The sequence below is a fragment of the Triticum urartu genome, chromosome 6 (assembly GCF_003073215.2).
Source record: "Triticum urartu cultivar G1812 chromosome 6, Tu2.1, whole genome shotgun sequence".
Taxonomy (NCBI): Eukaryota; Viridiplantae; Streptophyta; class Magnoliopsida; order Poales; family Poaceae; genus Triticum; species Triticum urartu.
Window position 1 is genome coordinate 97,848,930 of NC_053027.1, and position 72,089 is coordinate 97,921,018.

The window sequence follows — 72,089 nt, forward strand, 5'->3', positions numbered from 1 at the left end:
TCCCATTTCTTGCCGAATGAGATTACACAAGCTTGAAGCATGTCTTCGAGAACTTGGTTGACACGTTCAACCTGTCCTTGCGACTGAGGATGAAACGCAGTACTGAACGACAGATGAGTTCCCATAGCTTCTTGGAAACTCGCCCAAAACCTTGAAGTAAATAAGCTGCCACGGTCTGAACTGATAACCAGTGGAATACCGTGAAGTGAAACAATTCTGGCCATGTAGAGAGTAGCAAGCTGACTAGCAGTGATTGTCTCTTTGACCGCCAGAAAATGGGCAACTTTGCAAAGCCGGTCAATGACGACAAGAATAGCATCATTACCTTTCTGCGATTTGGGAAATCCAATGACGAAGTCCATTTCAACATGGTCCCATTTCCATTCAGGAATAGAGATAGGTTGCAGAGTTCCAGCAGGCTTTTGATGCTCTGCTTTGATACGGCGACAAACGTCACACTCGGCAACATAACGAGCAATGTCCTGCTTCATATTAGACCACCAGAATCTTTGACGAATATCCTGGTACATCTTTGTACTACCAGGATGGATGGACAGAGGCGTATCATGAGCTTCTTGCATAACCCTTTTAGTCTTATCCAGGTTTTTCTTCGAACATGGTACCACTAGGCGGCCTTTGAAATACAAGGCGCCATCGTCGGCGACAGTGAAGAATGAGGGCTTTCCTTCTGCTAGATGGTGTTTGATCTTATGGACTTCAGAGTCATAGCCTTGAATAGTCTTTATACCAGCTACGAGATCTGGTACGACAGCCAGGGTATTTAGGGAACCCTTAGTAACAACAAGAAGATTCATCTTGCGGAACTCCGGGGGAGGGGGAGCGAGTGCTCCAGGAGGAACAATATGGAGGTTCAGCTTTCTAAATTCTTCGACAAGCGAGGGCTGAACTTTGTGAACCTGGAGGTGGTTACAGTAAGACTTGCGGCTCAAGGCATCAGCCATTACATTAGCCTTGCCGGGGGTATAGGATATACCCACGTCAAAGTCTGCAACAGTCTCCATCACGTAGGTTCAAATCTGGCTGAGTAAACAGATACTTCAGACTTTGATGGTCGGTGAAGATCTCGCAACGATTACCGAGAAGATAATATCGCCACTGCTTCAGTGCATGAATGACAGCAGCAAGCTCGAGGTCGTGAACTGGGTAGTTCTCTTCGTGAGGGCGCAGTTGACGAGAGGCATAAGCAATCACCCTGCGCTCTTGCATTAGGACACAGCCTAATCCTTGACGGGAAGCGTCGCAGTAAATGACGAAGTCCTTCTTAGTATCAGGTGGAGCAAGTACGGGGGCAGAAGTCAACTTGTCTTTGAGCGCCTGGAAACTTTCCTGACACTTGTCTGTCCAGTCAAACTTGACACCCTTATGCAACAGATTAGTCAGAGGCCTGGCAATCTTGGAGAAGTTCTCGACGAATCGACGGCAATAGCTGGCGAGACCAAGAAAACTTCGGACTTGCTTGACGTTCTTCAGAGGAGTCCAATCAAGAATAGCCTGAACTCGTTCAGGGTTGACGGCAATACCATCCTTGGAGATGACATGCCCAAGATAGGTTACTTCGGGGAGCCAGAATTCACACTTGGAATACTTAGCATACAGTTGGTGCTCTCGAAGCTTTTCTAGCACAAGACAAAGATGTCCAGCATGTTCTTCCTCGTTCTTGGAAAATACAAGGATATCGTCCAGATAAACCACGACGAACTTGTCGAGGTAATCCATGAATATATAGTTCATCAGACGAGAGAAGGTGGCGGGAGCATTCGTTAAGCCGAATGACATGACGGTGTACTCGTATGATCCATACTGAGTCACGAAGGCGGTTTTTTGGATATCCTCTTCACGAACACGGATCTGGTGTTAACCTAACCTCAAATTGAGTTTGGAGAACACTGATGAGCCAGCCAGTTGATCATAAAGATCATTGATCCGAGGAAGAGGATATTTATTCTGAATGGTAGCTTGGTTTATAGGACGGTAGTCTTGGACTAATCGGTTTGTCCCATCCTTCTTCTTAACAAAGAGAGAAGGTTCTCCCCAAGGAGAGCAACTTGGACGAATGAAACCTTTGACAAGAGATTTGTCGATTTCCTCCTTAAGCTCAATGAGTTCATGCGGCGGCATCTTGTAGGGTCGTTTAGCTATAGGGGTGGTGCCGGGTTTCAAGTCGATGATGAATTCGACAGCTCTAGTAGGGGGAATCCCTAGAAGTTCTTCTGGGAAGATGTCTTGGAATTCATGAACGATGGGAATGTTCTTAATGCCCTCGAGTGGTGCAGCGTTCAATGCATTCAAGGCATAAAGACGTGCCTCGGCGTTCTGAACTAGATGAGCTTGGTAAGCAATTATTTCATCAGAAGGGTGTAACAGATGGACGACCTTAGTGGCGCAAACTATAGAAGCGGTATGCGCTTTCAACCAATCCATTCCCAGAATGAGGTCGATGCTACAAGACTTCAGTACGATGGGAGAGGCAAGGAATTCTAGTCCTTCGATTTCAACGGGGACGTCGTTGCAAATCATGGAGGCCCGACATTGGCCCGCGGGAGTGTGCACTAATAGCGAAGTGTTCAGGTCCTTGCTTTTAATGCCATGCATGAATGCAAAATCCTCCGACATGAATGAATGTGATGCACCTGTATCAAATAAAACAGATGCTGGTGCTGAATTTACGAGGAGTGTACCCATCACGGTAGCGGGCTGGTCTAGAACTTCATTGAGATCAACGTGGTTGGCATGAACACGACCATAAGACTTGGTACTGTTGTTGCGGGGCTGGTTGCTTCCATGGCCAGTTGCTGGAAGGGCCAGCTGATTCTGGTTCTGGTTGCATTCCCTAGCACGGTGCCCTGGTTGTCCACACCTGAAGCACAACCCATTATTGGGAGTGGTAACAGGAGCTTGTGGTGGTGGAGCTGGAAGTCTTAGCTGCCTAGTTGGAAGAGCAGGCAGACGAGGTGCAGCATAGGTCTGCCTTGGGGTGGGTGCATTCGGCTGGTACATGCTGTTGGGAATCCATATCTTGCGCTTCTGCGAGGACGGGCCCGAAGATGAGCCCGTGTCACGGTTGCGCCTGTGAGAGCTCTGGTATTCCTGCAGACCAGTTTCGACATTGATGGATTTGTTCACCAGAGTGGCGAAATCAGCAAAGTCATGCACTAGAAGTGCGAGTTTGATGTCAGCTTGAAGGCCATCCCGGAACTTCTCCTGTCTGCGTGCATCCGTTGCAATGTCCTCTTCAGCATAGCGGGACAAGTCCAAAAACTCCCGCTGATAAGCTTCCATAGTTTTGTTGCCTTGGGTGAGGTTGCGGAACTCACGCTTCTTCCGGTCCATGACTCCCTGAGGAATGAAGCGAGCACGGAAGGCAGCTTGGAAGTCTGGCCAGGTGATGATTGTTCCAGCTGGCAGAGTACGCCTGTGGCTGTCCCACCATTGAGCTGCGGGTCCTTTCAGGAAGAAGGAAGCAAAGGTGACATAGCTGGCAGGGGCTACATCAGCAGACTCCATCTCATAGGTGATGTCACGGAGCCAGTCATCAGCATCCAGAGGCTGAGTTGAGCTGCGGTACACAGTTGGGTTCAGGCGCATGAAATCCTGCAGAGTTACGGGGGTTGGCTGCTGGTTCATATTGGGGCGAGGAAACTGAGCCATCACATTCTCCATGAACTGGCGATTCATCTCAAGCTGTTGGATCATACCAGCCATGTACTCAGGCGGTGGTGGGAGGTTGCCACCACGCCCACGACCACCTGGTCTAACCATCCTGCTAATATATAACAGGGGTAGTTCAGCATCGAGAAATTTGCAAAGACAAAAATCATTCATGATGAAACATGCACAACGAAAGCAACACGATAGATACTACATAGTAGTCGGCATATCTTACAAAAGAGATCATGCATAGAGTTCGGTACACAGAGTTTGGTACATAGACTAAGACATCATAGGCGGCACGCAGGCTCGCGGCGAATACATCTAACACTAACAAGCAAGTCTGCATCAGTCCCACGCGGTACTGCGGAGGTAGGTGTAGCCCGACAGCTGGTAGTGACGCGAAGGGAAGACCTCCACGCGAGTAGCCTGGGGTCTGCGGATACTCTGGTGCGGAACCCGATGCGCAGGTGGCAGGGGAGGACCAAGTGCAGGAGAGTAGCCTCCCACATCTGGCCAGCCGACGCCCTGGGGCATCACGGTCCTGGCAGGGTAGATCGCAGAACACGACAGATCACCAGATCGGACAGAGGGGTGCAATAGCGTTAGAGCACGATACAGGTGCTGACGGGTGGTGTACAACTCGTGGCGAAGAGCTCGGTTAGCTCTATCCAGCCCATCAGCATGCAGAACCAGGTTCTGATGGTAGAAGGGCTCTCGGGCGACAGTGGAGTAGGCCGCAGTGTAGTAACCCTCCGCACCAACATCGGATGCGATAGCAATGTGCCTGAAGGGGGAGGTGTCCAACTCCTGATACTCTCCACGAAGACGTGTCAGAGCAGCATAAGCAGCATCGTGGACCGCCATATCGATAGTCACTCCAACACCATGAGCAGTGTGCAGCACAGTAGTGGAGTCATACTCCCGAGAGTAGAGGTGGACGATGGCACGGTACTGCTCCTGGTTGAAGTCCTGATACTCCTCATAGACGGTGTACTCAGGGTGCCAGCGATAACCCAGATAGGTCATCATCTCAACCAACACAGCAGGTGATCCTGAGGCACCAATGGCCGTCGTGTGGCACACGACCTGCCTCGTGGGTTCCATCTGAAAACAAAGATGTTTTCACAGGAGTCAAATGACAATGTGGATAATGTTCAAATACTACTCTAAAGAATAACTAGGGCTTATCCAACTTTGGGTGAACATGGTCACGGGATCCTAGTGTTAGAGTTAGTAAAATCGTTTAACCCGAGTAGGAGAGAGTTCAGAGTCCCAGAGTAAGGATCGAGGAGTAAAAGATCCTAATACCACCCAGATGGCGACGTGGGCCCGTAAGGCAAGCAGCCATGTTAGTAAAAGTTTTGTAATGTCTAGACTCAACTTCGGCCAAGGAGCGTGGAAGGGGGATTCCTACAGGCAGTCGGCTCTGATACCAACTTGTGACGCCCCCGATTCAATCGTACACTAATCATACACGCAAACGTGTATGATCAAGATCAGGGACTCACGGGAAGATATCACAACACAACTCTTCAAATAAAATAAGTCATACAAGCATCATATTACAAGCCAGGGGCCTCGAGGGCTCGAATACAAGAGCTCGATCATAGACGAGTCGGCGGAAGCAACAATATCTGAGTACAGACATAAGTTAAACAAGTTTGCCTTAAGAAGGCTAGCACAAACTGGGATACAGATCGGAAGAGGCGCAGGCCTCCTGCTAGGGATCCTCCTAAACTACTCCTGGTCGTCGTCAGCGGGTAGTACATAGTAGTAGGCACCTCCGGTGTAGTAGGAGTCGTCGTCGACAGTGGCGTCTGGATCCTGGGCTCCAACATCTGGTTGCGACAACCAGGTAGAAGGGATAGGGGGAAAAGAGGGAGAAAGCAACCGTGAGTAATCATCCAAAGTACTCGCAAGCAAGGAGCTATACTACCTATGTATGCATTGGTATCAACTGGAATAAGGCTATTATATATGGACTAGACTGCAGAAAGCCGGAATAAGAGGGGGATAGCTAGTCCTTTCGAAGACTACGCTTCTGACAGCCTCCGTCTTGCAGCATGTAGAAGAGAGTAGACTGAAGACCTCCAAGTAGCATCGTATAGCATAATCCTAACCGATGATCCTCCCCTCGTCGCCCTGTGAGAGAGCGATCACCGGTTGTATCTGGCACTTGGAAGGGTGTGTTTTATTAAGTATCCGGTTCTAGTTGTCATAAGGTCAAGGTACAACTCCAAGTCGTCCTGTTACCGAAGATCACGGCTATTCGAATAGATTAACTTCCCTGCAGGGGTGCACCACATAACCCAACACGCTCGATCCCATTTGGCCGGCCACACTTTTCTGGGTCATGCCCGGCCTCGGAAGATCAACACGTCACAGCCCTACCTAGGCACAACAGAGAGGTCAGCACGCCGGTCTAATCCTATGGCGCAGGGGTCTGGGCCCATCGCCCATTGCACACCTGCATGTTGCGAGGGCGGCCGGAAGCAGACCTAGCCTAGTAGGCTTTCCAGTCCAATCCGGCGCGCGCCGCTCAGTCGCTGACGTCACAAAGGCTTCGGCTGATACCACGACGTCGAGTTCCCATAACTGTCCCCGCGTAGATGGTTAGTGCGTATAAGCCAGTGTCCAGACTCAGATCAAATACCAAGATCTCGTTAAACGTGTTAAGTATCCACGAACGCCGACCAGGGCCAGGCCCACCTCTCTCCTAGGTGGTCTCAACCTGCCCTGTCGCTTCGCCACAAAGATCCACAAAGAGGGCCGTCGGGAAAGTATGTCCTTCGAGCCCCCAATTCGTGAATCAACTGCGGGTACTCCTCGAGCCAACCCGACTTTGGTCATCACATGTATCATGTATAAAGTATATAGTATATACCCGTGATCACCTCCCGAGTGATCACGGCCCGATAGTATAGCATGGCAGACGGATAAGAGTGTAGGGCCACTGATGGAACACTAGCATCCTATACTAAGCAGTAGGATAGCAGGTAAAGGTAACAACAGAAGTAGCAAGGACAGGCTATGCAGCAGTATAGGATTAACCGAAAGCAGTAATATGCTACACTACTCTAATGCAAGAAGTATAGAGAAGAATAGGCGATATCTGGTGATCAAGGGGGGGGGGCTTGCCTGGTTGCTCTGGCAAGAGAGAGGGGTCGTCAACACCGTAGTCGTACTGGGTAGCAGCGGCGTCGGTCTCGGTGTCTAGCGAGGGAAGAGGGGGAAGAAACAATAAATGTAATGCAAACAAATGCATGACGATGCATGACATGACAAAGCGTGGTGCTAGGTGTGCCCTAACGCGGTACGAGGTGTTACCGGTGAAGGGGGAAAACATCCGGGAAAGTATCCCTGGTGTTTCGCGTTTTCGGGCAAAGTAGTCGGAGGGGGAAAGTTACGAGTTCGATAGGTTAGGGAGGTGTGGCGAACGAACGGGTTGCGTATCCAGAATCGTCTCGTCGTTCTGAGCAACTTTCATGTACAAAGTATTTTCATCCGAGTTACGGATTAAAAGATATGATTTTCTAAAGATTTAAATCATTTTCTGATTTTAATTATATATTTAATTCCAACATTATCCAAAACAGTATGTGGTGACGTAGGCATGACATCAGAGTGATGTCAGCAGGTCAACTGGTCGGTTGACCAGTCAAACCAGACAGGTGGGTCCAGTGGGACCCACATGTCATTGTCAGGGGCATTAACAGGGGGTTTAGACTAACTAAACAGGTTAATTAGAGGGTGGGACCCAGCAGTTAGTGAGAGATTAGGGTTTTAATTAGCTAACTATTTAGTTAACCAATTATTCTTTTTATTTATTTCATTTATTGAAGTGGGGCCTATAGGTCTGTGAGATAGGGGCGGCCCAGTCAGCAGTTGACCCAGTCAACAGGTCAACAGGGGGTTCTGGGCCCACCAGTCAGTGGCCCAGGTGGTGGGACCCGCGGTGCCAGGTCAGCAGGGCCGGCCCTCGCCGCCGGTGACTAAAAGCACGGCGCAGACCCGCCGGAGTTCGCCGAAAATTGCGCACAGGGCACGGATCCGCGCGCGCCTGGGCTCGTTCGAACAAGCGCGCAGAGGCGCACCTAGTGGGGGCGGTGCCGTGGCCGGAGGAGGGCCACAGCGTCACCGGTGACGAGCGGGGTGGACGCCGGCGTTCGGCCGCGAGAGGGAAACGGCGCTGCGGCACGGCAGCAAGTACCCTAAACGGCCAGGAGGCCTCTACGGGCGCGTGCGAGCACGACAGACATGAGCCCGGGACCAAATGGTCACCGGACGGCTGCCGGCGACGGGTGCGTGCGGCGATGCGTTCGGGCGTTCATTGAGCTAGGGGCTAGCGGCCACGGAGCAGTGCGCGAGCGGGTGCGTTGGGTTCCTGGGGGCACCAGGAACAAGATGCCGTGCTCAGGCGAGCACGACGGAGAGTACGGCCACGGTGGCGAGGCGATCCGCGGCGACGGGCTCTCGGGTACTTCGACGGCAGCTGGCTAGGGCGCACGAGAGAGAGAGAGAGAGGAGGGAGAAGGGGCTCACCGAGCGGCGCACACGGTGGCCCTTGGGGGTTTAGTAGCTGCAGGGGCGCGACCGGAGTCGGTGAAGAACGGCGGCGGAGTTTGTCGGAGCAGAGGAAGAAGAAGGCGGCGTCGAGGCGTTGCGGTGGCTCCGGTCTCCAAGGGGGAGCACCAGTCGAAGCGGCGGACGACGGCGGCCCTTGGAGACACCGTGGGGCGGCGAGGTGGGCACGGTGGCCGTGGCTAGGCCGGAGCCATGGCGGCGGTGGCGCTCGGTTACAGAGGGGGACAAGGGGGAAGCGTGGTGGATCTGAGGGGGGAAGGCGCGGGGACCGAGGGGAGAGTGGGGCGAGTGGGAGGAGAGACCGAGGGGGCGCGGCGTGGCGACCTTATCCCCTCGTCGTCGCCGGTGAGAGGGTGAGGCGGGGACTTGCCCCTGTTCCGACCCGGGTCAGGGGAACAGGGAAGGGAGGCGGCAGGGGGAGGCGGGCCGGTTCGGCCGGATGGGCCAGGTGGGTTAGCTGGGCCAGATGGCCCAGGGGGGTTTGGGGGGTTTTCCTTTCTTTTTTTCTTTTTTTTCTTTTCTGTTTTATTTCATTTTAAAGTATTTAGTCTTTTACTAAAAATGTGTTTTCTGCACCATAATTACCTTTGTAATATTTGGCGTCCACCGAACATTTTTGTTTCAATTTGGAAAACTTTTATTGTCGACTTTAATTTTAAGTTTGAATTTGACGCGTTTTCGAATTATCCCGAGATTAGTAACAGTAATCGCAGATGACATGGCATCATTAGGAGAGTTTTACTGTAGCCAAATTATCCGGGCGTTACATCAACCTTCCTCCATCACCAATTTCATGATGCTCACCACCGTGCGTGAGTAACTCCATCGCAGGCTTGCTGGACGGTGAAGGGTTGGATGAGATTTATCGTGTAATCGAGTTAGTTTTGTTAGGGTTTGATCCCTAATATCCATTATGTTCTGAGATTGATGTTGCTATGACTTCGCTATGCTTAATGCTTGTCCCTAGGGCCCGAGTGCCATGATTTCAGATCCGAACCTATTATGTTTTCACGAATATATGTGAGTTCTTGATCCTATCTTGCAAGTCTATAGTCACCTATTATGTGTTATGATCCGTTAACCCCGAAGTGACAATAATCGGGATACTTACCGGTGATGACCGTAGTTTGAGGAGTTCATGTATTCACTAAGTGTTAATGCTTTGGTCCGGTACTCTATTAAAAGGAGGCCTTAATATCCCTTAGTTTCCAATAGGACCCCGGTGCCGCGGGAGGGTAGGACAAAAGATGTCATGCAAGTTCTTTTCCATAAGCACGTATGACTATATTCAGAATACATGCCTACATTACATGGATGAACTGGAGCTAGTTCTGTGTCACCCTATGTTATAACTGTTGCATGAGGAATCTCATCCGACATAATTACCCATCACTGACCCATTGCCTACGAGCTTTTCACATATTGATCTTTGCTTAGTTACTTTTTCCGTTGCTACTGGTACAATCACTACAAAAACTATAACTATTACCTTTGCCACCATTACCGTTACTTCCATATTACTTTGCCACTAAATACTTTGCTGCAGATATTAAGTCTTTCAGGTGCGGTTGAATTGGCAACTCAACTGTTAATACCTGAGAATATTCTTTGGCTCCCCTTGTGTCGAATCAATAAATTTGGGTTGAATACTCTACCCTCAAAAATTGTTGCGATCCCCTATACTTGTGGGTTATCAATGACCGCTTTATCTCTTCAATCCTAGCAGGCAGAACAAGAAGTTTCTTCAAGACGTCACTCAACAGAGTGGGGGCCTGATTAGTTGGAGAAATCGTGGCCAGCATGCACTGAGTTCCGGTATATAGCTGTTCAACAAGTGTATATACGGCTTTAAGCTTCACCAGCATGTCTTGACCAAGATTGCTGCTCCTAGGACCTGTGTAATAATTGCGGATTGATCAACGGTGGTTTATGACATGAAAGAAAAGACTTGATTATGATGCTAGTACTGTTATTTACCAAAGATAGCAGAAATCATCTAGGAGACACGGTGTTTTAAGCCGGTAAGCTCAGTGGTTATCTCTTGAAGAGAAGTTTCAGATTTTTTAGCCCGCTGTATCAGAGCAGTCCTCTCCTCAGCCCAGGCGGTTCTTTCAACATCAAAACTGGTCTTCAGTTTTTCTGTCTCGGCCAGACTAAAATTAAATTTTGAGTCGGCCTTCCGGGTCTCAAATTCTTGATGTTCAAGACGGGCTTTCGCGTCAGCCAATTGTGATTCCAGTTGAGCAGTGGTGTCCTGTACATGCACAAATTTGCAAATCATGTTCATATCCGGGTCACATGAATAAAAGTCCCAAGCCTTTTGCAAGCAACAACACTTGGCACTTGGGGGCTAATGCGTACCCAAAAAATTCTTCATACAACGGCTCATATGAATAAGTCCCAAGCACTTTGCAAGCAAGCATACTTGGCACTTGGGGGCTAATGCATATTGCTCGCATTTCATTACTACTTTATGATGACCTAGTTGGGCCGCAAACGACCACAGCCGGCTCATGGGGGCTACACGAGTAAGCTTTGATTTTATAAACAATGATGAACAAGTACCGGTTCATTCATGCTGATTAAACCGGCCCTTGGGGGCTACGGATGCAATGTTAATCGTTAAAGGTCCGGTTTAACTACGACGGTGACAGCCGGCCTTTGAAGGATTCTACTAAAGATGCTTTTTATACTCATGGCTATTCTAAGTTTACAACATATTCAATCTTATCATACGCATTAGACTTGGGGGCTGACAGTATATGCATAATGTATCAAGACGGAGTTCATACCTCATATTTCTGATGCATCTGCTTCACCATGTCAATTTCAAGATCGCGGCTGGTATGCACTTGGTTGAGATAACCAGAGAGTACTTCACTGATGTTTAATTGAGAATAATTGGCGATATCAAATCTCACTTTCCGCCTTTCAATGAATTCCTCTTTGGCGGAGTGCTTGGCCAAGACAGTAGGTTGTCCCGGTTCTTTGAAGCCGGTGCCAGTGATCACAACACTGTCGGCATGTGTTCCTGACGGCTTAATTGGGCTTGATGATTCAGTGCTCAAAGGATCTAGGTTTGTATGGTCACTGGAGAGGTCAGGAATTTCTGGTGGAACATCATGGACAGGATCTTGGGGTTGTGGCACGGAGGTGTCAGATGCTGGAATTTGTTGTTCCGGTTCATGGACTTTGGGGTCTTCAGACGGATTGATCACCTTTGCCTTCTTGCTAGGCTTTGCTTGTCCACTGCACAGGTTATGAGAGGTCAGTACAAGTATAAGAGCATAAGGAGGTAGAGAATAAAAAGTAATTGTTGTTACCCAGGGGCAGTTTTGAAAGCGGGCAGCTGGGTCTGTGATGAGTCGCCGAAGGAAGAGCGAGAAGTCTCCTGATAGTTTGAATCGGAAGAATTAAGTGGCTAGCGAATGAGACCCGTTAGTGGATAAAAAGAGTTTAAATTTGGAAGGACCTCGTTTCGACGTTCCCGACTCAGAACTGTCGTCTAGTCCAAGCATCTCGGAAGCAGTTAATTTCTTCTTATTCTTCTTGGTGGCTTTCGTTTTGGCCCTGGCTTTCTTGGTAGCTTCGTGGTCATACTCCTTGTTCCAAAAATCGGATTCAGCCTGTGAAAATCATCAAAGTTGAGTTAATGGAACATTTGAGTAGTAAGGTGAAGTAAGTGATTTAGAGACTCACATCTGGTGGCGGGTTAAGTTTGCAGAAAGGGTTCAGTCCCACTTTGCTGCAGCTTCCCAGGCTCTCGTTCAAAAGGGTCTTTGTCATTTCATTGACTGCATCATTAGTTAGGCACACGGAGCTGTGGCGCAGTGGATCTTTTGCACCACCCCTGTAAGTGCACATTAAGCCATACCGGCGGCTCAAGGGTATGATTCGGCAAGAAACCCAACACCGAACCAAATCAATACTGGTTAACCCATTTCCTAGCAGGGCCTTGACCTTTGCAATACTGGGTGCAAGCTTTGCACGTTCAGCGTGGTGAGCTTTTTGGGAAGATGATGCTTTGGGTCGAGCCGTTGGACACGATAACCTGGCAGTGGATTTTCATCAGCCGGAGAAGTATCTTTGCAATAGAACCATGCTTGGTTCCAATCTTTGGGGTGACTCGGCAGGCGAGCATAGGGGAAGATAGCATCTCTTCTTCGTTGAATTGAGACCCCGCCAAGTTCTAAGCTGGGTCCGTTGGTAAACTCGTTTTGCCGGTTCAGGTAAAAATATTCCCTGAAGAGTTCAACACTGGGTTCTTCTTGAAGGTACACTTCACAGAAAACTTGAAAATTACAGATGTTTGACACGGAATTGGGTCCGATGTCTTGAGGATGGAGTTGAAAGAAGTGCATAACGTCTTGATTTTTTTGGAACCGGGCGGTTAGAAGCCCCGATTCATGTGATCAGTAAAAACAATGACCTCACCATCCTTTGGCTGAGGTCTTTCTTCGCCTGGTTTGGGGGCGCACCAATGCATGATATTTTTTGCTGGTAAATAGCCGATTTTGACAAAATCTTTGAGCGTGTCTTCGGTAACAATAGAGGGAACCCAATTACATGAAGTGACTGTCTTCGGCATTGTGAAGGAAGAAGCCTAAAAGAAAGAAAATTTGCCGGTTGAATTTGATTCGTTAAGCCAGAGGTAAACACTGCAGTATATATCTAGATTGGCGGCTTAAATGGGGCCTAATGACATATGGCTAGTTATAACCGGTGATGTAAGCCGCCGTGACAATATGGATATTTAAGATCTATCAAGAGTAAATTCTGCTAAGTGTTGGACAAACAGGTTTTATACATTGGTGCAGTCGATTTTGGATCTGACGATGTTCGGAAAAGAAAGATAAAATCAAAGTCTAATATCACAGCGGCCAAGGAACTAGCGTATTGGCAAGATTTCTGCGTCTAAGAAGCATATTTGGTGATTAAAGGAAGGTACAAAAACATATTCTGCATGTTTTAGGTGTTACCTTTGGATCAAAATAAAGATTAAACAGAGATAAGGTGAAGAACGACGACGAACTCCCAAGAACTTCAGAAACCTTAATGGAGATCGACAGTGTGGAAAGTGATGTGCTTACTAGGTTTGTTGAACAACGGAGAGGTGCCGCAGTTCTCTGGATTCGTTCAGGTCGATGCAGCGGCCGGAGTTGAGGAAGCTGACGAGCTCGGCGGCAGCGGTGCTCAGGTGTGCAGATGCGTCGCGAAGAGAGAGGTTGAAGATGAGAAGGAGAAGGGGGGAAATGAAAAGGCTGACTGACCCTATCTATAAGGAAAGGAGTAACAGGCGGGCGCGAAAATCGAGGAGGCCAAAGAATGATTATCTAGCCGCTCGGACGCCTCAATCTTCGGGGTGGTTATTAAAGATAAGGATCTATTAAGATATGCTGGGTATTGTGTGAAATTAATGGCAGATGATGTCATGGAGGGTTACAATATCTTGCAAGAACAAGCGGAGAAGGATTTTTCCTAAGTGTTGAAGATTGATATGAACAAGTTCAAATCAACCTAGGGCCTAATGTTGGGGATATAACTATCGGGTATGACCCGTCCAGGAGGGGCCGGGTTATACCAATGGTGATTCATCATCACGAAGCCCATGAAGATGTCGAAGATGACGGTTCAGGATGAAGACTTACTAAAAGGCTCAAAGACCAGAGGCGGCTTAAGGCCCACAAGTGTAAACCGCCATGTATGTATGACTTGTATCGTAAGGCAAGTGTAGTTAGTCACCGAGCCGGACACGTTGTTTATGAGCCAGCCAGTACTCTGTAAGCCGCTGGGCGTCAACCTGTGTATGTAAAGGGACGATCCGACGGCGGCTTAGGGACAAGAAACAACATATCGAAAGCTAGGTCAAGCGTATTCGCTCCCTGGTAATCGAGACATAAGCAATACCACCTCAAACTGGATTAGGCCTTTACCTTCACCGCAAGGGGCCGAACCAGTATAAATTCCTTGTGTCCTTTGTCCCGTTTAACCCCTTTAAGTTAACCCTGTTGTGATGGCTCCACGACTAAGTCCTTCTGCTAGGACATCTGCCGTGACAATTCCACGACAGGACCCGTGAGCCAAAGGTTCACTAGTGACATCTCTCTCGAAAGCAGGTAATGGTATGAACAAATTACTGTTTGGTAATTGGCATAATAGTGGCAATTTATAACCATGGTCATTCATGGCATAATCTACTATAGGCATTACGTTCGTGAGAATTAGACTGTTAGTCCAACTGCATATAGTACTATTACTCCATCCTAAGACCGCAATCCAGCATGCATCTCAAAGTATTAAGTTTATAAGAAACAAAGTAACAAAATAAGCAAGATGACATAACGTAGACAAGAAGAAATCTACCAACAAGATTAAACCATGTTGTTTTATCCTTAATGTCAACAATAGAAAGGCGTGTCTCCTCCACGTCTCCGCCTCGATCCCCTCATCTCCCCCCCCATTCGGTGACGTCATCGGGGTCAATGGAGTGGGGAATCACGCCTTTTCAGTTTTCTTAGTTCTTGTAGGTCCTTTGTTTTCATTATAGTTGTTTCCCTGACGAAATCGATAAGATGGTAGCGATGACGACGTGTTGAAATGAGGTCTCTCTGGCCTCTTCCTTACATCATGATGTTCCATCCAGCGCCGATGAATTGCTTGTGGGATTGGTGTTCTGAGTTCTACTTCCTCCGTTTCGAATTACTTGTCACAAGTATGGATGTATCTAGATGTATTTTAGTTCTAGATACATTGATTTCTACGACGAGTAATTTGGAACGGAGGGAGTATTAGCTCTCTTGAGATGTCATAAGTTGATATACTTCCTCCATTCAAATGAATAACACGCGTATGCTTTTTAAAATTCAACTTCGACGGTAAATTAGATCAATAGTATATATTTTGATGACTTAAAACTAGACCATTGAAACTTCTTTTGGTTTCTCCAGACCTGTTGACTCGAAATAAAAAAATAAAATAAAAAATCCACCCAATTCTGTGCTAGGCCTTCATCGGACGCACAAAGACTCAAATAGCCTTCCCCCTTTTCACCGGTCATGACTTGTGAGCTTTGACGAGGTGGTGGATGGAATGGCCTCGCCGTCGTCCCCTAGCCGCCGGCTCGCCGGATCCCTAATCCTGCGGCCAGGCGCGGAGGGGTCTCTGATCCCGGGGCTCCCGGACGACGTCGCGGCCGTCATCCTCTGCCTGCTCACGTTCCCCGACCAGTCCCGCCTCCGCGCCACCTCCCGCGCGTGGCGGCTCCTCCTCTCCGCCGCGACGCTTCTCCCGCTCCGCCGCAGCCTCCGCCTGCCTTCCCGCCACCTCGTATGCCTTTTCCCCACCGACCCATCCCTCGCCTCCCCCATCCTGCTCGACCCTGCTGCCCCCACCGCCTGGTGGCCCCTCCCGCCGATCCCCTGCTCGCCGCAGCTATACGGCCTCGCCAATTTCGCCGCAATCGCCGTCGGGAGCCACCTCTACGTCCTCGGCGGTTCTCACTTCGACGCCCGGAGTTATCCCCTTGGCCACCCCTCACCCTCCGCCGCCGCCTACCGACTCGACCTCGCCCTCTCTCGCCACCGCTGGGAGCGCCTCCCGGACATGCACATCCCGCGCGGGAGCTTCGCCTGCGCTCCCGCGCCCGGCGGCGGGGTCGTCGTCGCAGGCGGCGGGTCCAGGCACCCGACGCTCCCCTCCTCTGGCAGCCGCACAAGCAGCACCGAGTGGTACGACGCCGCCACGCGTACCTGGCACATGGCCACGGCGATGCCCCGGGAGAGGGCCGGGTGCGTGGGATTCGTGGCGCACGGGGCAGGGGGTGTGGGAGAGGATGAATTCTGGGTGATGGGCGGGTACGACAGGTATACCACAGTGGGGGGAGTGGTGCCGAATGACCTCTACTGCCGGGACGCCATGGCGCTCGGACTGTGGAGCGGCAAGTGGAGGGAGATTGGGGATATGTGGGTGGAAGGGGAGAGACGTCGACTCGGACCGGTGGCCGCCATCTCTGCAGAGGATGGGAAGGTTACAGATGTGTTCATGCTCGACGGAGACGATATCTTCAGGTCAGGCAATTTATCTCCGATTTGCTTGTAATTTGCCACAACATTAAGTATACACTATCCTGTTTGTCTTGCTTCAGTTTACAGTTTATAGTTCGTATTATTGTGTTATTGTTTCCTTAATGCGTGGTTCAATTATTTGTAATTAATATAGTTTGTTTTTCTAGATGGTGATTGAGTATACATGTCTGCCCATTTCGCTGTAGTGATCAAATTTACTAGTTAATCTCGCGTGATTCATCAATGAAGAGTTTGGACAGATACATAGTTGTTATTGTTTCATCTTGTTCTTCTATTTGGCCGTGCAATTAGTTTATTTTGGTAAGATTTACATGTGGGGGGAAATGAAGGAACAATGGGAAGCAGCTTTTCTCTTTAATTAGTTCAGCTCCCTTGTGCAGTGTCTCTCTTTGTGCTGGGTATGTGACGGTTTTGAGGACAGACTAGTGCTTCTTATCCATATAAAACGCAATTAACATGTTTGTAACATGAAAGAATACCTTGGCACTTCTCACTCCCTTTTGTACTTTCACAACTTGTTCTTAACATTGACACACATTGTCTTCTGCTCTTGCTTTGTATGAGACTTAGATCACCATGTGCACACTATCTTGTTACTCGGTTTTAAGCCAACCTGAATGATGTTCTGACTCAATGTATTGGAAGGCAGCAAATATCGGCTTTGATGGGTTGTCCTCATCCTATGCTTATTAATGCCTGCTGTTCGCAATGATAAAATACTTGCAACCTGGGGTCTGACCAATAATTTAAGGGTCAAAGTTTTACTGAAAGGCTTTTGGTGTGACATTGGCATATCATTTTATTTGATTTTCAACTTGTTTTTATCAACTGCTATGAGATGGTTTCCATCCTGTAAATGTATACAACTTAAAACTGGAACTTGCTTGAACAGGTACTAAATTTCTTCTGTAATCTACAAGTACCTATATACCAGTGTGTTATGAATTTGGAATAGTAGCATAACATTTGTGAAGATTTTACTTTTGTTATTATGTCTCTAAAATCTGTTAAATTTAATGGCACTTCCCTTATGCATTGTGTTCCAGTTCATTCACTAGATGACAAAATGGCAAACACCGCGAGCACTGAACTAAAAATGAATCAGATTATTTAGAACTTTGGGGAGTGCCAGCCTAACTTGCACACTAAGTTTGCATCAGATGATTTTCATGTTACTCCCTCCGTCCCATAATATAAGAAGTTTTTTGACACTACACTAGTGCCAAAAAATGTCTTACATTATGGGACAGAGGGAGTAGAAGATAACATAGTCTTGTCTAGTTGTCTGTGTTAGCACAACTCCAAACAACAATCCCAAGGGACCCCAAGAATTCTCGGTATAATCTTATTCCAACCCCCAATCCCCAATTGAACGTGCTTCAAAGATTTGTTCCACTTTTGGAAAGACCTTGCTTTATGTCTCTAGATCTTGATTTTTCATATATAAACATGACTAACCTATCTCCCTTGTAAAGGATTTCTCCATAATGACCACTAACAGTTGCTCCTGTAGCGGCCAGATAAGATTTAGCTGTTCTTATAACAAAGGAAGCCATATTTACAATGAAAATTTGACCAGATTCATAGAAATTTTTATTCACAACTACATAATAGATTATTGCCTTGTTAACATCATATGTTTGATACATGGATACATTGGTGCACATTTTAGCAACTTCCTTCAATGCAGTTGTTTTGGGGGCTTGCTGTGATATTTGTGGATATTCTACCGTCAAATGTTGACGTCCAGTCTGGCTAATTGGTGTTGGCATGCTGTGATAGCAATGAGAGGGATAATCATGGTAGATCGAGAGAATTGGGGGAGAGGATAATTATTACTGCTTGCACGATGAGATTAGAATGCTATTGGATCGCCTAAGTATTCAACTCTGATACGTACTCATCACCATAATGTGATAAGACTTCCATTCAAGTTCGTGTTGTACAGGAGCTTCTAGGCTACAGGGTGTCATTCTTTGGGACCGTGCTAGACATTGCTGACGAAGTATTGTGCCTTCTTATTTTCTCCCGTTGACCCTCCTCTTCGTGTTCGTCCACCAGGACCCCTCTTACAGTAATGGGCCTGGCCGTGTCATATATAAAGAGGGGCCCTCGGGCTAAGGTGGCTTCAGACAGCAAAAATGTGGCTCATTTCTGCGTGTATAGAACTGGCTGGAAGTACCGGGTAAAGCCAATGTCTCGTTAGTATCGTAGTTGACAAATCAGTTCTCAATTGAAAACTGTGCAGAAATGCCAAAGGCACAACTCGGAGGTAGTGGGTGGATTTGCTTGGAAGTACCGAACCTATACTGTGGTCTACTAGAGAAGCAAGTCTAAAACTGTTCAGAAGTGCCGTGTAAAATGTTAGAGCATCTCCTACAGGTGATGTAAAAGCTGGTGCCCAAAAATGGTTTTAGGGCAGGAGAGAGAAGGTTTTTGGGCACCAGAAAATTTTCTGCCGTGACAGTGGTGCCCTAAAAATTTGGCCGTCTTCAACTATCAAACATTTTAAAGCATGTTCAACACAATATATCCAAAACAAATAATATCAAAGTCATGCCAAATTAATCCAAAACAAATAAAACACAAATAGTACTTAATTATTACATAGCTCCACAACATCCAATTCAACACAAATTGTTCATCACACATGACATGAAACATAGAGGTAGGACTAGTCGTCTTGTTGCCCATTCCATGTCCACCACTGCTCGATGAGATCTCTTTGAAGATCTTCGTGAGTATCCGCATCTCAAATGTCATGGTAAACTTGAAGAAAGCGTCGGATATGGTCTTCCCTTCTACGCGGATGCATCGGCTTTCCGATCAATTCATAGGAGTAATCCAAATCTTTCGCATGCTCATGCTCAATGATCATGTTGTACATGATCAGGGCGGCTGTCATAATGTGCCAAAGGATTTCTTGATCCCAAAACATAGCCGGTCCTCGCACAATAGCAAACTGGGCTCGCAAAATCCTGAATGCCCTCTCCACATCTTTCCTAGCAGCTGCTTGAGCATTATGGAATTGAAGTTCTTTCTTACCTTGGGGGCTTATAATTGGCTTCGCAAGGTTGGCTAGTTCCGATATATTCCATCCGCTAGGTAGTAGCCCATGTTGTATGTGAGGCCATTTGCTTGAAACTACGCCGGTGGTGATTCCCCAAAGAGTGGTGATAGATGGAGCACATTGATGTCGTTGCAAGATGTGGGCATCCCAAAATATGCATGCCAAAACCATGTCTCCTGATTGGCCATGGCTTCGTGAATGATGGTGACATCCATCACATGTCTTTTGATCTGTCCATGCCATGCCGCAGGGCAGTTCTTCCACTTCTAGTGCATGCAATCAATTGAGTCGACCATACTGGAAACCTACGTGCTTTTTTCATCTTCAAAAGTCTCCGAGTGTCTTGAGCATTAGGTGCTCTCAGATACTCTGGCCCAAACACTTCAACCACCACCTTTGCAAATTGCTTCACACACTTGATGGAAGTGCTCTCTCCCATTGCCAAGTGATCATCAATCGAATCTGCAGGAATACCATATGCCATCATGCGCAATGCCGCAATCACCTTTTGGATAGTGCTATGTCCAAGATCTCCGATGCAATTCCTCCTTTGCTCAAAGAATTGATCATGTTGCTTCACACAGTTGGCAATGTGGAGGAACAAATCCAGAGCCATCCTGAACCGGCAGTATTGCTCTGGATACACCGGATTTGGACCAAAATAATTAACCATCAATCTATGGTGCCCATATTGCTTCCTCTTACGAATCACCTCATGTCCGACAACAGAACCACCATGCTTTGACTGCTTATTCTTCTCCATGTGCACCATCATGATCAAAGCAATGTCCTCGTCTTCATCCACCCATATTCCTTAAGCATAGATGGCGGGAGTACTTCAAGAAGCTGTTCAATGAAGAGAATGAAAGCTCTACCATTCAACTAGATGATTCTTTTGATGATACCAGCAGGCGTTTTGTGTGGCGAATCCAGAAATTTGAGGTTAGGGAGGCTTTGAAAAGGATGAAAGGAGGCAAGGCGATGGGCCCTGATTGTATCCCCATTGAGGGGTGGAGAGGCCTCGGAGAGATGGAGAGATAGTGATAGTATGGCTAACTAAGCTTTCCAACCTCATTTTTCGGGCAAACAAGATGCCAGAAGAATGGAGGCAGAGTATATTAGTACCAATCTTCAAGAACAAGGGGGATGTTCAAAGTTGTACTAGTTACCGTGGAATTAAGTTGATGAACCATAGAATGAAGCTATGGGAAAGAGTCATTGAGCACCGCTTAAGAAGAATGACAAGTGTGACCAAAAATCAGTTTGGTTTCATGCTTGGGAGGTCAACCATGGAAGCCATTTTCTTGGTACGACAGCTTATGAAGAGATACAGGGAGCAAAAGAAGGACCTACATATGGTGTTCATTGACTTGGAGAAGGCCTATGTTAAGATACTGCGGAATGTCCTGTGGTGGGCCTTGGAGAAACACATAGTCTCAACAAAGTACATTACCCTCATCAAGGACATGTATGATAATGTGGTGACAAGTGTTAGAACAAGTGATGGCGACACCGATGACTTCCCGATTAAAATAGGACTACACCCTGGGTCAGCTTTGAGCCCTTATCTTTTTGCTTTGGTGATGGATGAGGCCACAAGGGACATACAAGGAGATATCTCATGGTGTATGCTCTTTGTGGATGATGTGGTGCTAGTCAATGATAGTCAGATGGGGGTTAATAGAAAGTTAGAGCTATGGAGGCAAACCTTGGAATTGAAAGGTTTTAGGCTTAGTAGAGCTAAAATAGAGTACATGAGGTGCGGTTTCGGTACTACTAGGCATGAGGAGGAGAAGGTTAGCCTTGATGGGCAGTTGGCACCTTAGGAGGACACCTTTCGATATTTGAGGTCATTGCTGCAGAAGGATGGTGATACCGATGAAGATGTGAGCCATCAAATCAAAGCCGGATGGATGAAGTGGCGCCAAGCTTCTGGTGTTCTCTGTGATAAGAGAGTGCCACAAAAGCTAAAAGGTAAGTTCTATAGGACGACGATTTGACACGCAATGTTGTATGACGCTGTGTGTTGGCTGACTAAAAGGTGACATGTTCAACAGTTAGGTGTAGCAGAGATGCGCATGTTGAGATGGATGTGTGGCCACACAAGAAAGGATCGGGTCCAGAATGATGATATACGGGATGAGTTGGGGTAGCACCGATTGAAGAGAAGCTTGTCCAATATCGTCTTAGATGGTTTGGGCATATTCAGTGCATGCCTCCAGAAGCTCCAATGCATAGCGGACTGCAAAAGCGTGCTGATAATGCAAGAGAGGTCGAGGTAGAACATTGGAGGAGTCCGTAAAGAGAGATCTGAAAGACAGCAATATCACCGGAGAACTAGGCATGGATAGGGGTGGGTGGAAGCTAGCTATCCATGTGCCAGAACCATGAGTTGGTTGCGAGATCTTATGGGTTTCAGCTCTAGCCTACCCCAACTTGTTTGGGACTAAAGGCTTTGTTGTTGTTGATAATGATGATGATGTTTGTACAGGGACAGGTATTGATGACTGGGCTGTGTGTCTCCTAACCAAGTGTCTTCCCAAAACCTCGTACGTGGGTCATGCCAACAGAAAACAATCCCCTGCAAAAAAGTCATCCTTGACCCTGACCAAACCTTTCCAAAAAGGCGAGTTCATACTTCATAGCCTTTACTGTCACCTGAGACATTGTTTTCCAGTGTAAGTATTTATTATGTACCAACTGTTTATATACCACCTGAGACACCGAGAAGCTTGTGACATAGAAAGATGCTTCTCCTGAAGAAGAATGCCTTAGTACACCAAACACATGGAGTAATGGAGATTAGGAGAGCATCCGCATGCAGTCACACCCTACTGGAGTGTAGAGAGCTTCACCAAGGCCTGACCAGAGACCGCCCCATGAACGCCGCTGTTGAGTTATATTTATAGCCGTGTATAGCCTTCGTATTTTCCCTGTTGTACAAGGGGCTGTCTGCATATTTTCCTCACATGTATGTTTATATATGCTGGCCTATGGCCCCATGGGAATACAAGTTGCTATTTCCCTAACAACCGCAAACCCACAGATGATAGCAAGAGCTCGATTGGCATTCCCATTGGAAGTACCTTACTTGTATCTGGCATTGTGTTCTCCTTGCGCGTTTGCAACACACAAAATTAAGCATATCTTGGATCGTTAAGAGCAAATGAAAGGACGGTGAATGCTAATAATGGAGGCTGACTGGCAAGCATCTCTTTAGAGGTTCTAAATACAAATGTGTGATCCGTTATAGTCAAATATATGGCGTTATGGTGCTTATCTATATATCTGTGTTGCATTTTTGTTGGACAGTGTTTCTTCAATAGAGTCATGGGGTTTTCATAGCTGCTGTCCTGATCTTATTTTGGACAATCCTGTTTACATTTTGTAGACATGTTACTGATGGCAATTGCAAGTAATTCTCAGTTAAGTGGGTGCACGTTAAATGTACGATTTTGTTGACAAAGAAAGAGTTTGTTGGTCTTGCTAACATATGTTGAGGCGGGGCAATTAGTATACCATAGACAAATACTCCCTCCGTCCCAAAATAAGTGACTCAACTTTGAACTAGCTTTAGTACAAAGTTAGTTTAAAGTCGAGTCACTTATTTTGAGACGGAGGGAGTAATTGATTAGTTAATATTAAACAGTTAACTTTTGCATGCAAATGATACCCGACACTAGTTCTGATAATTATAGCTGCCATATGTGACAGAAAGGTCTAAATGGAATGAACAATATTTTCTGTAACTGGAGATTAACTTGTGCATGGGCAAATACATTCTTGAATAATTTAATGTGCTTCCTTACTTTGTTATTAGGAAGTAAAAGTATCACATTGTGCCAAAAGCTTGTACGCATATAAATTTCATGGATTAAAATATTGTAGAATATTGCTGACTTTCCAATTGTCAAATGTGGCAATGTTTTCTTGAGAGAGATGTTGCAACAGATTTCTTGGGAGAGAAGGGTATAAAAGGTTGTTTGCCATTTGGAACTGCACTGAGTCTACCAAGCAGTGGCCTCAGGCATGCTATATACATAAAGCTGATGCATAAATCCCTCCAACTATCTGGAATGCGTGAGGTTACATACAGTTTGGATTGGTCAATGTGTTATGGCAAATGACCAGTGTTTAGTACTGCCTCCATTCCGAAACATAAGAGGTTTTGGTAGGCTAAACTAGCCTACCAAAAGGTCTTATATTTTGGAATGGAGGTAGTAGTACTGTATTCAGCAAATGCAATTCAAGTGGAGAGTCCAGGGGCCAATTTTGTCTTAAGGGTGGGCTTTTTGTTGCTTTGATCTATGCAAATGTAACTTTTGTATCAAAAGGCTGTAGACTTTAACAAAATTTTATTCCCTGAATTGAAATGCTGACATGAGAGCCAAAATTTACCTTAAAAATATTATTATCAGAATCATGTAGGGTTCTGTCACCTTCTAATATATCAATCTTTCAGTTCTTACTGAAGGGCTTATCCATCTTAGTAGCAAACTGCAAACGTTCGTATAGTTTTCCTTTTTTTTTGTAGAGCATGCGTAAGTTCTTTTACCATTCAGTTTGATTTCATACAATGTTTGTAATATGTCTTATCTGTAACCTGCAAGCCATTCTATCTAGTCAAGTGCATGTATGCCATGTATCTACTTCTGAGTTCTGAATGTTGTTTGGTGCAGGTATGACTTTGCTTCAAACGGGTGGTCGAAGGAGGCTACTTTGAGGAGAAAGATCCCAGAGACTGAGCTGTGTGGCTTCGTATCATTGAACGGTGAACTGCATGTGCTTAAATCTGCCAAACTTCCTGCCGAAACCCTCCATCCTCGGAGGCAGTTAAAGAAGAGGCTGGCTTTGGAGTTTCAGGTTTATAACCCGCTGGTAAGGAAATGGAGAGTGTTCACCACATATCCCCCCGTCAGTGTGCCCATCGATTTCAGAACAGCAGCTCTTTGTACAGTTGAGTTGTAGAGCTGCCGGTGCTCGTCATCTACTGTACAGATTCAGATAGCGGGGGTGCTATCGCTTGCAAATTTACATGTAAATGACGATGAACTTCTAATGATGTCGGTGGATGCCGGAGACTGTTGTGCGTACTTCGCATTGTTAAACTCTTGCAACCGTTTGTATATAAATAATAATACTGAACGGTGCACTATATAAATCAGGCGCTGTGATATGTGGTGTAAGTATGTCCGCATTCAAGGCTTGTAAGTACATTGTTTGGTGAAATCTGCAGTATGTTTCTGGTTGTGAGTTGTGGTGTCCTATTCTTTTTGGATTTTTGATAACTTCTACTCCTCTGTAAAGAAATATTAGAGCATTTAGATCATTATACGGAGGGAGTATGTTTTTCAGATAATTGTGCAAGAGGTTTATCTCACTGAAATTTGGAACTGGGAATAGATAAAATTTGATTAACAGTGTGATGACAATTTAGTTCAAAATGTTCACGTTGACGGGATTTGTTGCTGTGTAAAAAACAATGGGCGATTATGGGGCGTCTTTAGTAACGTGACAGAAAAAGATTAGCGGGGATGACTATCGCGGTCCTACAGTGAAGGTTATTAGAGCATCTTCAACTTGGACCCACATATGTTCGAATGTAATTTTTCAGACATAGTTTGTCATCCAGCGTGGTATCCTATCAGTCTGCAAACTGATATGGATGTCTGTTTGTTTGCAAACTGAAAGCAAACCAGGGGTGCTTAGCTGAAAGCAAACCAGGGGTGCTTAGCGTGAGTCCGGCCATCCGTGTTTGCATGCATGATTGATGGCGAAAGGTGTGTGCGTGCAACCATGCTTGATGGCTGATGGCGGAAGGTGTTGTATGCATGTATGTGTGTGCTTACATGGTTGGGGAAATGTGTGTGTGTCGTGCATGGCGAAATGTGTGTCTGATGGCGGAAGCCAGCGTGAAAATTATTTTTTAGTTACATAAAGCACATTGATGTATATGATTGAATTGGTGTCTCTCTTATTCGTATTTGCGAACTGGTAACTACTGGTCTACGGACAAATTCAGTGTTCTGTTTTGGGGTAAGCTACGAGCGCTCTAAAGCTACGGGCGACTGCTAGCGGGCAGGCCCATTTACCGCGGTAGTCGGCACGCTTGCTTGTAGCTGTCCATCGCTGTAGCTTTACTCAGTTTTTTTCTTCATCTCATTGAGTTTGTTTTTTCATCGCTTTATTTGGTTTCTTTTTTCTCTTCATTTTACTTGGTTTTCTTTGTTTCTCGTTGGCTTTTATTTTTCCTTTGTTATACTTTGGGTTTTCTTTGTTTTCTTTGTTTTCTTTAACTTTTTGCTTTTCTTCTTTGTTTCTTTGTTGTTTTTATCATCATTTCTTAACTCATATAGTCATATCTATTTTTTTATAGCTATACAATGTAAATTTTTACAGCACACAAGAAACATATTTATGATAAATGTTAGACATTTTTCAAGTATGATATTTTTTAAATACATGTTTATGAACACTTTTTCCAATACACGGTATCATTTTTCAAATACTAGCTGTACATTTTTAATGAAAATAAACATCTTCTTAAACTATGCAAACATTTTTTATACATTGTATATATATTTTTGAAAATTCCATGGACATTATTTTTGATACTCGCTATTATTTATTTAAAATTTCATGTATATTTTTAATGCAAATAAAAAAATTAACCCACGCGAACATTTTTGACATTGTATATAATATTTTTTAAATCTCACTAACTTTTTAAAACGCGGTAATATTATCATAAAATGTCATGTACATATTTTAATGGTATGACACATTTTTTTCCATTATGATTTTTATTACATTGTACGCACATATATGTTTCAAAAAATTTGCATACATTTTTTTTGAAATGTGGCAACATTTTTTCATTGCTACAAATATCGTTTTTGTAAGTTATCAGCATTTTTAAAAACTGTGCTGACACATTTTTAAATTTTCTGTTTTTACTTTCTTAAATAAATTTAAGTTTTTGTAATATATCCGTATAAAATATAAATAAAATTTTAGAAGGATATTATAGGCGTCCCCGACCTCGTGCGCGATCGGCTTGATCACCCGCTCGCCGCCGCGATCCGTCTCATCTACGCCGCGCGACCGACCTGGCTCGTCGGCTATGCGCGCCTCCGCAGGTCCCGTGAAGATCGTCCCCGAGTTCAGCGCGCCTCTCCACCGATCGAGCATCGGGCTGCCGCTGCGTCGCCCCGTCGGGCTGCAGCGCCGCCGCCCCATGGTTCTCCTCGTGGCTGCATCGACTCGTGCGTCGCCGCTGCGTCGCCCCTTCGGCCCGTAGTGCTGCGATACGCGGTCCACGCCGCCGCCCCGAGGCCATCCCCGCGGCTGCACCGACTCGCGCACCGCCGTTGCGTCGCCCCTTCGAGCCGTAGCGCCGCGGCCCGCGGTCAGCTCCGCCGTCACCGCGCGTCGACCTCCCGTGGTATGCGCCACACCGTCTTCCTTGGCGCGGGAACGCCACCGTCCGCGTCGGTCTTCGTCACGCTGTCAGGGTTCTTCGCCTACTTCGAGCACCGCCGTCGCACTTCTAACCTAGCCGCCACCGCCGTCAGGCCGCCGCCGCCGCTCTTCTTTGGCCGCCGCCGCGGCTACCTCCGTAGCTGCCGCCGCCACCCGTCCTGCCCGTTCGTCTTCGTCCAGCACTAGCCCGTCGCCAGCGTCGTCGTCATCTACCTCGACCACTTCGTCTACTCCGACCACCATTGGTGACATCGGCACCGCGTCGATGGGCGCCGCAATCGTCGTCGAGTTCTTCTCTGCTGGCCCCTCTGACTTCTCCGACATGGCGTACAGCTCATGCAGGTCCCTCGTCTACGCATGCCCAGTGCTGGCAACACCGATGCGTGCCTTCATCCACGACGTGTCCCCGGGCCTGGCATGCCTGGTCGGCGCTTCATCAACTTCGTCTTCGTCCGTCTACGCATGCCTGGTGCTGGCAACACCGGTGCGTTCCTTCGTCCACGATGTGTCCCCGGGCTTGGCAAACCCGCCACGACGCGTCGTCAACAACATTTTCTTCCCGGCGCACCCCTACTTCGACACCACTGCGCCCATGCTAACTCGGCGCCCTCTTGCGCCCGCGGCTCCACGGCGACTTCCTCGACACCGGCCACCCTGACTCGACATCGACCACGACATTCGTCGCACTGCTACCTCGACCACGGCTCCACCACCCACGCTCTCGGCTACATCGACAAATGGCACAAAGGGCTACCGCTTGCTTGAGCAACCTCGTTGGTTTCCACTCCAGCCATGACTCCGCGATGTGTTGACCGTTACAACTGTGGGGGGGGGGGTGTCCGTCGGCTTGCCTTCGGATTCTTCTCCAGTCTCACCGTCTGCGTCGCTACCGTTGTGACTGCGGGGGGATGTTGAGTAACGTGATTGTATTAGGAAATATAGGTTAGACTAGGAAATATTCTGGCTTGCCTTGTACTCCAAGTAGATCATGTACTCTTATATATATGCCCATGAGGCTCAAGCAATACAATGACTATTCCACCAATCCCTCTCTCCCTTCTAACAGTTAATCTTCAAGAGGCTCTTTTTTGTTGTTATTCCCGCAAAATGCAATGAGGAAAGCAACTCGCAACAAAGACGCCGCTGGCAACGGAGACATGCATAGCAATCTGCCCAATGACCTTCTGCTTAACATTCTTGACAGGGTGGACACTGTTGGAAATATGCCCTAGAGGCAATAATAAATTGGTTATTATTATATTTCCTTGTTCATGATAATCGTTTATTATCCATGCTATAATTGTATTGATAGGAAACTCAGATACATGTGTGGATACATAGACAACACCATGTCCCTAGTAAGCCTCTAGTTGACTAGCTTGTTGATCAATAGATGGTTACGGTTTCCTGACCATGGACATTGGATGTCGTTGATAACGGGATCACATCATTAGGAGAATGATGTGATGGACAAGACCCAATCCTAAGCCTAGCACAAAGATCGTGTAGTTCGTATGCTAAAGCTTTTCTAATGTCAAGTATCATTTCCTTAGACCATGAGATTGTGCAACTCCCGGATACCGTAGGAATACTTTGGGTGTGCCAAACGTCACAACGTAACTGGGTGGCTATAAAGGTACATTACAGGTATCTCCGAAAGTGTCTATTGGGTTGGCACGAATCGAGACTGGGATTTGTCACTCCATGTGACGGAGAGGTATCTCTGGGCCCACTCGGTAGGACATCATCATAATGTGCACAATGTGATCAAGGAGTTGATCACGGGATGATGTGTTACGGAACGAGTAAAGAGACTTGCCGGTAACGAGATTGAACAAGGTATCGGGATACCGACGATCGAATCTCGGGCAAGTACAATACCGCTAGACAAAGGGAATTGTATACGGGATTGATCGAATCCTCGACATCATGGTTCATCCGATGAGATCATCGTGGAACATGTGGGAACCAACATGGGTATCCAGATCCCGCTGTTGGTTATTGACCAGAGAACGTCTCGGTCATGTCTGCATGGTTCCCGAACCCGTAGGGTCTACACACTTAAGGTTCGATGACGCTAGGGTTATAAAGGAAGTTTGTATGTGGTTACCGAATGTTGTTCGGAGTCCCGGATGAGATCCCGGACGTCACGAGGAGTTTCGGAATGGTCCGGAGGTAAAGATTTATATATGGGAAGTCCTGTTTTGGTCACCGGAAAAGTTTCGGGGTTTATCGGTAATGTACCGGGACCACCGGGAGGGTCCCGGGGGTCCACCAAGTGGGGCCACCAGCCCCGGAGGCTTGCATGGGCCAAGAGTGGGAAGGGACCAGCCCCTGAGTGGGCTGGTGCGCCTCCCACAAGGCCCAAGGCGCAGCTAGGAGGAGAAGGGGGAAACCTTAGGCGCAGATGGGCCTAAGGCCCACCCTAGGGCGCGCCCCCTTCTCCCCCTCTTGGCCGCCCCCCCTCCATCCCATCTAGGGCTGCCGCCCCCTAGGGGTGGGAACCCTAGAGGGGGCGCACCCTCCTCCCCTTCTCCTATAAATAGTGGGGGTTTGGGGCTGCCCAAGTGACACGATTTGATCTCTCCCTGGCGCAGCCCTACCTCTCTCCTCCTCGTCTCTTGCGGTGCTTGGCGAAGCCCTGCTGGAGTACCACGCCCCTCCACCACCACCACGCTGTTGTGCTGCTGCTGGATGGAGTCTTCCTCAACCTCTCCCTCTCTCCTTGCTGGATCAAGGCATGGGAGACGTCACCGGGCTGTACGTGTGTTGAACGCGGAGGTGCCGTCCGTTCGGCACTAGGATCTCTGGTGATTTGGATCACGACGAGTACGACTCCTTCAACCCGTTCTCTTGAATGCTTCCACTTAGCGATCTACAAGGGTATGTAGATGCACTCTCCTTCCCCTCGTTGCTGGTTTCTCCATAGATAGATCTTGGTGACACGTAGGAAAATTTTGAATTTCTGCTACGTTCCCCAACAGTGGCATCATGAGCTAGGTCTATGCATAGTTTCTATGCACGAGTAGAACACAAAGTAGTTGTGGGCGTTAATTTTGTTCAATATGCTTACCGTTACTAGTCCAATCTTGATTCAGCGGCATTGTGGGATGAAGCGGCCCGGACCGACCTTACATGTACTCTTACGTGAGACTGGTTCCACCGAATGACATGCACTAGTTGCATAAGGTGGCTAGCGGGTGTCTGTCTCTCCCACTTTAGTCGAATCGGATTCGATGAAAAGGGTCCTTATGAAAGGTAAATAGCAATTGGCATATCACGTTGTGGTTTTTGCGCAGGTAAGAAACGTTCTTGCTAGAAACCCATAGCAGCCACGTAAAACATGCAAACAACAATTAGAGGACGTCTAACTTGTTTTTGCAGGGTATGCTATGTGATGTGATATGGCCAAGAAGAATGTGATGAATGATATGTGATGTATGAGATTGATCATGTTCTTGTAATAGGAATCACGACTTGCATGTCGATGAGTATGACAACCGGCAGGAGCCATAGGAGTTGTCTTTATTTATTGTATGACCTGCGTGTCATTGAACAACGCCATGTAATTACTTTACTTTATTGCTAACCGGTAGCCATAGTAGTAGAAGTAATAAGTTGGCGAGACAACTTCATGGAGACACGATGATGGAGATCATGGTGTCATGCCGGTGACAAGATGATCATGGAGCCCCAAGATGGAGATCAAAGGAGCTATATGATATTGTCCATATCATGTCACTATTATTTGATTGCATGTGATGTTTATCATGTTTATGCATCTTATTTGCTTAGAACAACGGTAGTAAATAAGATGATCCCTCATTAAAATTTCAAGAAAGTGTTCCCCCTAACTGTGCACCGTTGCGACAGCTCGTTGTTTCGAAGCACCACGTGATGATCGGGTGTGATAGATCTAAAGTTCACATACAACGGGTGTAAGATAGATTTACACACGCGAAACACTTAGGTTGACTTGACGAGCCTAGCATGTACAGACATGGCCTCGGAACACAAGAGACCGAAAGGTCGAGCATGAGTCGTATGGTAGATACGATCAACATGAAGATGTTCACCGATGATGACTAGTCCGTCTCACGTGATGATCGGACACGGCCTAGTTGACTCGGATCATGTAATCACTTAGATGACTAGAGGGATGTCTATCTGAGTGGGAGTTCATAAGATGAACTTAATTATCCTGAACATAGTCAAAAGGTCTTCGCAAATTATGTCGTGGCTCGCGCTTTAGTTCTACTGTTTAGATATGTTCCTAGAGAAAATTTAGTTGAAAGTTGATAGTAGCAATTATGCGGACTAGGTCCGTAAATTGAGGATTGTCCTCATTGCTTCATAGAAGGCTTATGTCCTTAATGCACCGCTCAGTGTGCTGAACCTCGAACGTCGTCTGTGGATGTTGCGAACATCTGACATACACATTTTGATAACTACGTGATAGTTCAGTTAAACGGTTTAGAGTTGAGGCACCGAAGACGTTTTGAAACGTCGCGAAACATATGAGATGTTTCGAGGGCTGAAATTGGGATTTCAGGCTCGTGCCCACGTCAAGAGGTATAAGACCTCCGACGATTTCTTAGCCTGCAAACTAAGGGAGAAAAGCTCAATTGTTGAGCTTGTGCTCAGATTGTCTGAGTACAACAATCATTTGAATCGAGTGGGAGTTGATCTTCCAGATGAGATAGTGATCTTTCTCCGAAGTGATTACCACCAAGCTGCTAGAGCTTCGTGATGAACTATAATATATCAGGGACATATATGATGATCCTTGAGATATTCGCGATGTTTGACACCACAAAAGTAGAAATCAAGAAGGAGCATCAATTGTTGATGGTTGGTGAAACCACTAGTTTCAAGAAGGGCAAGGGCAAAAAGGGATGCTTCATGAAACGGCAAATCAGCTGCTGCTCTAGTGAAGAAACCCAAGGTTGAACCCAAACCCGAGACTAAGTGCTTCTGTAATAAGGGGAACAACCACTGGAGCAGAATTACCCTAGATACTTGGTAGATGAGAAGGCTGGCAAAGTCGATAGAAGTATATTGGATATACATTGTGTTAATGTGTACTTTACTAGTACTCCTAGTAGCACCATGGTATTAGATACCGGTTCGGTTGCTAAATGTTAGTAAACTCGAAATAAAAAGCTGCGGAGTAAACGGAGACTAGTTAAAGGTGAGCTGGCGATATGTGTTGGAAGTTTTTCCCAAGCTTGATGTGATCAAGCATCGCACGCTCCCTCTACCATCGAGATTGGTGCTTGCGTTGAGCATAGACATGATTGGATTATGTCTGTCACAATACGGTTATTCATTGAAGGAGAATAATGGTTACTCTGTTTATTTGAATAATACCTTCAATGGTCTTGCACCTAAAATGAATGGTATGTTGAATCTCGATCGCAGTGATACACATGTTCATGCCAAAAGATATAAGATAGTAAGATAGTACCACCTACTTGTGGCACTGCCACGTAAGTCATATCGGTATAAAACGCATGAAGAAGCTCCATGTTGATGGATCTTTGGGCTCACTCGTTTTGAAGAGTTTGAGACATGCGAACCATGTCTATTGGTGTATATGCATGAAGAAACTCCATGCAAATGGACCGTTTGGACTCACTTGGTTTTGAATCACTTGAGACATGCAAATCATACCACATGGGCAAGATTACTGAAAGCCTCGTTTTCAGTAAAGTGGAACTAGAAAGCAACTTGTTGGAAGTAATACATTTTGATGTGTGCAGTCCAATGAGTGCTGAGGCGTGTAGTGGATATCGTTATGTTCTTACTTCACAGATGATTTGAGTAGATGTTGAGTATATTTACTTGATGAATCATGAGTCTGAATTATTGAAAGGTTCAAGTAATTTCAGGGTGAAGTTGAAAGATCATCGTGACAAGAGGATAAAAGATCTATGATATGATCATAGAGATGAATATCTGAATTACGAGTTTGGCACAGAATTAAGACATTGTGGAAATTGTTTCACAACTAATACAGCCTGGAACACCATAGTGTGATGGTGTGTCCGAACATCATAATTGCACCCTATTGGATATGATGCATACCATGATGTCTCTTATCGAATTACCACGATAGTTTATGGGTTAGGCATTAGAGAAAACCACATTCACTTTAAATAGGGCACCACGTAATTCCGATGAGATGACACCGTATGAACTATGGTTTAGAGAAACCTAAGCTGTCATTTCTTAAAAGTTTGGGGCTGCGACGCTTATGTGAAAAAGTTTCAGGCTGATAAGCTTGAACCCAAAGCAGATAAATGCATCTTCATAGGACACCCAAAACAGTTGGGTATACCTCCTGTCTCAGATCCGAAAGCAATAAGGGATTGTTTCTAGAATCGGGTCCTTTCTCGAGGAAAAGTTTCTCTCGAAAGAATTGAGTGGGAGGATGGTGGAGACTTGATGAGGTTATTGAACCGTCTCTTCAACTAGTGTGTGGCAGGGCACAGGAAGTTGTTCCTGTGGCACCTACACCAATTGAAGTGGAAGCTTATGATAGTGATCATGAAACTTCAGATCAAGTCACTAACAAACCTCGTGGGATGACAAGGATGTGTACTACTTCAGAGTGGTACGTAATCCTGTCTTGGAAGTCATGTTGCTAGACAACAATGAACCTACGAGCTATGGAGAAGCGATGGTGGGCCCGGATTCCGATAAATGGCTCGAGGCCATAAAATCCGAGAGAGGATCCATGTATGAAAACAAAGTGTAGACTTTGGCAGAACGGCTCGATGGTCGTAAGGCTGTTGAGTACAGATGGATTTTAAAATGAAGACGGACAATGATGGTAAGTATCACCATTAAGAAAGCTTGACTTGTCGTTAAGATTTTTTCCGACAAGTTCAAGGAGTTGACTATGATGAGACTTTCTCACTCGTAGTGATGCTAAGAGTCTGTTGGAATTATATTAGCGATTACTGCATTATTTATGAAATCTTGCAGATAGGATGTCAAAACATTGTTTCCTCGACGATTTTCTTGAGGAAAGGTTGTATGTGATACAACCGGAAGGTTTTGTCAATCCTGAAAGATGCTAATAAGTATGCAAAGCTCCAGCAATCCTTCTAAGGACTAGAGTAAGCATCTAGGAGTTGGAATGTATGCTTTGATGAGATGATCAAAGATTTTGGGTGTATACAAAGTTTATGAGAAACTTGTATTTCCAAAGAAGTGAGTGGGAGCACTATAGAATTTTTGATGAATATATGTTGTTGACATATTGTTGATCAGAAATGACGTAGAATTTCTGGAAAGCATATAGGGTCATTTGAAAGGTGTTTTTCAATGGAAAACCTGGATTAAGCTACTTGAACATTAAGCATCAAGATCTATAAGGATAGATCAAAAACGCTTAATGGTACTTTCAAATGAGAACATACCTTGACATGATCTTGAAGGTGTTCAAGATGGATCAGCCAAAGAAGGAGTTCTTGCCTGAGTTGTAAGGTATGAAGTTAAGACTTAAAGCTCGACCACGACAGAAGAAAGAGGAAGGACGAAGGTCGTCCCCTATGCTTTTGTCATAGGCTCTATACGGTATGCCATGCTAAGTACCGCACCTGATGTGTGCCTTGCCACATGTCTGGCAAGAGGGTACAAAGATGATCTAGGAGTAGATCACCAGATAGCGGTCAAAATTATCCTTAGAGAAATAAGGATATGTTTCTCGGTTATGGAGGTGATAAAGAGTTCGACGTAAAGAGTTACATCGATGCAAGCTTAACACCTATCCGGATAGCTCTAAGTAGAGATACCGGATTTGTATAGTAGAACAGTTATTTGAAATGGCTCCAAATATAGCGTAGTAGCTGCATCCGCAAGATGACATACATACGAATCTGAATGTTGCACACCCGTAGACTACAACCTCTCTCACAAGCATAACATGATCAAACCCAGAACTCTTTGGGTGTTAGTCACATGGGGATGTGACCTTGAGTGTTAATCACATATCGATGTGAACTGGATTATTGACTCTAGTGCAAGTGGGAGACTGTTGGAAATATGCCCTAGAGGCAATAATAAATTGGTTATTATTATATTTCCTTATTCATGATAATCATTTATTATCCATGCTATAATTGTATTGATAGGAAACTCAGATACATGTGTGGATACATAGACAACACCATGTCCCTAGTAAGCCTCTAGTTGACTAGCTCGTTGATCAATGGATGGTTACGGTTTCCTGACCATGGACATTGGATGTTGTTGATAACAGGATCACATCATTAGGAGAATGATGTGATGGACAAGACCCAATCCTAAGCCTAGCACAAAGATCGTGCAGTTCGTATGCTAAAGCTTTTCTAATGTCAAGTATCATTTCCTTAGACCATGAGATTGTGCAACTCCCGGATACCATAGGAATACTTTGGGTGTGCCAAATGTCACAACATAACTGGGTGGCTATAAAGGTACACTACAGGTATCTCCGAAAGTGTCTGTTGGGTTGGCACGAATCGAGGCTGGGATTTGTCACTCCGTGTGACGGAGAGGTATCTCTGGGCCCACTTGGTAGGACATCATCATAATGTGAACAATGTGATCAAGGAGTTGATCATGGGATGATGTGTTACGGAACGAGTAAAGAGACTTGCCGGTAACGAGATTGAACAAGGTAACGGGATACCAACGATCGAATCTCGGGCAAGTACAATACCGCTAGACAAAGGGAATTGTATACGGGATTGATCGAATCCTCGACATCGTGGTTCATCCGATGAGATCATCGTGGAACATGTGGGAACCAACATGGGTATCCAGATCCCGCTGTTGGTTATTGACCAGAGAACGTCTCGGTCATGTCTGCATGGTTCCCGAACCCGTAGGGTCTACACACTTAAGGTTCGATGACGCTAGGGTTATAAAGGAAGTTTGTATGTGGTTACTGAATGTTGTTCGGAGTCCCGGATGAGATCACGAACGTCACGAGGAGTTTTGGAATGGTCCGAAGGTAAAGATTTATATATGGGAAGTCCTATTTTTGTCACCGGAAAAGTTTCGGGGTTTATCGGTAACGTACCGGGACCACCGGGAGGGTCCCGGGGGTCCACCAAGTGGGGCCACCAGCCCCGGAGGCTTGCATGGGCCAAGAGTGGGAAGGGACCAGCCCCTGAGTGGGCTCGTGCGCCTCCCACAAGGCCCAAGGCACAACTAGGAGGAGAAGGGGGAAACCCTAGGCGCAGATGGGCCTAAGGCCCACCCTAGGGCGCGCCCCCTTCTCCCCCTCTTGGCCGCCCCCCTCCATCCCATCTAGGGCTGCCGCCCCCTAGGGGTGGGAACCCTAGAGGGGGCGCACCCTCCTCCCCTTCTCCTATAAATAGTGGGGGTTTTGGGCTGCCCAAGTGACACGATTTGATCTCTCCCCGGCGCAACCCTACCTCTCTCCTCCTCGTCGCTTGCGGTGCTTGGCGAAGCCCTGCTGGAGTACCACACTCCTCCACCACCACCACGCCGTTGTGCTGCTGCTGGATGGAGTCTTCCTCAACCTCTCCCTCTCTCCTTGCTGGATCAAGGCATGGGAGACGTCACCGGGCTGTACGTGTGTTGAACGCGGAGGTGCCGTCCGTTCGGCAGTAGGATCTTCGGTGATTTGGATCACGACGAGTACGACTCCTTCAACCCGTTCTCTTGAACGCTTCCGCTTAGCGATCTACAGGGTATGTAGATGCACTCTCCTTCCCCTCGTTGCTGGTTTCTCCATAGATAGATCTTGGTGACACGTAGGAAAATTTTGAATTTCTGCTACGTTCCCCAACAGACACGCTCGACGCTATAAGGACCCGCATCCTGTCCAAGCGAATGCTGAAGCTCCCTGCCATGCTCACGCGGATCTTCCTAAGTGTTAGGTCCATTCCAGGTCTCCATGATCGTGTTGTCATCACCAGCGAGTTGCTCCGGACCAACAGTGCCGTGGCTCATGTAAAAGATAGCATCTTGACCACAAGGAGCCCGGACATCGCCATCAGCAAACTCAGAATCAGATTTATCTTGACGCAAGATGACTCTCTCACCATTGCCAAATCTGTTGCCCATGCCATGGCAGCCCGGAAGGTTGACGCAGCCGAGTTTGAGATCACAACGAAGAAGGCTTATAAGATATCCTCTCCTGATGATCTCGTCCGCTTTGGGAAGCAGTTCAATGATTTTATCGGTGCTTGTCCGGATGCATTTGCTGGTCTTAGGTGCCTGTGGCTGCGCAACATGAGGTTTGGTGAACTGGACATTCCCAACATCCTCAGCACTTGCAAGCTCTTGGAGTCTCTGCATTTAACCTATTGCGACTCAGGGATCCATTCTGTACTCCAAGTAGAACATGCTCTACTTGTTGAGCTCGAGGTTGACTATGGGCAATTTGAGAGAATCGAGCTGATATGTCTACCCAAACTCCAACGGGTGAGCTATACTGGTTGGTACTCTCATGAAGATCCCCTTTATTTTGCTTTTGTACCACAGCTTTCAAAGCTGAGCCTCACTAAAACTGGTGTCAGTTCGGATAAGACTCTTGAGTTAACTATGTTCCTTGCTAATGTTCCTGCCATAACCGATCTGCATCTGGATTTTAGAAGTGAAAAGGTACTCATTAGTTTTTGAATCATATCTGTCCCTTCTCACTTTACATATGATGGTTATATGTAACAATAGTAACTTGAGGGGGTCTTCTCCGCCAGTTGAGAATGTAGTTTATATGGAACTTGCACTGACTTTGTATTCTTTTTTCCATCCTAGATCTGGGTTCTACCAGAATGCCCGAAGCTGCTCACGACTATGCTCAGCAAACTACAACATGTGAATCTAGACAATCTTCCTGAAGGATGTGATTTAGGTTGGACACCATTTATTCTTGAAGCTGCACCCTCCCTAAAAGCGCTGTGCATCACAGTATGGGATCATTGGTGCATAATGGCGACAGACAAAGAGTTTCGGAAGGAAAATGGTTTCTGCGAAAAGGCAGACGTGAAGTGGAAGCCATATGCCGCTGCTTTCAAGCACAAGAATCTGGCTAAGCTTACCATATATGGCTTACAACTTGACGACAACTTTATGCGATACATCAGGTGTGTTGTGGAAGCTGCAGTGAATATGATAGAGATATATCTGCATGATAGAAAGATGTGTGGACGCTGTGGTGACTTGGATCCCGAGATCAAAGACAAGGTTTGTCCATCAAGATATCCACGGACCCCTGAGGAGAGGAAGAGGGCAGTTGAGGGGTTGGGTTTGGCTTCGCCGGCTCTGATTCACTTTCGGTCCTAAATGAAAATTGATCGGCACTGTATTCTTATCATCTATCCTATCATGTATTAGTTGGAAGGACTTCCTCAATTGCATAATAATTCTATAGTTACCGACCTGTACTCTGCTTTCCCTTCAATTGAAGCTTGTACTATTGCCTAACTGAGCCTCCATAACTTTTCTTTATGTTAGAACCAAACACTTCTGATGCATTGGAATAAGTTGATGTGTTCACTGCTTCCATAGTCCATACATACATAAGGATTAGTTTAGGAACAACAAACAGGTAAGCAAGCACTCATGTCGCCCTCGACGGTTTCTATTTCTGCGGAAAGTGTAGAGACAGTGTTTTCTTACCTAGGAAACTGACTCCGTGGTGATTAGAAAATTATATGTATCTATCGATATGCACTCTCTCTTTTTCTCAAATTTGATTGATAGAAGTACTTTGGATGCAGATCGGTGGTTCAAGGAAAAAAAATACTATCCAACTTATTTCTGCTACAATTGGCTGTATGTAAATGTCCTAGAACAAAATATGAAGCATGCATGGGTTATCATATTGCACAAATACTCCCTCCGTTCTTAAATATAAGTCTTTCTAGAGATTTCAATATGAACTACATACGGATGTATATAGACATATTTTAGAGTGTAGATTCACTAATTTTGTTCTGTATGTAGTCCATAGTGGAATCTCTAAAAAGACTTATATTTAGGAACGGAGGGAGTAGTTGAGTAAACCAATTGGTTGTTGTTGAGAAAATCAGTGTTCAGATATTATATCTCATGTTCTTCCATTTGGAGATAGATAATAATTGAGAGAGAGAGAATCAAGTTGCCCTGCTTTAGTAAATCTCTTGGATTCATATGACATATCCTCGCATTAGATGAAGACCTCATTAAAACTTATTCACAAAATAATAATCCCATAAGCAAGTGTAAATTGATGTATGCAAATTTGTTCACTCATAGTAAAAGGTGTGCTGTGATTGGTCTTGAAAGTCGAACTGTTTAGATTTTTCTGTTGTCTTTTTCGCTGGAAACTCAGAGATGCATTGACCTACAAATCCAATGGAATTGAAATTGTTCCAGCTTGCATATCTAGGATTACTAGATTATCAGTAGTAGAACTTTGAGCCTCTAAATGTGCCTGGTTGCAGGATGAATGGTAAGAGATTGATGTCAATATCGTGGTTTCGAAGAGGAAAGGTACTATTAGGGCTTTGGACGATGCTTCGGTGCCTTAAAGGCACCGAAGCTGCGTCCTAGGCTGAGTTAAACGTATTCTCTACAAATGTTTAAGACTCTTGGAAGGCTGGAACTACATATACAAGGAATCTACAGACTTCATGTCAAGAAGGTATTGTTGTAGTTCTTTAATGTGATGACAAATATTAATGTGCAAAGCAGGTGTGTATTGTTTTTCTGTAGCCATTGTTCTTTCATAGAAACCAAACTCTGAGTTGACAATAAAGTTATATTGTTTGATGAAATTATCTGCCATTTAGACTGTATTATTTATACGTGTATATATACTGACATTGAACATCTGCAAAGTGCAAATACATTGGAACCATTTTATTAACTGAAAAAGTATATAATGGGTGATCTGTATTGGTTGTATAACTGAAGCGTGCCATACATAAACCATCAAAATTGATAAATCATCACAGTAATCATCGGGCTGAAGGAAATATGCCCTAGAGGCAATAATAAAGTTATTATTTATTTCCTTATATCATGATAAATGTTTATTATTCATGCTAGGATTGCATTAACCGGAAACATAATACATGTGTGAATACATAGACAAACAGAGTGTCACTAGTATGCCTCTACTTGACTAGCTCGTTAATCAAAGATGGTTATGTTTCCTAACCATGAACAAAGAGTTGTTATTTGATTAACGAGGTCACATCATTAGTTGAATGATCTGATTGACATGACCCATTCCATTAGCTTAGCACCCGATCGTTTAGTATGTTGCTATTGCTTTCTTCATGACTTATACATGTTCCTATGACTATGAGATTATGCAACTCCCGTTTGCCGGAGGAACACTTTGGGTGCTACCAAATGTCACAACGTAACTGGGTGATTATAAAGGAGCATTACAGGTGTCTCCAAAGGTACATGTTGGGTTGGCGTATTTCGAGATTAGGATTTGTCACTCCGATTGTCGGAGAGGTATCTCTGGGCCCTCTCGGTAATGCACATCACATAAGCCTTGCAAGCATTACAACTAATATGTTAGTTGTGAGATGATGTATTACGGAACGAGTAAAGAGACTTGCCGGTAACGAGATTGAACTAGGTATTGGATACCGACGATCGAATCTTGGGCAAGTAACATACCGATGACAAAAGGAACAACGTATGTTGTTATGCGGTCTGACCGATAAAGATCTTCGTAGAATATGTAGGAGCCAATATGGGCATCCAGGTCCCGCTATTGGTTATTGACCAGAGACGTGTCTCGGTCATGTCTACATTGTTCTCGAACCGTAGGGTCCGCACGCTTAAAGTTACGATGATAGTTATTATGAGTTCATGCATTTTGATGTACCGAAGTTAGTTCGGAGTCCCGGATGTGATCACGGACATGACAAGGAGTCTCGGAATGGTCGAGACATAAAGATTGATATATTGGATGACTATATTCGGACACCGGAAGGGTTCCGGAGAAGTTTCGGATAAAACCGGAGTATCGGAGGGGTTACCGGAACCCCCCGGGGGGGGTTAATGGGCCTTATGGGCCTAATGTGGAGAAGAGGAAGGGGCTGCCAGGGCAGGCCGCGCGCCCCCTCTCCCCCTAGTCCGAATTGGACAAGGATGGAGGGGCGGCGCCCCCCCTTTCCTATTCTCCCTCCACCTCTCCTAGTTGGACAAGGAACGGGGAGGGGAGTCCTACTCCCGGTAGGAGTAGGACTCCTCCTGCGCCCTCCTCTAGGCCGGCGCACCACCCCCCCTGGATCCTTTATATACGGAGGCAGGGGGCACCCTAGAACACAAGTTGACCTCATTGAGATCGTTCCTTAGCCGTGTGCGGTGCCCCTTGCCACCATATTCCACCTCGATCATATCGTTGTAGTGCTTAGGCGAAGCCCTGCGTCGGTAGAACATCAAGATCGTCACCACGCCGTCGTGCTGACGGAACTCCTCCCCGAAGCTTTGCTGGATCGGAGCCCGGGGATCGTCATCGAGCTGTACGTGTGCTAAGAACTCGGAGGTGCCGGAGTAACGGTGCTTGGATCGGTCCGATCGGGAAGAAGACGTACGACTACTTCCTCTACGACATTGTGTCAACGCTTCCGTTGCGATCTACAAGGGTACGTAGATCATACTCTCCCCTCTCGTTGCTATGCATCACCATGATCTTGCGTGTGCGTAGGAATTTTTTTTGAAATTACTGCGTTCCCCGACAGTGGCATCCGAGCCTAGGTTTTATGGTTTGATGTTATATGCACGAGTAGAACACAAGTGAGTTGTGGGAGATATAAGTCATACTGCCTACCAGCATGTCATACTTTGGTTCGGCGGTATTGTTGGACGAGACGACCCGGACCGACATTACGCGTACGCTTACGCGAGACCGGTTCTCCCGACGTGCTTTGCACATAGGTGGCTTGCGGGCGACAGTCTCTCCAACTTTAATTGAACCAAGTGTGGCTACGCCCGGTCCTTGCGAAGGTTAAAACAGAGTCAAATTGACAAACTATCGTTGTGGTTTTGATGCGTAGGTGAGATTGGTTCTTACTTAAGCCCGTAGCAGCCACGTAAAACTTGCAACAACAAAGTAGAGGACGTCTAACTTGTTTTTGCAGGGCATGTTGTGATGTGATATGGCCAAGACATGATGATAAATTTTATTGTATGAGATGATCATGTTTTGTAACCGAGTTATCGGCAACTGGCAGGAGCCATATGGTTGTTGTTTTATTGTATGCAATGCAATCACGATGTAATGCTTTACTTTATTACTAAGCGGTAGTGATAGTCGTGGAAGCATAAGATTGGCGAGACGACAACGATGCTACGATGGAGATCAAGGTGTCGCGCCGGTGATGATGGTGATCATGACGATGCTTCAGAGATGGAGATCACAGGCACAAGATGATGATGGCCATATCATATCACTTATATTGATTGCATGTGATGTTTATCTTTTATGCATCTTATCTTGCTTTGATTGACGGTAGCATTATAAGATGATCTCTCACTAAATTATCAAGAAGTGTTCTCCCTGAGTATGCACCGTTGCGAAAGTTCTTTGTGCTGAGACACCACGTGATGATCGGGTGTGATAGGCTCTACGTTCAAATACAACGGGTGCAAAATAGTTGCACACGCGGACTACTCAGGTTATACTTGACGAGCCAAGCATATACAGATATGGCCTCGGAACATGGAGACCGAAAGGTCGAGCGTGAATCATATAGTAGATATGATCAACATAGTGATGTTCACCAATGAAACTACTCCATCTCACGTGATGATCGTACATGGTTTAGTTGATTTGGATCACGTGATCACTTAGAGGATTAGAGGGATGTCTATCTAAGTGGGAGTTCTTAAGTAATATGATTAATTGAACTTAAATTTATCATGAACTTAGTCCCTGATAGTATCTTGCTTGTTTATGTTGATTGTAGATAGATGGCTCGTGCTGTTGTTCCGTTGAATTTTAATGCGTTCCTTGAGAAAGCAAAGTTGAAAGATGATGGTAGAAATTACATGGACTGGGTCCGTAACTTGAGGATTATCCTCATTGCTGCACAGAAGAATTACGTCCTGGAAGCACCGCTGGGTGCCAGGCCTGCTGCTGGAGCAACACCAGATGTTATGAATGTCTGGCAGAGCAAAGCTGATGACTACTCGATAGTTCAGTGTGCCATGCTTTACGGATTAGAATCGGGACTTCAACGACGTTTTGAACGTCATGGAGCATATGAGATGTTCCAGGAGTTGAAGTTAATATTTCAAGCAAATGCCCGGATTGAGAGATATGAAGTCTCCAATAAGTTCTATAGCTGCAAGATGGAGGAGAACAGTTCTGTCAGTGAGCATATACTCAAAATGTCTGGGTATAATAATCACTTGATTCAATTGGGAGTTAATCTTCCAGATGATTGCGTCATTGACAGAATTCTCCAATCACTGCCACCAAGCTACAAGAGCTTCGTGATGAACTATAATATGCAAGGGATGAACAAGACTATTCCCGAGCTCTTCGCAATGCTGAAAGCTACGGAGGTACAAATCAAGAAGGAGCATCAAGTGTTGATGGTCAATAAGACCACTAGTTTCAAGAAAAAGGGCAAAGGGAAGAAGAAGGGGAACTTCAAGAAGAATGGCAAGCAAGTTGCTTCTCAAGAGAAGAAACCCAAGTCTGGACCTAAGCCTGAAACTGAGTGCTTCTACTGCAAGCAGACTGGTCACTGGAAGCGGAACTGCCCCAAGTATTTGGCGGATAAGAAGGATGGCAAGGTGAACAAAGGTATATGTGATATACATGTTATTGATGTGTACCTTACCAATGCTCGCAGTAGCACCCGGGTATTTGATACTGGTTCTGTTGCTAATATTTGCAACTCGAAACAGGGACTACGGATTAAGCGAAGATTGGCTAAGGACGAGGTGACGATGCGCGTGGGAAACGGTTCCAAAGTCGATGTGATCGCAGTCGGCACGCTACCTCTACATCTACCTTCGGGATTAGTATTAGACCTAAATAATTGTTATTTGGTGCCAGCGTTGAGCATGAACATTATATCTGGATCTTGTTTAATGCGAGACGGTTATTCATTTAAATCAGAGAATAATGGTTGTTCTATTTATATGAGTAATATCTTTTATGGTCATGCACCCTTGAAGAGTGGTCTATTCTTATTGAATCTCGAGAGTAGTGATACACATATTCATAATGTTGAAGCCAAAAGATGCAGAGTTCATAATGATAGTGCAACTTATTTGTGGCACTGCCGTTTAGGTCATATCGGTGTAAAGCGCATGAAGAAACTCCATACTGATGGGCTTTTGGAACCACTTGATTATGAATCGCTTGGTACTTGCGAACCGTGCCTCATGGGCAAGATGACTAAAACACTGTTCTCCGGTACTATGGAGAGAGCAACAGATTTGTTGGAAATCATACATACAGATGTATGTGGTCCGATGAATATTGAAGCTCGTGGCGGATATCGTTATTTTCTCACCTTCACAGATGATTTAAGCAGATACAGGTATATCTACTTAATGAAACATAAGTCTGAAACATTTGAAAAGTTCAAAGAATTTCAGAGTGAAGTGGAAAATCATCGTAACAAGAAAATAAAGTTTCTACGATCTGATCGTGGAGGAGAATGTTTGAGTTACGAGTTTGGTGTACATTTGAAACAATGCGGAATAGTTTTGCAGCTCACGCCACCTGGAACACCACAGCGTAATGGTGTGTTCGAACGTCGTAATCGTACTTTACTAGATATGGTGCGATCTATGATGTCTCTTACTGATTTACCGCTATCGTTTTGGGGATACGCTCTAGAGACGGCCGCATTCACGTTAAATAGGGCACCATCAAAATCCGTTGAGACGACGCCTTATGAACTGTGGTTTGGCAAGAAACCAAAGTTGTCGTTTCTGAAAGTTTGGGGCTGCGATGCTTATGTGAAAAAGCTTCAACCTGATAAGCTCGAACCCAAATCGGAGAAATGTGTCTTCATAGGATATCCAAAGGAAACTATTGGATACACCTTCTATCACAGATCCGAAGGCAGGACTTTTGTTGCTAAATTCGGAAACTTTCTGGAGAAGGAGTTTCTCTCGAAAGAAGTGAGTGGGAGGAAAGTAGAACTTGACGAGGTAACTGTACCTACTCCCTTATTGGAAAGTAGTGCATCACAGAAAACTGTTTCAGTGACACCTACACCAATTAGAGAGGAAGCTAATGATGATGATCATGAAACTTTAGATCAAGATACTACTGAACCTCGTAGATCAACCAGAGTGAGATCCGCACCAGAGTGGTACGGTAATCTTGTTCTGGAAGTCATGCTACTAGATCATGATGAACCTACGAACTATGAAGAAGCGATGGTAAGCCCAGATTCCGCAAAATGGCTTGAAGCCATGAAATCTGAGATGGGATCCATGTATGAGAACAAAGTATGGACTTTGGTTGACTTGCCCGTTGATCAGCAAGCAATTGAGAATAGATTGATCTTCAAGAAGAAGACTGACGCTGACGGTAATATTATTGTCTACAAAGCTCGACTTGTCGCGAAAGGTTTTCGACAAGTTCAAGGGATTGACTACGATGAGACCTTCTCACCTGTAGCGATGCTTAAGTCTGTCCGAATCATGTTAGCAATTGCCGCATTTTATGATTATGAAATTTGGCAGATGGATGTCAAAACTGCATTCCTGAATGGATTTCTGGAAGAAGAGTTGTATATGATGCAACCAGAAGGTTTTGTCGATCCAAAGGGAGCTAACAAAGTGTGCAAGCTCCAGCGATCCATTTATGGACTGGTGCAAGCCTCTCGGAGTTGGAATAAACGCTTTGATAGTGTGATCAAAGCATTTGGGTTTATACAGACTTTCAGAGAAGCCTGTATTTACAAGAAAGTGAGTGGGAGCTCTGTAGCATTTCTGATATTATATGTGGATGACATATTACTAATTGGAAATGATATAGAGTTTCTGGATAGCATAAAGGGATACTTGAATAAAAGTTTTTCAATGAAAGACCTCGGTGAAGCTGCTTACATATTAGGCATAAAGATCTATAGAGATAGATCAAGACGCTTAATTGGACTTTCACAAAGCACATACCTTGACAAGATTTTGAAAAAGTTCAAAATGGATCAAGCAAAGAAAGGGTTCTTGCCTGTATTACAAGGTGTGAAGTTGAGTCAGACTCAATGCCCGACCACTGCAGAAGATAGAGAGAAAATGAAAGATGTTCCCTATGCTTCAGCCATAGGCTCTATCATGTATGCAATGCTGTGTACCAGACCTGATGTGTGCCTTGCCATAAGTTTAGCAGGGAGGTACCAAAGTAATCCAGGAGTGGATCACTGGACAGCGGTCAAGAACATCCTGAAATACCTGAAAAGGACTAAGGATATGTTTCTCATATATGGAGGTGACAAGGAGCTCATCGTAAAAGGTTACGTTGATGCAAGCTTTGACATTGATCCAGACGATTCTAAATCGCAAACCGGATATGTGTTTACATTAAATGGTGGAGCTGTCAGTTGGTGCAGTTCTAAACAAAGCGTCGTAGCGGGATCTACATGTGAAGCGGAGTACATAGCTGCTTCGGAAGTAGCAAATGAAGGAGTCTGGATGAAGGAGTTCATATCCGATCTAGGTGTCATACCTAGTGCATCAGGTCCAATGAAAATCTTTTGTGACAATACTGGTGCAATTGCCTTGGCAAAGGAATCCAGATTTCACAAGAGAACCAAGCACATCAAGAGACGCTTCAATTCCATCCGGGATCTAGTCCAGGTGGGAGACATAGAGATTTGCAAGATACATACGGATCTGAATGTGGCAGACCCGTTGACTAAGCCTCTTCCACGAGCAAAACATGATCAGCACTAAGACTCCATGGGTGTGAGAATCATTACTGTGTAATCTAGATTATTGACTCTAGTGCAAGTGGGAGACTGAAGGAAATATGCCCTAGAGGCAATAATAAAGTTATTATTTATTTCCTTATATCATGATAAATGTTTATTTTTCATGCTAGGATTGCATTAACCGGAAACATAATACATGTGTGAATACATAGACAAACAGAGTGTCACTAGTATGCCTCTACTTGACTAGCTCGTTAATCAAAGATGGTTATGTTTCCTAACCATGAACAAAGAGTTGTTATTTGATTAACGAGGTCACATCATTAGTTGAATGATCTGATTGACATGACCCATTCCATTAGCTTAGCACCCGATCGTTTAGTATGTTGCTATTGCTTTCTTCATGACTTATACATGTTCCTATGACTATGAGATTATGCAACTCCCGTTTGCCGGAGGAACACTTTGGGTGCTACCAAATGTCACAACGTAACTGGGTGATTATAAAGGAGCATTACAGGTGTCTCCAAAGGTACATGTTGGGTTGGCGTATTTCGAGATTAGGATTTGTCACTCCGATTGTCGGAGAGGTATCTCTGGGCCCTCTCGGTAATGCACATCACATAAGCCTTGCAAGCATTACAACTAATATGTTAGTTGTGAGATGATGTATTAGCGAGTAAAGAGACTTGCCAGTAACGAGATTGAACTAGGTATTAAGATACCGACGATCGAATCTCGGGCAAGTAACATACCGATGACAAAGGGAACAACGTATGTTGTTATGCGGTCTGACCGATAAAGATCTTCATAGAATATGTAGGAGCCAATATGAGCATCCAGGTTCCGCTATTGGTTATTGACCGGAGACGTGTCTCGGTCATGTCTACATTGTTCTCGAACCGTAGGGTCCGCACGCTTAAGTTACGATGACAGTTATTATGAGTTTATGCATTTTGATGTACCGAAGTTAGTTCGGAGTCCCGGATGTGATCACGGAAATGACGAGGAGTCTCGAAATGGTCGAGACATAAAGATTGATATATTGGATGACTATATTCGGACACCGGAAGGTTCCGGAGAAGTTTCGGATAAAACCGGAGTACCGGAGGGGTTACCGGAACCCCCCGGGGTTAATGGGCCTTATGGGCCTAATGTGGAGAAGAGGAAGGGGCTGCCAGGGCAGGCCGCGGCGCCCCCTCTCCCCCTAGTCCGAATTGGACAAGGATGGAGGGGCGGCGCCCCCCCTTTCCTATTCTCCCTCCACCTCTCCTAGTTGGACAAGGAACGGGGAGGGGAGTCCTACTCCCGGTAGGAGTAGGACTCCTCCTGCGCCCTCCTCTAGGCCGGCGCACCACCCCCCCTGGATCCTTTATATACGGAGGCAGGGGGGCACCCTAGAATACACAAGTTGATCCTCGTGATCGTTCCTTAGTCGTGTGCGGTGCCCCTTGCCACCATATTCCACCTCGGTCATATCGTTGTAGTGCTTAGGCGAAGCCCTGCGTCGGTGGAACATCATCATCGTCACCACGCCGTTGTGCTGACGGAACTCATCCCCGAAGCTTTGCTGGATCGGACCCCGGGGAGCGTCATCGAGCTGTACGTGTGCTAAGAACTCGGAGGTGCCGGAGTAACGGTGCTTGGATCGGTCGGATCGGGAAGAAGACGTACGACTACTTCCTCTACGTTGTGTCAACGCTTCCGTTGCGATCTACAAGGGTACGTAGATCATACTCTCCCCTCTCGTTGCTATGCATCACCATGATCTTGCGTGTGCGTAGGAATTTTTTTGAAATTACTGCGTTCTCCAACACGGGCGCAGTAAAGTGCTCCTATCTCTGGAAAATACATAAGAGCTTCTGGGTGCTCCATGCCCCTATACGAATATTAAATGTAAAAAGTACCAAAAAAAATCAAAAAAACTGAAATTTGGGGATACCAAACCTGGATTCCCAATCTACTTCCCTGTGAAATTTCTCAGTGTTTTTGTAAGCTTAATGTTCATATAGAGGGTGTAGCATCCAGGTGCTACAAATCCGCTTCCATTTATCCCTCTAATTTATTTGACAAAGGATGGATTTTATTGTCTAAGTGTCTAACTATCACTCTATCAGCATGGCCGCCATTGACGACATGACCCGCCGCAGAACCCGGCCGTCTTCACCGCTGCTCCGGGAGGCATCGCCGGCGCCATTGCCCTAGCTCCTGAACACGAAGAGGCAGCGGTCGCCGTCGCCGTCGCCGCGCCTGCAGGCGTACAGATCGAGGCGGTCTCCCTTGCACAAGCCGCTCTCCTCCACGAGCCGCCTCCACTGGTGCCCCACGACCAGGTACGCCTTGCAGGAGTTGAGATAGCGGAGGTGGGCGTCCCTCTCGCGACCGTCGGCGTCGAGGAGCTTGACCGGGACCGCGTTCTGGGCGTTCAAGCCGTCGCCGCGGAGCTCCTCCAGCTCCGGGAAGAGCTTGGGGATGGGGCCGCCCCGCACCTGCTCCTTGGTCAGGAGCAGCCTGTTCTGCCCCGCCTGGACGTCGGACTGCTCCAGCGCCTTGCACAGCACCCAGTCGGCATTGTGCACGCCGTGGCTGCCCATCACCTGCCGGTGGCGCGCCTCCTCCGCCGGATCGATGCAGCCGCGGGAAGTCATGGAGCCGTTCATGCGGTTGGGTGGGGAGATCTGTCGTGCGTACGTTTGTGTACGTTCGTGTTAGAGCAGACCTAGCAACCTCCATTACAAAGGAAGTTGTGTTACGCGGTTCAACCCGGCGCGCGCCACTCAGTCGCTGACGTCACGAAGGCTTCGGCTGATACCACGACGTCGAGTGCACATAACTATCCCGCGTAGATGGTTAGTGCGTATAGGCCAGTGGCCAGACTCAGATCAAATACCAAGATGTTGTTAAACGTGTTATCTTGAAATAACCGCGAACGCCGACCAGGGCCAGGCCCATCTCTCTCCTAGGTGGTCTCAACCTGCCCTATCACTTCGCCACAAAGATCCACACAGAGGGCCGTTGGGACAAAGGTCCTTTCAGCCCCCAATCCGTGAATCACTCGCGGGTGCTCCACGAGCCGACCCGTCTTTAGTCACCACATTTATCATATATTATGTATATAAGTATATACCCGTGACCACCTCCTGAGTGATCACGACCCGATAGTATAGCATGGCAAACGGACAAGAATGTAGGGCCACTAATGGCAAACTAGCATCAGGATTGCAGGTAAAGGTAACAACAGTAGTAGCAAGGACAGACTATGCATCAGGATAGGATTAATAAAAAGTAGTAACATGCTACACTACTCTAATGCAAGCAGTAGAGAGAAGAGTAGGCGATATCTAGTGATCAAAGGGGGGGCTTGCCTGGAAGCCCAGCCGAGAAGGAGGGGTCGTCAAGGACGCGGTTTTTGTCCTTCGCGTTCCATTCACAGGGGCAATCCAGTCTGCTAGCGCTAGCATGTGGATTCGCATTGCATGTCGGCCAGGAAAGAGTGGGACCGATGACCGCTCTCGTATTCATCTGTATATCAATTTATCACCCCTCCACTCCCACCGTATTCCACAGTAACGGGCCCCCCTTCCCTGCCCCCACCACCACACTGCCCCCTTCTTCCTCATTTGTCTCTAGCAAAACAGAGCATTGACCACGAGCTGTTCTTTCTTAGCGTCAATGGTGCCTAGGAATGGCTACACAGGAGAAGGAGGGAGCTCAGTCATATCCACAAATCTAAGCCATGGCAGTGTTGAATCAGGCGAATCTCTTCAGGTTATGTTTGCTCCCCTCTCTTTTCCCACTCCCCCCTTTTTCTTTTGGTCAGATCCGCTTCTTCTTAACCTCTTTTCATCTTCTGATCTGCAGCCCGTCCAACCTACAACCGATGTACCTCCAGAAGAGATTCCGGATCCAGAGTTCTTCGGCATAGATACTTCCTCTCCACATAGGTGCCATCACGAAATGCGTCCAGCAAGAAAAGTGGCTTTCGTCTACGCGGCCACAGGCAGGAGGTTCCTTGGATGCCCTCTCTCGGTGAGCATTTAGTATCTGATTCAATTATCTAATTTTTTGCATTTCAGTTTGTAGACATTCAAATTTCTTCTATATCATCCCAATTTTATCTGTATGCAGGGACCTGATAGGTGCTCCTGGTTCATGTGGATAGATGAAGCATGGGGTCCTGTACTTAGCCGTTCATTAATACAACTCTGGGATCAGGCTCTCCTAGACTCTGGAAGAGCAGCAAGGTTGCAGACAAAGAAAAAGGAAATGGAGCAAGCATACTTAGAGTTGTGGACTGAGAGGAGCAATATGGAGATTGAAAACCAGCAGGTGGTCAACAAGTTGAAGACCACAATACTCGACACTGAGATTAAGATGTCAAGGAGGTTGGAATTTCACACTAAGATGTGTGTGGCATTTATTTCTTCAGCTGTTACCCTTGCTTCAGTGCTCGCTTATGTGCTGTCTGCACACTAGTGTAGTTTGTTGGTGATCATGTATGTGCTGAATTAGGATGTTTCGCCACATTGTATGACCATTAAGTTACACCAGTATGTTTTATTCTGTATGTGCCAACTGAGTTCTAGTTTGCAGAGCCCGAATTAAGTCGTTATTTATCCCTAAATATTTTATTATTACCTCCCTTGGCAAGATCACTCATGTTCGGTTTTGTTTCTGTTGACCGCGTGCAAGAATTGTTTTCCATTGAAAGTGTTGCATATTAGAGCTGCAAAAGTACTCTTGTGAAAAAGCAAGAAGTTTGTTAAGTTCTTCAGATGATACATATAAAGTTCCATAGGCATTTCTTCAATTTTTACGCTGTGATAAGTATACAGTTTGTTGCTTCCTGTCATTAGTACCCATTTTCAAACAAATCACTAGAGTTATCCTTTTTTTAATATTTCGACTACGATGGTGCTTATGCAATGCATATTTTTCTGTTTAATCGAGGATGTTTTCCGAAGTCGCATATGTACTGAGGGGGAAACGGTTCATTCTCTTTCCCAACCAGGTTAGCTGAAGACCACTGCCAACATATAGTGTACTGTTTCCAATTATGAAGTTTGGTCGCATTATACCTATGCTTCATTTGTATCATGCAAATATTCGTGGCAAAACAAAGGATTTAACCTCAGGGCCATATTCACTATAAACCTCATGATTAAGAAGGTACTCCTCTCTTCCCTTTATAAAACCATCAATCAAACGCATTCCCAGTACTTTAACAATGTTGTATCAACATATTCAAGTTAGTTGCCTATTTCCCAGAAAAAGTGATTAATCAGATCGTGAACTTATTCCATTCGTCCTAATGACCAGGGGCGGTGCCAGCTATCTGGCATGGTTTGGCTACTGCAACACCTACAATTTTCTGTAAAAATACCTAGTACACTGCTTCCAAATTTACAAATTTAAAATCGCTTAGGTTCAGTTCCTGTTTGGCTTTGTTGGTGGATTTGATGAATTTTTATGTAGGGTCAGTGATCTCATGACTGTAGGGCTCTACACCGACTAGTCAGCTTGATAAACTGGTCAGAGACTTGCAAGTTGTTGCTTTACTCCACAGACGAGCAAAAACATAAATATACTATCCGGACCGCTATGTCACTATTGCCAAAATACTAGAAAGCCGAAACCCTCATGAAGTTTTGATCATTCATGGAGGCGGCAAGGCACGCAGTAGAAGACATTGAACTGATAGCGGCTACCGTTGGTGATCAGTCTGGGCCAGACAGTGAGGACTCTAGGGTCCAAGGACAACTAGGCTAGTGTGTCACACTAATAATTATATATGGGTTCCACCTTTATAGACTCCGCCATATCTACAATTTATTTCTGCCTTCTGAACTGCTAATCACCCCTGCTGTTATGTGGTATTTTGAATGATGCCACATTGGTCCGTATGCGAAACAATTAACTGAGAACAGCTTGCAAATTTAATAAATTAACATGTTCACCAAGTGAAAGCAAATTAATTCTGATCACATCATAGTTTTAAAGACCGAATAGTTTGGGAAGTTCTATGAATTCTCTTCCGAGGCTAAATAAACATTCCATTCAAGTAGTCCATCCACTCCCGGCAAAATAACTTGTTCATATTGTCCTTTTTGCGAACAAGTCAATCCTTGATCTTGTCGTTCTTACTAATAAGGCAATCCTTGTACCTCGCAGGCAGATGACCAATGTTACCTTCAGAACCAAGCAAGTCCACAAGCATGTTCATCCTAGCATGCATGACACCGTCACCCTGCGTTTGTTAAAAAATTAGTTATAGGTCGCAAATCAACATCCTAACCCACTTGTTCTGCAAGCATCTTCATTGTTGGAAATTCCTTACCGGGTTCATGTCCCTTTTCAGTTTAGTTCCCATCCAATTCCTTCCAAAGTGAGTAGCATATATGCCCGTGTCTTCCCTGAAAATCATGTCAAATTCAAAAAGTCAGTAACTATGCTTATAAATAGACACGATTACATAAAGTAAGCATTATTCACACAACAAATCATTACTTTCTGCATATCCCTGTTGCCAGTCCCCTTGGGAAGCATGTATTCCACGACCTCATGTCTGGCTCCCATCCAGAGAAGAATGACTTTATGCATATCTCTATAGCCTTGTGAAGCTCGTCTGCAACCTTCCTGTGCCTGAGCTGAATTACCTTATCAGACTCGTCACCATTGTTCATTGTTGGGTCGAGGACAAAAATCTTCGCCCTTGGAAAGTCCCATATGTATGTAGACCATTTGAAGTCGAACTTAACTGGCAACACAACCTGTTAATTGGAAAAAAGGCACTGGAGTTTATTAAAGAAACATTATTTATCAAATCTTTTAAATCACTTTTGTCTTTTAAAAGGTCACCTCGGTGCACTTGTGAACCTCGAAAGTGATATGCGGCCCCATGAACATGTCCTTGATGTACCTCAGCTTTGAAATGTTGTCTCCTCTGCTAACATGGTTCTGCATGTTTCGAATTTATGAGTAACACTTAGCTGAAGCATGGAATTTTTTGTATTGATCAATGATTTCAACTGAAGTTCCTCACCACAAAATCTAGCTCCAGCCAATGTCGCCAACATCCTTCCCCTTTTGCAGCAGCAAAGACCGCATCCATCTGTTGGTACCTTCTCATCACCAATGTCATCAGCACACTATCCACCTCACCACCATCGTGTAGCATCTTACGGAGCCGCTCCCCACTGATGTCCATGTATTTTGGGTTGGTGCTGATAATCCACATGCTGCACAGTTGAAATAGAACATATTGCGGTCAACAAACTAGGCTTTACCAATGGCAAGGATGAAAAACGAACTCGAACTATGGTTTTTTCCTGCTGAGAGCTTACTCTTTTAGCTTGTTCGCGTTCTCCCTATAGAATAGCTTGTATATCTGCACTACATTCGCTGGAGCTCTAGTAGGAGGGTCATAACCCATTACAAAGGGAGACCTTGCATATTTCCCAGGCCTCACCACCCTCTTTGGCTGAGGATGTGTGCTAAATGATCCCTGTGACATAGTGACGTTGAGGTTGATAGCCGCCTCCTCTATCTCCTCCCTAATGTCAAGCTCGACAGCAAACATCTGGCGGTTGAGGATAACTGGAGAAGTCCTTGAAGATGTACCTGCAAACACTTGGTTTGGTGCTGGAGTGGCAACAATCTGCATTCCTGAATCTGCATGGCGAACACGGCAAGGTTAGCACACAGGTCATGACCTAACTGTATTAGCTGTATCTATTAACATTTAACCCCAGCTGGTAAAAGAATCACGGTTACCTTCAGGAGTTTGCATCTTGGTTGCTACAGAACCAGGCGTGCTGTTTGCGGAAGCAACCGACACGTCTGAAACAAGTTAGTAAATAATGAATTAGCTTCCCCGATTCATTATTTTTTCAGTCACAAAGGATGATCCATCATACTGATTTTAAACCATACCATTGGCCGTTGAAACGGCTGTAAAAGCATTCATCAAGTCCGTCTTCCTAAGACCTGACATTACAACTTTGAACTTCCCATGCATCTCTGGAGGATCTATTGATAAACATCCACCTAAGTCCTCATCCTGTCCTGAAGGAACTATTGACAATTGATTATTTTCAACACCATCCTTTTGGTTCTCTGCAGCTTCATCAGTTCCTGTTGCTATTTTTGGAGAGTATATAACTTCATTTCTTGCCGCCCCACACACCACTGACATCTCCAAGTTGTTCCCTGTAGTATTGTCCAACAGCCCTGTCGCATTGCCAACAATCCCACTGTGCAACCTACTGTATTCATCTGCTGCTTCAATCAGATCATCTATTGCTTTGTTTGCTTCTTCTTGAGCACCTTCAGATTCTTCAGAGCTCTCTATCCTTGCCCTCTTCGGTGTGTGCCTCCTTGATGTAAAAACCTTCTTTCTTTTCACACCTAATTTGCTCTTTGCCAATGGTTCCACGTTAGCGGAAGCTCCCTCTGCCGACTCTATGCTTAGTGCATTCTCTGCATCCCCTTGAACCCCTTGAACATCTGAGAAATTACACAACAAACGGGTTAGACAGTTGACCGTTTTTATTCTAAGAACAAACATAATTCTATTTCTTGCGAATTACAATACCTGCTTGGGTTGAATAATTGGGCCTCTGCTTTCGTGCCCTCATTGCATCAGTTATCTGGTTGATGTCTGCAATTATCTTCTCAGTTTCTAAGAGTATTAACCCGTTAGTATCATTGACAATCTCATCCCATCCTTCTGCATGTCTCTTGTTTAATCTTGCTCCCTTCCTTGATGCCTCATTTACAGTTGTCTTGCACTTGTTGGAGTACTGCTCGACCTTGTTGATAATAATACCTGCAAACTGAATTTTATCGAAGTTTTCCCAATAAATGATGTCAGTTTATGTTCCATATATTACTTACTCATCAATATATTTGACCTATATCAAAACTTACATCTGTGAACACTTTATCACCCCCAATTCCCTCTGTGCTGCACCCAATCCCGTATCCATCAGTTGTTTTCTGAGCTGCTGTTGCCATGGTATTACGGCTGTAGCATACTGTCCCCAGATGCCTTGGCTGTAAATATTTATCCAGAAAGGTTTCATCATTGCAAAGCAATAAGCAAAGGTGACTTATCTATATAAACATACCAAACAGAGTAAAAGCAAATGGGAACCATGCTAGTACGAATATGACATAAGCATCAAGTCATCTCATAGTTAGATATGCTAGCAACGCGGCCATTTGTAACAGCTCAATCAATAGGTATACCACACATGTCCTACTAACTGAAAAACAATATCCTTTCCATCACAAGATTATTTTACTATACTTGTTTTGTATCTTAACTTACCAGTAGATGTCCATACACTACAATCTCTGCATCTTTCCCAGTTGTCGTGTCTTCATCAATAACATCAGAGATAGTCTTCTGTGAGTATTCCTTGCACCTAGGGAACACATCGTGGGGCAGGTTCTTATCTTCTCGTTCGAGGTTGTAAAGATAGAAAACCTGTGACATGAAACAAATTTGTGATTAATTGTTTCGTCACAAGTTGAATCCGAAGCAATGACATTCACTCAAACCTGCAAGACGAACGTGCATCCAGTGAGATTTGACTTCAGTTTCCCACCTAGCAGTTCAGACTTCACCCTACCAGCAGAAGAAAGGAGCTCTTCTCTAATGTACCATCCCCAATTGAACATTTGAATCATATCAGGTATGTGCAAGGCATTCCAATAATTTGTCATGAAATAGTTGTGCTTCAGCGGAGGTGCCAGGAGGAAAGTCATCACGCAAATTGCGAAGGCAACCTTGAACTTGTCTGCTTCAGCCTTTGTCATAGCTCTGCCATACCGAATCTTCACTATGTTAACTATGGGTGTGATCTTTTTTTCTCCATTGCCGATTCCTAAGATCTCACGTACAGTACCTGCCATGTGCGGCGGTGCATTCTTGTTAACAGGAGATCCTACTGATGGCACCCCCAGTACCTTGCCGACGTCTCCGTCATCGAAAGGTAAGTCTCTCCTAGCATCAATTATGATAGCAGATGCCTTCTCGTCAACTTTGCTCATAAGCCACATGGATTGTTGCCTGTTTGCCTTTATTATTGCTGGTAATTCCAATAGTCCTTCGAACCCCATCTCACGTACCAGAGCCTTTTTTTCTTCAGACAGCCCATCAATCAAGGCCTTCATCTTTTTTATGCTACTCCTTGAATTTATTGGGTTTTGTGATGCCTTCTTCTTGCCCTTTCTAGCGCCATCTGACTCTAACTCTTCTGGTGTACCGATGTGTTGTGTAGGATACACATCGAACCCTTCTGATGATTCCTCATCGGATTGCTTGTAATCAGATGAGGACGAACCAGACACCATTTTCTGCGATGTATTTAGAAACAAAGTCAGGCGACATATATAATATATATCACGATTAAAAAAAGATGGTCATCATTGTTGTATGAACCTAGAAATAATTATCAGTTTGTCAATCTCTACAAACATCATAATATTTCCCCCAATTGTACACTCACAACAATACAGTCAACATAGTAAGAATGATTTTCTAATCTAAACCATTACCAATCCTTCTAAGTTATCCTTACAGCCGATGGACCTCTAAAAAATCTTTAATCCCACTGTGTATAAATACTGAATATACAAGCCATACTATAGAATGCAGATCGACACAAAATTAAGTCCACGGATATTGTATTCTGTTAACATGTCCTCTCTTGTTAAGCAGTCATTCTCATGTTTTTCACATTTCTTCCAGACAAAATAGCTTTTTTATGTTAAGTTCCAGCTAAGAATTCATTTGTGTGCAGATATAAAAAATGGACACTAAAGCTCCCTATTTTTAGATCATTTTCCAAAAGCTTACTACTGATATGTTGACCCCCACCGTGCATAATTTCTTTATATATGCATCGTTTTACTGTTTGCTGATGCAAACCATTAACACTTATGAATTGTAACACTTTGCTACCACTATTATTATCACAGAATCTAATGGGAGTTCTCTTCAACATCAGGTATATAACATCCATGACATGCATCAGGTATCTCAGGTTAGAGTTAAAAAAAACTCCATGCCGTGCATCAGGTATTCACAACTTCCATAAAGATGTATCAGGTATCTCTAATCTTACCCTAAATATCCCATCCCAAACAATTGCAAACAATCAAGAACAAGAAAAACTACTTGCGTTTGGAAATGCCACAGAAACCAAACTACTAAAATGATAAATATGTTGTTAAAGATCCAATCATCAGGGAGGAAATCAACAAACACTGCCCAACTCGAACAACAAACATGTGGTACCTTTTTCCAGTAGAACCAGTGAGGAGCTCCTAGTTCTTCATCCTTGGGGAGAAGGAGCTCCTAGTTCTTCATCTTTTTGGGGAAGGAGCTCCTAGTCCTTCATCCTTGTTTTGAAGGAGCTCCTAGTTCTTCATCCAGGGTGGGAAGGAGATCCTAGTTCTTCAGCCTTGGGAGAATGAGAGAGGAGCACCAAATGCGAATGAATGTATGACAATGGACTCTACCCTCTCACAGCTCTTCCCTTCAACAAGTGTTAGGTTCTAGGTGTCTAGACAAGTGTTTGGAATCTTTTTGTACATGACACACAGCTACCCACCCTTGGCTTCCAAAAAGCCCTTGAAATCTGAGCCACAGTAGATTCAGTTACAAATGACTATTTCACCCTCCTGCAGAAAGCACGCTACATTTTATTATTAGTTTATGAAGCAACTGTACTCAATCTGCTAAGCTCAAAACATTGGGTTATTATCTTTTTTTCCAATTGTATTAATTATCTAATCCACTAAATGCCATATGAAACGTGGATCCATTAAGGTTCATATTTTGGTATAGTTGTATAGTATTAAACCACCTTGTTTCTAACGGTCAAATACAGCCAGAATGAAATGTACAGTTGTCCGGTGTTCAGATAGAACATCCAAACAAGACTGTATACTACAATGGTTGGCACACACAAACGAAAGGTTCTGTGTTGATGGCATTCAGGTACATTAATTGTTGAATATTAAGTGCATATGTAAAAGGCATACTCCTTGGTTCACTGCCAGCTTCCCCGAACTTCTTTGATCTTATTAGGTTCTTCGGCACATGAATATTAAGTTCATTGGTACAAAAAAATTGCACCTTCATGAAATGTGTTCCTTTTTCGTCATCCATAGATCCCTAGGGCATGGCTACACTTGTGCAAAATGAAAACATGCATGACGGGTACAAAAATAACTTGGTGGGTGACCAGGAAATGTAGAATGCAGGGAATACAAATTCTTGATAGTTCAACACCATCCACTTAACTAAAAGCTCGACATTTAAATCTACTGCTTACTTGACACTACTAGCATTGAAGCACTTCTTAAGAAGACGGATGATGCCGGTCCTAAGACTCACACTAATGATAAGGTTGCAAATATAACTAAAGGAAGGTACTTTCCTGGTTTGCTAACCCATTTGTTCCCACTTAATCCGAACCAACTATTCATTTCCCAACCCAAGCAGCCCCGATTGCGATCATGGCTGCCACTGGCGCGGTGGACGCGAGTGCAAGTTGTAGCACCTTGTTCATCGTCCTGAGGTTCCTGATCTCCCTGTTCCTATCAGCCATTTCCTCGATGAACTCGTCTCGGTCTTCTGTCACCTCCCGCAGCTTCACTCGTTCATCTTGGATTCTCTTCTGCACGTATTCCTCCAGTACATCCTCCCACACGTAGACCTCACACGCTCTCCTCTGAACCTGTACATAAAAATCAAGAAACAAGAGCAAAAGAATCTTTAGCCAGTGCAGGTACTGAACGGAATCTGCTACATTTTGTCTTATCTATATATTCTTACCCCATAGTTCACGCAGCTGAAGTAGAACTTGTCCTGCCTTGCCACCGCAGATCCAACTTTCCTGGCGCATGGCATGCCGCATGCACATCAAAGTATCGGATTTCCAGTCGACATGTTCTTGCAGAAGAAGTGCTTTGTTCTTGCAGAAGAAGTGTTGTGCCGATTCATGTTCCATTCCACTCGTATGTATAGACCTTGAATTTATTGTATGCAGCTGTCTACAACCAACCATAGTACGCATGCTTTCGGCGCTACTGAAGGGGGCAGTGTTCGGGTCGTGCCCATACGACGCGCCGGTCGAACAGTAAAGTTGTGAGGTCAAATCGACCTTATCTCTACTGCATCGTTGTTTGAGAGGAGTGCATGGTCGACTGGTCATTTTGACTCACCCATGAGCTGTGCAACACTCTGGATAGTAGGGCATGGGCGACATGGCGTTGTACCACTCCTCTCTAATTGATGCATGTTTTCTATTATTTTAATACGCCCACTTTCCCTCCTCATCTACTCCACGGCATACACTCCCTCTTCACATGAATTGGTTAATCAACAATTCTCCATTGGGAGAGCCTTAAACTCGTCATTGGTATCTCAGAGTCAGTTTGCCCCATTTTCATATCAACACTGAAAAAAAACTATTTTCCTTAACCGTGTATCCCACTGAGAAACAAGTCAAAAAAACTGCATTATCATTCAGATAACGCCTCCCTTGGATCCCTCCTGCCCAGCTCCCACCTACATGTCAAATCAACTTAAACTGCTGCCCTGCTTGAACTCTCTATACACTAGTACCTCAAAGCTGTATATAACTCAACCATCCCTACCTCGTTCTCCTACACACCAATGTCATGGATCACAATGCCGACGAGACGGATGCTCTGTTCACCGGCGAAGCCATGATGGTTTCCCCCACACGCTCAACTGCCACTACCGTCATCCCCGTGAGTATTGCCACCGGCCTTTGCTTTCAAACTGGCATTGCAGAAATCATTGATATTTTGTTAAACCATATTAAATGTACAGGCTCATCCATCCACTCTCAGGCCTATGACAATTAAGAAGTTGTATGATGGATTCCTGGAGGACATAGAGCGTTACCCTATCGTAGTTGACGGAGACACCGTGTCATCAGTGAGTCTATATATAAAATCATTTAGATTTTCAAAACCATCCACTAGCTGTTCTTAATATATGTCTTCATTTGATAGGTGATCCTAATAGGAACTGTTTCACACTCTACTGTTCGAATGAATCACTGGTCCTTCGATCTACAGGATGCCACAGGGTTAATCAACATATCTTTCTGGTACTAATTTCATCGTTAGTAAACTCCTTGTATCCAAAGAACTTCAGAAACAATGCATTTAACCTTTTGCTCCATTTTTTTTGTTCTTCTGTCAGGCCGGAAACAACTTCCGACTTTAAACTTGCTTGGTCATCAAGGTCTGATTTATGTATTAAGATAAAAACAATAATTTGCAGTCCTAGTTTTTCAACTAGTTGGTCAACAAGCCCACTGTTTCAATCGTTACATCTTATTTGTAGCAATGGCGACTATGTTCAACTATTTGGCAAACCTGCCATGAATGACAGATTCCTTCAGATTAAAGCTTTCAAGATCAGGTTATTTTAAACCGCATCTTTTGTTCCGTGTCATAAATTTTTCACATATAACATTCTTTTTTACACATAGCCATACATTTTAAAAATATTGCAGGTTAATCGAAAACTACAATGACACCACGCACCACTACTTGTATACCATACACACCACATTAGACATTCGTAAGAGAAACACCCACAAGGTAATTCTTTGTGTTTTTTGTAAAACGTACCTAAATGATACATACATTCTTTCTCACATACATTACCTCTCATAGGCAAGAATGGAACCTGACTCCACATCATCAACTGTTTTCCCAAAGGGGCCGTCAATTACCCCGTCGGAGGTGCCCTTGCATTCGTCAACAAAGGACAAGATATTTGCCATCCTGCGAGACCCAGCTTACCGGTAAGTATTGTATGGCTGGTACATAAAGTTCTTTGATTATTACGAAAGCTAAATGCAATATCCTGAACTAAGTTACTTTGACCATTAAACATGTATATCCACAAATCTCACAAATAACATATAGGTCCCCGTGCCATGCACGACCAACAGTTAAAACATAAAGTTCCATGATCCATCCAAAGGATAACTCCATTTTTTTCTCACATTTGCCCTAACACAGCGATATTCAGCATGGCGTTAGCTTGAAGGTAATCCGTAGTGCACTGGACATCAGCCAGGACGAGATAATGTAAGACATCACATCATTAAATTCATTTAGCCTATTTCCTTATTCAACTTATAGTTGACACATTTTCCGATTACAACTTGGCATAATTAACCAGGCAAGTCATTACGGAGCAAATCTACATTGGGATGATATACACAACTGTTGATGACAACCACTTCAAGTCCTCCATCTGAATTGGTCGATTATCCCTGCGTTAATTATTAGAGCTAAATAATGTACTTGAGTGTCAGACATTTATGGTTAAGCCATTCTGTGGATTTTCAGTTAGACCTATCATGATTGTAATATTTATTTCATCACTTTAGCAATTCTCTCAGTTATTTTATTATGTGGTTTCCCTTTCCCAATTCTCTCGGTTATTTTATTATATGTGGTGTCCCACATCAATACTTTATTATCTGGTGTGCCATATCAACACCTTTTTCCTGGCGCACCTGCTGGATAGGTGCCAGTGTGCCACCCTTACACCCCATACCACCCTTCTTCCCCAAACTAACATCTGTCGTTCTTTATCCACCATGGACATTGACCAGATAGATTTTTCATCTCGCTTAGATAACAATATTTTGAGTGAGATTTTCATCAGGCTAGGATGCACTTGATCCCTTGTTCGTAGTTCTATAGTGAGTCCTAGATGGTTTGAGATCTGTACCTCCCAGCAGTTCATCATGGAGTATGCTCGCCGCAATGCTCCAGCCGTCCTCGGATTCATTGCTGCATTCGAGTGCCTCTTCGAGCTGCACGTACGTCTTGTGGATGTCGTTGCTTCCCCTCCTGATCCAGGACAAGCTGCTCTGCTTGCTAGGGTCGACGTGGCAACCTTTGCCATGGAGAACATCCTTGCATCTGAAGCAGGTGAGTTGCTCGTCTTGGTCAGAGGTCTCGACGGCGGGTTCTTCTCTGTCTGCCCAAATCCTCCATTTTCTCGGTCATTCTTAGCCGCTAGAATGCCTAGAGTCCCCCTGTTCCAACATCAGCACACCCCTAATTTATATGGTCAATTTGGTGTCATTCTCATTGACAGCAGGCCTAATTTTTTGTTCTTTGTTAAGCAAGTAGCAGGCCCTTTCGTCCATTCTTATTCTGGTTTGAGTTTCAGTTCAGTTGCTGACCTATATGTCCACGTTTGCATCCTAAAAAACAACGAATGGTCACGCTTTGTTTCCCCACCGCTTCGAACTCCTCCTGGTAATGACGGACCATTGTTCCATTGGGATCCATACTGTCTCCTAGTTGGTTCCAATCTATACATGATGTATGTGGTAGGATTTGTGGTTTGCTTCAACATAGATACTTTTGTCTTCTCCACTGTCCAGTTCCCTGTAAGTGTCACTTCCTGCTTTGATTACCACATCTCTAGGAGCAGTTCAGGTATCATATCATTTGTTCACAGTGACAATCTATCACTTTGCACATGGAGATTATCATCACGAGAGCATGAAGAAACAGCATGGTTTCCTATGTCAGAGATAAACCTTGCATCATCCTTTGGAAGCCGCTGTCAGCATCCCATGTGGCATCAATTATTCCTTGGAGTTGATTTAGACGATGGCATTTATTCTATGCAAATCAGGTCATCTAGCATAGATTCGTCCTTTGTCTTCCTGAAATTCAGCTTTCATCATGCAATTTTCATTTTGGAGAACTCAAGCGGCAACGTACATGAGGTGCAGTACCTTGATGAAGATGGCGCTCTAAGGTCTATTGTTTCTCTTACAGAGCATTGGCCACCAGTGGTTAATATGCCTAATCATGATGCACCATAGAGATACACATGGCAATGGGCGCGACACATGTGTATCTTCCTATTCAAATTTATCTTTCAGTACTGTCCAATGTAATATCTTATTATGTTCCTGGTTTGTAATCTCCGAATACTATTCGACTTAGTAATCCCTATGTATTTTTAGTCTTTGCTTTCCTATACATAATCCATTTAGCGAGAAGAATCATTTTCAAGCTCATTTTGTTGCACCACGTATTTAAATGTATTGAGCATTTGTTCCGAACTTTGAATAGGAAAAAACTGACTATTATGTTGATCCACTTATGATATTTATTTCTGTTGAAATATTTTCGGTGTGAAGATATAACGATATAGAACAGAAAGACTTGTGGAGTATGCCAGTCCAATGTTTTTTTTGGAGCTTGACATAATATATCAATTGCTGAAGTCCCGAACTACCTTTTGAATTTATTTCTGATTCCGCTAAACATTTAAACACTAAATTTTAAGGGCCTAGCAATGCGGTACAATTATCCCACATAAACCGCTCAAGCCAATTCAGCGATATATAAATTAAGTGTGCCACGCGTTTTATCAAAGCACTTGGATTCTTTGTGAATGATTGTGAAGTTCATTAGTTTCGACCTCTCAGGGGCGGAACACGCATGAATAAGTTTTTCTATCCTAAGCGATGAAGTGTGGTACACTTTTTTAACAAAGTACTCAGATAGTTATGGATGATCTTAAAGTCCTTTCCACTCGTCCTATGAAGTGCGTAATGTGCATGAATAACTTTTTGTATTCTAAGCGTTTAGAATATTTCCTAAGACATTTTGAAACCTATACCTCAAGTGTGAGACACTCCATTAGTTTCATATCATTCCTCACACTCCAGGGCAATTTTCCTAGAGTTATTGAATCGATTTTAATGATGTTAGGGTGATTCCCAATCGAGGTCTGAATTTTGGGCCTTTCATTAATAAAAATGCGATAGATCCTTTGCGCAGTGTACCTTATGTCCACACACCGCTTTATATGGTTTTAGAAAATTAATGATGTTTTTTTAAGGGCATCCGCACCCAATAGCCATGAAGGGCTCGTTTTGTATACATTAATCGCGCCTCACAGTTTAGCAAAGTACTGACATTGTTATTGAGCCCTGTAAAGTTCTTTCAGGTCGACTTCTCAAGTGAGAAACCTGCATTAACAACTTTTCTAGCAGAAAAGGTTGAAATAAAGTCGACAAGCCCTTCGTGTCGAATTAATTAATTGCACCACATGCCTTTTGACAAAGTGCACAATTTGCTACGGATGATCTATCAAGTGTTGGGAAACGTTGCATGTAAAACAAAAAAAAATCCTACTCACAGGCAAGATCTATCCATGGAGAGTTGGTGAGCCTTTTCACACCCTTGAAGACCGCTAAGTAAAAGCGTTTATCAACGCGGTTCATGTAGTCATACATTATCACGATCCTTCCCTATAAAATTCCGAACACACGACACCTCTGTGTGCTGCAAACATTCATCTCAATGACGTCCTCTCCTTCTTCACTGGGAAATTAGTAGATTCGTCCCGCAGCAATACAGAAACTAGACAAGTGATATACTAGATGGCACGGGATTCCTTGGTTAATATTAATGTGTCTTATGTGCTATTCCTGCCCCTATATTTATAAGTTCAGCCCTGGTGGTGCCGGGGCTTGGAGTAAAAGCCTCATCAAAGTGGCTTTTACACAAAAGGCAGGATTCATTCTCTTACTGCGGGACCAGACGCCATGGTTCCCGTTGTCTGGACCCAGACGCCACAGACCGAGGGGATTGACCACTTGACCCAAAGAAAGTGTTCTCGTTCCCAAACACTTAGGGAGACATCTTAAACACCTTTGATATCAAACACTATTGTCAGCTATATTAATCTTTACCTCCTGAATATTCCGTAGTTCCTCATCATGACCGTGATGTCATCCAGAACTCCGAACAAAATTTGTTCACCAACATAGATAACTCATATAAGACTATATCTTGAACAAATGTTAATCGTGCGGCCCCATACGGGTTTGAACGCTACGTAGACATTACCAATACGCCTATCAGTTCAATAACAAGTAGCCGAACATGGATGACAACATACGTAATTGCTATCTTAATTGCTCGAGATTCGATCGTCGGTATCTTCATACCTAGTTCAAACTCGTCACCGGCAAGTCTCTTTACTCGTTCTATAATACATCATCTCGTAATTAACCCGTTAGTCACTTTGCTTGCAAGCTCCTTCTTCTGGTGTATTACGGAGATGGCACAGCGATACCTCTTCTTCACACGGAGTGACAAAATCCAGACTCGACAAATGCAAACCCAACAGACACATTCGGAGATACATGTAGAGCATCTTAATAGTCACCGAGTTAGGCTGTGACGTTTGTTAGCACACAAGGTATTCCTCCGGTATCCAGGAGTTGCATGATCTCATGGTCAAAGAAACATGTATATGACATTAAGAATGAAGTAGCAATAAACTAAACGATCTAACGCTATGCTAACGGGTGAGTCTTCATCATCAGATCATCCTCCTTATCATATGAATGACCTGACCTCGTTATCAAATGACAACTCATGTCTATTGTTAGTAAAACATCAACCATCTTTTATCAACTAGCTAGTCAGTTAGAAGCTCACTATGTACACGGGATTTGGTTATGTATCCAAACATGTGTTCAAGATTTCGGTCAATACGATTCTAGCATGAATAAAAAACCTTTCATCATGATTAAGGAAATATAATAATAACAATTTTATTACCGCCTCTAGGGAATATTTCCAGCTGTCTCCCACTTTCAAATCTAATTAATATAATAATAAGGAATATAATAAGGAAATATTAATGCCCGTAGTTCCCATCAACATATGACCAATACCCAAAAGAGTTTACTAGAGTAAAAAATCTAATTCACATCGCCCACCTAAATATTTCTAAGGTGTGATCATGTTTTGCTTGTGAAAGATGGTTTTAGTCAACGGGTCTGAGACATCTAGTCCCATTTGTACTTTGCAAGAATCTATGTTTACAATGCTCTGGATAAGGCTACTTTAGCTAATTGCCCCTACATTTATTACGTTTCCATACTGAGACCCAAAGCGATATTTATTGGTGACAAAGCTGTCATCGACTTAACCCTTTAAGACGAACTATTTATCACCTCCATAGCAGAGAAACATCTCGTTTTTTCTTTTAGCATAATTTGTTGAGCGATCTCCAGTTATCCACCCCTGGAGCACTCTTGTATCCCCTTGCCAGACACGTGGCAAGGCACACTTCTGGTCTGGTACACAGCATGTCATGTTTTATACTTCCTCTGTCCGGTAATACTTGTCGGAGAAATGCATAAAAATGAATGTATCTAGAACTAAAATACATCTAGATACATCCATTCCTCCTACCAGGGTTTCCGGACGGAGGGAGTAGAACCTATGGATGTGGCAGAGGGAATCACTTTCACTATCTCTCTATTTTTATGTTGTGGTTGGTCTTTGAGTCTTACTCAATTTCACACCTTAGAACTCAGGCAAGAACTACCGAGGTCTCAAGCAGCGTTCATTTTGAGCTCGTTCAAAATCATGTCAATATATGTGCTCTATGAAAGAATTATCAGGCGTCTTGATATATCCCAATACATAAGTAGATCTACCGAGGTCTTTCGTTCAAAAAGGTCCGTTAGAACAACTCTTTATGCTTTGCAGAAAATTATAATCCAGTCCTGATAAACAAGTATGTCATCCACATATACTTCAGGAATTGCTGTAGTGATACCACCCAATTTTAACATAGGTACAGACTTCACCATAAGTATGTAATAGAACAATATTCTTTATGTATAGAACAATATGCTTTGATCACCTCATCAAAGCGTATATTATATCTCAGTGATTCTTCCACAAGACCAACAATGGATCGCTGAACTTGCAGAATTACGGTGAATCATATACTTTACACGTGTTCACTTGTACCCTTCGACGATGGTATACTACTTATGCGCTTACATATGTGTGAGCGGAGCTACAGATTGATCGAGTATGAGTCCAAGATGAAGAGAACAACTCCACAATCCAAGAGGTATGCTTGGAAGAGAAGAATGAACTGTCAAGAAGAAGGCGAGGTTCAAGCAGCACCGATGGTAGTCCGCAAGAAGCCACGGTACAAGCCCATGCACATGGCCGAATTCGTCAGTGCGCTTGATACCGCGACCACACATGCTTAGGTTACCCGGTTCACAAGGGCTGCCTCTATGGAGCTGTTTGGATTTTCCCATGTAATCCCAATTCTCCACTCCTTAACCGTTAGTCCCGTGGATGTATAAATACTCCTCCCCATTCAGCAATAGCCAATAATAGATCTAAACATTTGAGCTTAGATCATGTATCTCCCTTTGTGGGATTCATCTTGAGAAAGAGAAGGCTCCATTGGAGTACAAGACCTCCACTTGTGGAGAAGCATTGCCCAATTGAATCATCAAGACCTCATCTCCTATGGGATTTGGGAAGAACTCTACCTTGTATCTTTCCATTTGATTGTTCACCTATCTTGTGGATCTTGTGTGTTTGTTAGTCTAGTGGATGTTTGATTGAACTTGTTATTGAGTGTTTCTCTTGTGTTTTCATCTCTTGTTCTTGATGGAAAAATGCCCTAGAGGGAATAATAAAGTTGATATTATTGTAATTCCTTAATCATCATAAGGGATTACTATTAATTCCAGGATTGTATTGACCAGAAATTTGAATATATGTGTGAATACATAAACAAATACTGTGTCCCTAGCGAGCCTCTACAAGGTTATCTTGTTTCAAACATAAATGATGATGTTTTTTGTTAAGTCCTTTCTGAAACATAAATATTCAAGTGTCGTCCTAACCGAAGTTGAGAAGTTCTTAGTGGCTTACACATTAAGTGTGCCTCCCTCTTCATAGAAAGTACTACATAATGGTATGAATGGCGGTAAAATTCTTTCCGGTTGTCATCACAAGTGCACAACGTTCATTGAGAACGTTTCAATCCGAACTGACAAAGAGGTGAATAAGCACTTCGTGTCATATTATTAAGTGCACCACATGCCTTGGCGGAGTACTAATGAACTTGTGTACGCTTGATAAATTTGTCTATGTATAATATATGAAGTGCAAAGCATGCATAAATAACCTCTCCTACCCTAAGTGGAAATTTCATTTGCTAAACCCTTTATAAAGTGCGGAATATGAATAAGCACTGTGCGTCATATAATTAAGTGCACCACATGCATTAGCGAAGTACTCAAGAAGTCGCGTACGTTCGTGAAAAGGTCTATATGTTTGACATATAAAGTGCGGAAGGTAGATGTATAAAGTATCTCACTCAGGCGACGGAGTTCACATGACCTCGGAGTACTCAAGAAGCTTTGTATGCTCACGAAAATTTCTATATGTTTGACATATAAAGTGCGGAAGGTAGATGGATAAAGTGTCTCTATCAGGCGATGGAGTTCACATGACCTCAAATGCGCCACACGCATTTGTAAAAGTTCCGTGAAATATTATGGAAAACGGTGTTTTCATTTCTGGTCGACCTCTAAGTGCGGAAGAATTCAAAGATAACTTTCTATTAATTAAGCCCTACGTGTGCTCCAAGTTAAGTGCGCCATTCTTTCTGGTAAAGTATTGAGATTCATATAAATGACGTTTCAGACATAAATGGCGACGCTCTTTGGTTAGTCCTTCCTGGTCGACATATAAGTGCGAAATTATGCATGAATAAGATTTTCATTAAGCCCCACATATCGTCTAACTTAAGTGCGACATTCCTTCTATTAAAATACTAAGATTCATATGGACATTGTTAAATCCCTTTCTGTTTGGCAACTCGGGTGTGGAATGTGCGTGAATGATGTTTCAAACATAAATGATGAGGTTCTTTGCTAAGACCTTTTTGAAACCTAAAGATTCTAGTGTCGTCCTAACCGTAGTTGAGAAAATTTTAGTGACTTATACATTAAGTGCGCCTCCCTCTTCATGAAAAGTACTAAGAAAGGTAGGACGAGCAGTAAAGTTCTTCTCGGTTGGCATCTCAAGTGCAGAATGTTCATTGACAACGTTTCAATCCAAAATGACAAAAAAATGATTCAGCACTTCATGTCATGTAATTAAGTGCACCGCATGCCTCAGCCTCTGACTCTCGTGGGTAAACTCCTACTTGATTAGTTAGAACTTCTCTGTCTCAACTCGTGGACCTATCTATCTTCTTCTTTTTAAGAGATAGCGGAGTACTTAAGAAAATGTGTATGCTCGAAAAAGTTCTCCATCTATGACATATGAAGTGCGCAGCATGCATGAATAACTTCTCCTACCCTAAGTGGAAAATTCATTCGCTAAGGCCTTTATAAAGTGTTGAACGTGAATAAGCAGTGCGTGTCATATAATTAAGTGCACCACATGCATCAGCGAAGTACTCAATAAGTTGTGTACGCTCGAGATAGTTCTATATGTTTGACATATAAAGTGCGGGAGGCAGATGGATAAAGTGTATCTCTCAGGCGATTGATTTCACACGCATGAGTGTAAGTTCCTTGTAATATTATGCAATACGGTATTTTCATTTATGGTGGAACTCTAAGTGCGGAAGAATGCACGGATAACTTTTCCACTAAGCATTATGTGTGTTCCACATTAAGTGCGCCATTCCTTCTAGTAAAGTACCGAGATTCATATAGATGTTGTTAAAGTTCTTTCTGTTCAGCAAATCAATTGCGAAACATGCGTGAATGAAGTTTCAAACATAGATGATGAGGTCCTTTGATACCTCCTTTCTGGTCGACCTCTAAGTGTGACATATGCACGAATAAGTTTTACATTAAGCCCTACTTGTCGTCTAACTTATGTGCGCCATTCCTTCCAGTAAAGTCATAAGATTTGTATGGACGTTGCTAAAGTTCTTTCTCTTCGGCAACTCGGGTGCGAACGTGCGTGAATTATGTTTCAAATATAAATGATGATGTTCTTTACTAAGTCTTTTTTTGAAACCAAAAAGTTCAAGTGTTGTCCTAACCAAAATTGAGAAGTTATTAGCGGTCTATACATTAAGTGTGCCTCCCTCTTCGTGGAAAAAACTAAAACATGGTATGAATGGCGGTAAAGTTCTTTCCGGTTGGCATCAAAAGTGCACAAAGTTTATTGACAATGTTTCAATCCGAACTAACAAAGAGGTGAATAAGCACTTCGTGTCATATAATTAAGTGCACCACAAGCCTTGGTGGAGTAGTCAAGAACTTGTGTACGCTCGAAAAAGTTCTCTGTGCATAACATATGAAGTGCAGAGCGTGCATGAATAACTTCTCCTACCCTAAGTGGAAAATTCATTTGCTAAGCCCTTTATAAAGTGCGGAGTGTGAATAAGCGATGTGTGTCATATAATTAAGTGCACCACATGTATTAGCGAAGTACTCAAGAAGTCGTGTACGTTCATGAAAATTTCTATATGTTTGACATATAAAGTGCGGAAGGTAGATGTATAAAGTGTCTCTTTCAGGCGATGGAGTTCACATGACCTCGAAGTACTCAAGAAGTTTCGTACAGTCGCGAAAATTTCTAAATTTTTCACATATAAAGTGCGGAAGATAGATGTATAAAGTGTCTCTCTCAGGCGATGGAGTTCACATGACCTCAAATGCGCCACACGCAGTTGTAAAAGTTCCTTGGAATATTATGCAGTACGGTGTTTTCATTTCTGGTCGACCTCTAAGTGCGGAAGAATGCACATATAACTTTTCAATTAACTAAGCTCAACGTGTGCTCCAAATTAAGTGCGCCATTCTTTCTGGTAAAGTACTGAGATTTATATGAATGACGTTTCAATCATAAATGGTGAGGTTCTTTGGATAGTCCTTCCTGGTCGACGTATAAGTGCGAAATTATGTACGAATAGGTTTTATATTAAGCCTTACATGTCGTCTAATTTAAGTGCGACATTCCTTCTATTAAAGTACTAAGATTCATATGGACATTGTTAAATTCCTTTCTGTTTGGCAACTCGGGTGTGGAACGTGTGTGAATGATGTTTCAAACATAAATGATGATGTTCTTTGCTAAGTCCTTTTTGAAACCTAAAGATTGTAGTGTCGTCCTAACCGTAGTTGAGAAGTTCTTAGTGACTTAATAATTAAGAGCGTCTCTTCTCTTTGAAAGTTATGAAAACCATCGTAGGAAGGGCAGTAAAGTTCTTTCTGATTGGCATCTCAAGTGCAGAACGTTCATTGACAATGTTTCAATCCTAAACGACAAAAAATTGATTCAACACCTTATGTCATATAATTAAGTGCACCACATGCCTTAGCGTAATACTCAAGAAAATGTGTACGCTCGAAAAACTTCTCTATGTATGACATATGAAGTGGGCAACGTGCATGAATAACTTCTCCTACC

General features: G+C 44.3%; 3 protein-coding genes across 3 annotated transcripts; 2 read left to right on the top strand and 1 right to left on the bottom strand.

Moving 5' to 3' along the window:
• The first annotated feature begins 15,281 nt into the window (after window positions 1–15,281).
• LOC125515791 (F-box/kelch-repeat protein OR23) lies at window positions 15,282–24,663 on the top strand. The gene is made up of 2 exons (XM_048681292.1): window positions 15,282–16,322; window positions 24,090–24,663. The coding sequence occupies exons 1-2, from the start codon at window positions 15,346–15,348 to the stop codon at window positions 24,376–24,378; spliced, it is 1,266 nt and encodes a 421-aa protein (XP_048537249.1). The 5' UTR covers window positions 15,282–15,345; the 3' UTR covers window positions 24,379–24,663.
• A 3,341-nt stretch (window positions 24,664–28,004) lies between these two features.
• LOC125513352 lies at window positions 28,005–38,199 on the top strand. Its single transcript, XM_048678449.1, has 4 exons — window positions 28,005–28,097; window positions 29,889–29,892; window positions 36,704–37,518; window positions 37,672–38,199. Exons 1-4 carry the CDS (start codon window positions 28,005–28,007, stop codon window positions 38,197–38,199), a joined length of 1,440 nt encoding a protein of 479 aa, XP_048534406.1.
• A 10,771-nt stretch (window positions 38,200–48,970) lies between these two features.
• LOC125517334 lies at window positions 48,971–49,417 on the bottom strand. The gene has a single exon (XM_048682532.1). It carries the CDS (start codon window positions 49,415–49,417, stop codon window positions 48,971–48,973), a length of 447 nt encoding a protein of 148 aa, XP_048538489.1.
• Between the last annotated feature and the right edge of the window lie 22,672 nt (window positions 49,418–72,089).

Excerpts from the sequence above, each read along its gene's own strand:
- LOC125515791 (XM_048681292.1), top strand. The coding sequence starts at position 15,346 with ATGGCCTCGCCGTCGTCCCCTAGCCGCCGGCTCGCCGGATCCCTAATC. Across the intron at positions 16,323-24,089 it reads GACGGAGACGATATCTTCAG|GTATGACTTTGCTTCAAACG; the intron begins GTCAGGCAATTT and ends TGTTTGGTGCAG.
- LOC125513352 (XM_048678449.1), top strand. The coding sequence starts at position 28,005 with ATGAGGAAAGCAACTCGCAACAAAGACGCCGCTGGCAACGGAGACATG. Across the intron at positions 37,519-37,671 it reads TGGATTTTAGAAGTGAAAAG|ATCTGGGTTCTACCAGAATG; the intron begins GTACTCATTAGT and ends TTTCCATCCTAG.
- LOC125517334 (XM_048682532.1), bottom strand. The coding sequence starts at position 49,417 with ATGACTTCCCGCGGCTGCATCGATCCGGCGGAGGAGGCGCGCCACCGG.